The sequence below is a fragment of the Contarinia nasturtii genome, unplaced genomic scaffold (assembly GCF_009176525.2).
Source record: "Contarinia nasturtii isolate CC-2019 unplaced genomic scaffold, AAFC_CNas_1.1 Cnas_scaffold_414, whole genome shotgun sequence".
NCBI lineage: Eukaryota > Metazoa > Arthropoda > Insecta > Diptera > Cecidomyiidae > Contarinia > Contarinia nasturtii.
The window spans coordinates 2,500,708-2,571,722 of record NW_022197768.1 but is presented as its reverse complement, the minus strand read 5'-3'; the positions used below and the strand labels follow the sequence as shown (position 1 = coordinate 2,571,722).

The following is a 71,015-nucleotide window of genomic DNA, read 5'->3' as shown; positions in this document are numbered from 1 at the left end:
CCATTCAACATGGGTGGCATCCTTCTCTTTCCAATCCTTCAACACACGATTTGTATAAAATTGACCGGCATCGTTCATCTCTTTGACATGAGGTCCAGGTGTTGGTGATACGCATACCCAACCCAATGCCGGAACACTCTCGCTGATTGCAGACAAATGATTGAAAAACGGTGACGTACGATGCTTCTCACGGAATTCCTGAATTGCCGAAATTTGATCGGATGTTGGCTTCAATAGATTGGGCAATTGAGTTTGTGTCGGTTGGCTGGAGGTCGATGCCAATTGAATGAATGCCAACTGGGCGTTGAAGGCCTTGTTCACAAATTCAGCTTGTTGCGCCACATCACCACCAATTTTTGCCGACAATTGCAAATATTGGGCAAATGGTCCACTCAATATATCTTGAAATCCGTACACGCTCATCTCTCTGGCTAATTAATTCGCTTCACAATTTCGAAAACAAATCTAGTTATGCAAATCGAGTGTGAAATAGAATAAATACAAAAGAATTTTTAATATTTCTCGTTTTAATGGGGCGCAATTCTAGACAACTTTGCGAATTATAATGAGAGCAGAAAAAATAACAACTTTAAGATGAATTATGATGTGTTGAAAAAAAAAATGAATTTAAATCGAAATGAATTATGACGAAGAGAAGTAGAGAGAGAAAAAAAGAAGAAAATTGGTTACGTACGTGTTTACAATTTATCACAAACGGTTTACTACGATGAGAGCACTCTTTAAAAATGAATACGGGCTTTGGGATTGGTCAGTGTCTGCGGTTGAAACGATGATAAATTTCACGATTTATAAATATTCACAATACTTTGAAACCTTGGTGATACACCCACTCGCTGACTCAACGTTGATCGGCATCCAATTTTCCAGTCAAAAAACTACAATTACATAAAATGTGTCATATCACTTAAAATTCGATCTATTTATCATTGATTAAACGAACAATTTTTGACAAAACAATCGACAATTAACAATCATTCGACGGAAATAAATTACCTCAATTTGAAAACCGAATACACACACTTAGTCACACAAAGAGAATGACTTTTGTTTTTAATGACGATGATGATGATGCGTATGAAGACGAATTGAGTTTATATAGCGGTATAATGTCAGCAAATCTGATGAATATATATATTAAATACAGTGCTGCCACACGACGCAATACTAAAACAGCGAAACAAAAACAAACGACCGAAACACTGAACATTGTATTCATCGGTGGCGCTAGCTGCATTGCCATTTTTTTCGCTCATCATTTGTCTGGAAGTCGCTCGTTTTTTGACGTTTTCTACAGTTTATTTCTTTTAAAAGATAAATAAATAATAATGGAAAAGTGGCCTTTTTTCAAGTAGAATAAAATCGATTTTATTTTAATTTCGATTGATTAAAATCAAAATTGAAAGTTTACAAAAATAGTTTAGTTTAAAAATTGGTTTGTCGGCGGAAAATGAGAGAAATATTAAAAATAAAATGTATTTTCTTTTATTGAAAAATAAATGCAGTTTTAAACATCTACCGATCGGCTCAATTGATCGGCGATTGCATCGAGAAAATCTTCGGTGTTCAAATACATGGATTCGGTGACATTTGGTAGTCCGTGAATGCAACCAGCTAAATCTTTGGTCATGAGACCAGCTTCGACCGTATCCACACATGCCTTTTCCAATGCAAGTGCAAATCGCTCCAATTCGGGTGTATCATCTAATTTGGCACGATGAGCCAATCCTCGTGTCCATGCATAAATCGAAGCAATTGGATTCGTTGAGGTTGCTTTTCCCTTTTGATGTTGACTGCAATTGTACAGGTGAAGATTTTCATTTTTAGTAATATTTATCAAAATGAATTAATTTTGACAAAAAAAAAACAATCATACCGATAATGTCTTGTTACAGTTCCATGTGCAGCCTCTGATTCGATTGTTTTACCATCTGGACATACCAATACCGATGTCATCAAACCAAGCGATCCAAATCCTTGAGCAACAATATCAGATTGTACATCACCATCATAATTTTTACATGCCCAAATAAATTTGCCCGACGATTTTAAGCACTGAGCGACCATATCATCGATTAAACGATGCTCATACCAAATGTTTTGTTTTTCGAAGGCGCTTTGGTATTTTCTGTATGAAAAAAAAGGTAACAAATAATTTTTGGTTAATTTTTTTAATTAATTTTTGTATTTAAAATGATGTCGTACTGTTCGTAGATTTCTTGGAAAATGTCCTTGAAGCGGCCGTCGTATTTTTTCAAAATTGTATTTTTGGTGGACAGATAAAGTGGCCATTTTTTGAGCAACGCCATTTGGAAGGACGAATGGGCAAATGAAGCAATTGATTCATCTGTATTGTACATTCCCATGGCAATACCACGATCCTTGTAGTCAAATAGTTCGTATTTATCTATTTTGCCAGTTGAATCTGCATTTACGTGAGTGTAAGATGCAACAAATTATCTCTGTTAATTTTCATTGGTTTATTATAAAACGATAAAAGAAAATTTTACCAGTAAAAACCAATTCCAGTTTTCCAGGTCGATCGATGACAACATCAATGGCTTTGTACTGATCACCGTGAGCATGACGACCGATAACAATGGGATTCGTCCATCCTGGTACAAGTCGTGGAATATTTTTACATAAGATTGGCTCACGAAACACTGTACCACCCAAGATGTTTCGAATGGTTCCATTCGGTGACAGCCACATTTTTTTCAATTTAAATTCTAAAATTGACAAAAACAGTAAGCCCACTCAAATAATTTGATCCATGAAAATGGCAAAAATGAAACCAACCTTCAACCCGTTGTTCGTCTGGTGTGATGGTTGCACATTTGATGCCAACATTATGCTTTAAGATGGCATGCGATGCGTCGATGGTGACTTGATCATTTGTTAAATCACGATGTGGTAGCCCCAAGTCAAAGTATAAGCATTCAACCTGAAAGTGCATAAAACAAGCAATGGGTCATTGAACCAATTGGTAATGATGTCGCGTGTTATCATAATGCATTACTTTGACATAAGGAAAAATCAGTTTATCCTTAATGAATTGCCAAATGATTCGGGTCATTTCGTCTCCATCCATTTCGACAACCGGCTTAGCGGCAACAAATCGCTTCGCAGTTGCATCTGAGAGATGAAGGAAAAACCAATATTAAAAAACAACGAAATGATATACAAGTAAACATTGATGAAACAAAAATTAATAAAAAAGACACACAAAGCCAAGTGTGAGAAGATAAATAAACGAAAAGGTTTTTGGATTCGATGCACGATTTTTTATTTGCTGTGTGAAAAAGTCCTTGAAATTGGTGTTTAGCAGCGGTTATATCTATATTCGTGTGTCTTTTCAGCCACATTGGCCGAAACAATCTGATGGTAACGCGTACATGTTCGTCAAAGTTCTTTGACCCTCAGTCGTCTGCTGTGCATAAACTGAACGTGCTGAATCCTTTCGATGGGAAACTCGCAGGTTTATAAGTGTGCAGTGTTTTTTTTTTGCTTATACATTATAATTCGTACTCTTTTTTCGGTGGATTGATTCATTTCAAGCTTTATTTCAGCACACCAATTCGAATTTTGAAACCTGTTTGCTTCACATTCGACTGTGAGTACATTATCTGTGTTGCCATGGGTTTTCATTGCATGTCTGGCATTATGTACGTTCTTTCCTCAATTTTGTTTTGTTCATTCGTCTTATTCTACATTTCGTTCTCTCTGTCCCCCTTTCTTACTTTTGCCTTGATTCGGTGTGTTCATTTTACGGATGAATTACTGGAATGAAATTATATTTACGGAACGTGCATGATGTGTATATGTGATGTGCGTGTCTGGTCGACTTTGTATTGCTCTGCAATTACACAGAATGTTGGAGAGCGAAGTGCCGGTAATGGTAGCAAATTAATGACAAATATGATATAAAATTCCATCACAGTTAATGACAGTGATGATGGCTTATGCAAAGTAATGCAATGCATCGCAAGGGAATATACGATTTGTGAGAAATGCCGTGGAGATCATCTGTAAGAGACGCATAAAAACATGGAATACGAATGAAAGGGCTTGAGACGCGCTTGACCGCGATGAAAACTTGATTGATTTTTTTACATGTAATCACATGCTGATATCAGGTTTCAGTTTCACTTGCGGTGCAATGTCGCAATATATCTCACAAAACTATGTTGAAATCTAAGGAGAGACATAGAGAAAGAGAGATGAAGGAAATCGCATAGCAAGTGGAAAAAATAAAGATATTCTAATCATGTTCGGACGCATTGAGTAGCGCAATTACTCGTTCAGCATTGATTCAATACACACAATTATAATCTAAATGGGTGAAGTATGCGTAGTACGAATGAATGACGCAAAGTGAATTTCGTGCATCTAGACGGGGCTTCTATTATCACTATCAATAAAAAACCAGAAATCACGATAACCGCACGTCAGCCGTCAATTGAAAAATGTAACAACAAAAACTAAAAAAAAAAACAAATGAGAAATAGTTGACGATTGAGGAAAAAAACAACATCCATTCAGCATTGAACCATACGAAGACGCAATAACATCAGAAGAAAACATGCATCGAAAAAATGACACACACTACATGAATGAGTGAACGAAAAAAAAACGCTAATCATCAACTTTGGAACGGTGCTACAAATAGAAAATCAACAAAGTTATGTGACCGAAATAGAGACGAAATTTTCATTTAAATTGAGCAAATTGCCATTTATTATTTGCTCATGATTCGAGATCAACTCAAAATTCGCACATTGACGATCAGAGAGGAATAGAGTTGTTTTTTTTTTTTCTATCTCACTTGTGTCTTGCATTTTTTTTCGCTTTTGACATTATCTGTGTCACTTACAATTTCGGCATGGGCTCGCATTTATCAACGCTGATTTGTCCAAAGCAGATAAATTTCGCAAAATTTTCGCGTTACTGCAATAGTTGATGTGATTGTAGCACTTTTGCATATTAAATAGAACTCGCGACATAATATTGAACTTTTTTTGTGGAAAAAATATTAAATGCGATGTAGCAATTACTGCTGATGATTATATTAAATACAAGATTTTTAATAATAAATTCCAAAATGAATTTATAACGTAAAAGAAAACAACGGATTTTCGAATGCACACAAAAACACAAATCGGAATATACCGCCACTCAGCTGCTTCAATTGCACACGGGCTCTTTAACCGGTAACTTGTACAATACTAAGTTCTAACCAATTTTTGATTGCAGCCGAAACTGACAGAAAGGCACAACAACAACACTGACACCGAACGCAAGCAAACCCGTGTAAAATTCAAGTGGAGTGCGAAAAAGCACGTATACCCTAAAACGGTTTGGATGTCGTCGTCGTTGTTGCCGTCGCCGCCGACACCGTTGTCGTTGCTTTCGTCGTATACGTTGCCGCTGTTGTTGCTCTCTTCTACATATTATATGTTTTGTATTTGAATTTTTACTGTAGACTCTTGTTCTTTTTTTCTGTTCGTTCGTTTATACGAGCGCATTTGATGCCTTCGATTTAGCTATTTTGATTTGATACCCTTTTCTTAAAACATGGCATTGGCTTATGTGTTTGTTACTTCAAATGTAAATGTAAATATATAATGAATGTTATTGTGTGCATAAATGCTGGCATGATATAATTGTTGCTGTTGACTATTATGCGATTTCTTGTGTTCCACTTTTTCCGACTGCGAAACGATCGAAGCCTACTCATACGAAAATGATAACGACAAATGTGACTGGCATCCAACCTAAGTTCTTTTTTTAATTCATCTGAATCACTATTAGCTCATGTCTTATACTTGAGTCAATATCACCGTATTTTTGTAGCTAAAAATGATAAGAAAACACTTGATCTTATGCTATGGAATTTCAATAACAATCGTGTCTCATTTCTCGTGATGCATAACCAATCACAATGAACCATCTGGCGCGGACGAATGTCCTATGATCGAACGATAACATCAGCACATTTTGAAATGAATTGAGTAAATATACGTTGTGCATAGAAAAAAACATTGCATTATTTTCCACGAAGTACGCATGCACAATATGTGTGTGCGACCGCTGTTGCCTCAACCAACATAGATTCAGTTGAACATTCTCTTCTTGAACAATGCTTGCCGCCATACAAAATTGCACTAACGCGTAATATATAATTTTATAGACAAGCATTTCTTAGTCGCCCATTTTACACGGTAATAAAGTCAAAATATAATAAGAATGAAAAAGCGTGAACAAAACAACAACTTCAAAACATGAATATAAAAACAAAAGGTTGATGTGAAAATTAAATATCGCATAGAGATTATGGAAGCTGAAAAGAAAAAAAAACGTTTCCATTCTACCGCCACATTTAGTTTGAACTAAAAAATCGAAGAACAATAGTGAATTATTTTCGCGGTAACGTTATCATAAAATTGGATGGAATTCATTCAGAAAAAAATGATGACATAGGAACTGATAAAAATGCAGTAATTGAGAAAGAGAGACAGTGTGAAAAAAATGATCTCATAATTTCCATTTGTTTCGTTTCAACTGACAACACAGTCATCGTTGTAAATTATCAAAACAGTCGATTTCGAAGGAGGAGGAGGCCATCAAACATAAACAAAAAGACACGTACACATTTTGGTTTTGTGTGTCTCCATTGCGATATGGATATTTACAATGTTTTGACTGTGTTCTTTATGTTTCGTCTGTCTCGGATCAACAGACGCTTGAACGTAGAAGAAAAAAAAACATCGCATACAAATCCAAAATTGGTCTGCATATGAGTGTGCATGTGTATGTAGCGCATATATTCATTCAATGTGCAAAGCTATTCAATGTGCTGCACAGTCGGCTGTTGCTCCTATAGCTGTTTGCCCAATGCTGTTGTTCTGGTACTTTGCTCTTTCTCTCATTTCTTTCGGTTTGTTGTTGTTTTTTTTTTCATTCTTCATTTTAGCTATAGTTACAGATTGCCACGGCGAAGCAGTATTCGTTGATATATTTGAATTGTACCACAGGATTCAGTCTCATACAGTGAGCCCGTTTTGATGGACTTGTATATTATTTCTTTTCGTCATTCCTTATAATATTGTGACCGCCTGGATCACAATTTTTTTTTTTTTAATTACAAAACAGATACAATCGATGTGAAAAAAAAAGACTCGTTGGTGTCGTTAATTCAAATAATAAATTTTGTTTGATTTTCGGCTACATATTTTCTGTTAACAGTATTAAAAACGTATGAAATTATATCGAGTTGTTTTCGTTTAGCAATCAAGTGAAAATTTAATTTAATTATTTGCGAAAAATATTTGCAATTTTTATCGTTAATAAAATTGATATTGCCATGACAAAATGTGGAGTCATTTGAAATAGCAAGCAGCAACATTCACATATGATTGAATAGAATACAAGCAACACACAGTGCCTTCCGATCACGTAGACACACAGATTGATGCAACTTCATAGTATGGATGAATTGAAACCGAATCACGGGTGAAATCAAAACATTATATACCAGGCATTATATTGAGATATGTTCAGCCAGCTGAATTAGCTCAAGGCGCTAATGTCAGGCGCTGAAATGGAGTGAATTAAAAAATTGCCATACCAATCACTTCCATTGTTTTGACTTCATTTCAGCGCCTGACGTGAGCCTCCTGAGCTGAATCAGCTGCCTAAAAATATCACAATGTAATGTTTGTTATACGCATACGTTTAGTTGTGCAAAGTGTTTTTGCGAATTTTTTTTTTAAAATGATTTCTTCTTCTTCCTCCTTCAAAATGTTAGATATCGTTTGTGATGCATGCAATCGTTAAATGTTGGCTTCTCTTTTCCACTTTTTTCCATCATTCGTTCCACTTTATTTTATTGCACACAAACTTAATCACAATTATCGTTTAATATGTTTATTTTTGTATGCTTTCGCATTGATATTGTCGTGTGAATTGGCTGATAGTATATCCGAAAATAGTTGTTTTGTTTACATTTTTTCAACTAATCTAGTCTCAGATTACTATATATTTGAATATAGAACATTAGCCTGTTTACTTTTCCTTTTAGTTGCACACATACGTGCGCGCTGTTTCAATCACACAATACAAAGTAACACATATTTCAACCGAATAGAATGTGAATGAAATAGTTGTACTAAGTAATACATTTAATTTGCTAGATTGTTGACGAACGAGTTTATTTTCAATTGCTGTTGAATCAGCTGAGTTCATGTTTTGCAAACGAGCGCGACACAAAAAATCAGTCGGAAAGCAAAATAAGTGTAACTTGTAAGATTTGGTTATCGGCGATAAGAAGAAAAAAACGGTTGAAATCGGTTGTAAAGTGGTTTTAATCAATTTAAAAAAAAGTTCCAATTACCATTTACATATGAATGGGTAAGAATTACATCTCCTGCTCTTTCATCGAGAGATTTCCATAAATACGAGGAGAAGCAAAGATCCAAAGTTGCCCTTTCATTTTCACTCAATTAGTACATAAAATTGTCCTTTTTTTTCAACTAAAAATTATGTATTCTTCGTTTAATTCATGCATACGATGGCAACGTTGTGACGAGCGGCTGTTCGTAGCATGCTTGTTTGCAGTGAGAGTGTGTATATTTTTTTCTTAAATAAATGCACTCATTTTCAACATACCGGCTGAACAATACAGACATGTTTGAATGTGCTGTAAAGCGAATGTTCACCAAATCTCGTTCCCAAAAAAGAGTACTTGCACGCAGTCAGATTAGATGTTCGCATAAAATTCACTTGTTTTTTTCAATGTAGAAAATTATTTCATTTTTTTAGTCGTATTCTATGTAAATAATTTGAAGTGGGTTTCTTTTTCATCTAATCAGCCTCGTTGTGTTTTGCCGAAGCTTATCATCATTATCAATGCTAAATGAATTTTATATTTTCGATGAACAGTACGAAAATTGAATCTTTATTCTTAAGATTCTGTGATTCAAAGTGTGTGTTTTATTTTTAGTGGACTAATTGTGAAAATTGGCTGTTACGTGTGTTAGAAACGAGAATTGTATAAAAATTGAATATTTTTTGTTTGTTTGCATTACGTATTAGAGTATTTTCCATCAAAAAGGGAGCCATTTAAATTAACTAAAAATGGCTCGCGGCTTACTTCGTCTATGTAGCTATCATAAGTCAGATCCAATTCAGAAACTTCAATTGCACTCTCAAAGATGGTTTTCAAGTGAGTTCAACAATTATTTCAAATTTCCAATTCTTCGAATGAATTCGAAATCAAAACGAAATATTTGCTTTCAGGATCATCGAATGTGTATGAAAAAAGTGCCAAACCCAGTGAAAGTATTAAAGGCATTCCGTATAAACAATTAAAAATTGGCGTTGGCAAGGAAAAATGGACGAATGAAAAGAGGTGTGATTGATGAACTCAGCATTTAGGTGATATGAATTTATGACATTTTTCTCGTATTTTTTTCTTCTAGAGTGGCAATAACGCCGGCCGTAACATCAGCTTTGGTGAAAAAAGGATTCACAGTGAATGTTGAACAAGGTGCTGGTTTTTCGGCAAAATTTCGTGATGACGATTATGCAAAGGCCGGTGCAAATATTGTCAATTCAAATGCCGCACTATCATCGGATATTGTGCTTAAAGTTCGTCAACCACACGATTCTGATATTCCATTGTTTCGCGATAATTCAACGCTCATTTCATTTCTATACCCGGCCAGAAATAAAGCACTTATTGATAAGCTAAGTGCAAAGAAAATGAACGCATTCGGTACGTAAAATCATTGTTTTTGTAAATTATAAAACGTCATCGAATTTATATATTGATAAATAGTAAAAGATTTCAGTGAATCATTTATTGTTCATTTTAAAGTGCAACGACATTGACATTATTCGCACATTTTTCTCGAAATAATCAAATCAATCTAAAATGGTTGTATTATTTTATGGTTTCAGCAATGGATTGCATTCCACGTATTTCACGAGCACAGGTAAATGATGACGTGACATAAACGGGATTGGATTGTTTTTATGTTCGTTTTGTTTTGTTTTGTATTTGAACAGGTGTTTGATGCCTTAAGTTCAATGGCCAATATTTCCGGTTACCGAGCCGTTATCGAAGCTGCCAATCATTTTCCACGTTTTTTCTCGGGACAAATCACAGGTTTGTGTTCTTTTTTCGTTGAAATCAAAGAGACTCTTTCAAATTTGTTATCCCTCAGCTGCTGGAAAAGTTCCTCCAGCAAAGATTTTGGTCATTGGAGGCGGAGTCGCGGGTTTAGCTGCATGCGCTCAAGCCAAAAATATGGGAGCTATTGTTCGTGCATTTGACACAAGATCAGCCGTACGAGAACAGGTTGAAAGTTTGGGCGCCGAGTTTCTTACAATAAATATTAAGGAAGAAGGAGCTACTGCCGACGGATATAGTAAAGAAATGTCACAAGCATTTATCGATGCTGAACACGCCTTATTTGCTGAACAGTGTAAAGATGTGGATGTGATAATAACGACAGCATTGATTCCAGGAAAAAGGGCACCAATGTAAGTTTACCGGCACTTTTAGTATCCGTGTAAAAACAAAATTCGATTTTTTTTTATTTCAACAGCCTCATTTTGAAGGATCATGTAAAGCTTATGAAACCTGGAAGTGTTATTGGTAGCTATAGATTGAAATGTCGTATTTGAAAACGTTTGAATGAAATTCTATGAAATTGTTGTCGTTTTTAGTCGATTTAGCCGCTGAAACGGGCGGAAATGTTGAAACAACAGTTCCCGGAGAAGTTAAAACAATTCACGATGTCGTCCATGTTGGCCTAACTGATTTGCCAAGTCGCTTGCCCACACAAAGTTCAACATTATATGCAAATAACATTTCAAAATTCCTATTGTCGATTGGTGAAAAGGAGCATTTCAATATTAATTTGGAAGATGAAGTTGTACGAGGCAGTATTATATTGAAGAATGGCGAATTACTGTGGCCGCCACCAATGTTAAGCGTATCAAAAGCACCGTCACCGGCACCAGCCGCACAAGAAAAGAAGCCAGCCGAAGTGAAGAGTCTTCCCGCACCCGATCCATTTAAAGACACATTGAAAAATAGTTTGGTGTACACCGGGGGAATGGCAACAATGATTGGTTTGGGATGTGCCTCGCCGAATCCAGCATTTACAACTATGCTGACCACATTTGGATTGGCTGGCATTGTTGGTTATCACACTGTTTGGGGCGTTACACCGGCATTGCACAGCCCATTGATGTCGGTAAGACCTCTTTTTATTATTCATTCGATTGAATATGAATTTTAATTTCATGAGCACATCGTTGATGCGAAATGTCTCTTTAAAATACACTTTTCAATGCAAGGTTACCAATGCGATTTCCGGTATTACGGCCGTTGGTGGAATTTTATTGATGGGTGATCATTTGGTTCCAACGAATGCAATTGAAGCTCTAGGCGCCAGTGCTGCTCTAATCTCATTTGTAAATATATTCGGTGGCTTTTTAGTTACACAGAGAATGCTCGACATGTTCAAAAGACCCGAAGATCCACCAGAATACAATAAATTATATGCAATTCCAGCACTTGGTTTTTTTGGTAAGAATCGAATTGATTCCATTTAAAAGAAATAGATAGCTAATTTCAATGGCTTAAAATAGGTGGATATGGTTACGCCACGCTAGCAAATTTCCCCGAAATCCATCAAATGGCATATTTGGCAGCTAGTTTATGTTGTGTTGGTGCTCTTGGTGGTTTGTCATCACAAAAGACTTCTCGTTTAGGAAATGCACTTGGAATTGTACGTACTGCAGAAAAAAATCCCTTTTCCATTTAAAAACAAATATTTATAATAATTTAATAGATGGGCGTGAGCGGTGGAATCGCGGCGACACTCGGCATGATGTCACCCACTATTGATGGGTTACTGCAAGTGGCTGGTGTGGCTGCATTGGGCGGTGGACTTGGAAGTGTGATTGCAAAACGAATTCAAATAACTGATCTACCTCAATTAGTTGCTGGTTTTCACAGGTATATATCGAGTCATTGATGTGATTAAGTTACAAAAGGTGTTAGCTCTGCACCAGTGCGATAATCACAAAAATAGATAGCTAATTGCGAAAAGCAGCCAAACCGAGAAAACAGATCTCATAGCTAATTAATGTTTTTTTTTTATCTTAATTTTCTTTTAATTGTCTCATTTTCATTTGCGTTATATTTCATTGAACATAAAGTAAATCGTAGAAAATTTGTTACACCTTTTTCGTCATTGAATTTAAATAAAATTTTGGTTTTGCATTATTCAGTTTGGTTGGTTTGGCAGCTGTGTTAACATGTGTTGCAACCTACATGCATGATTTCCCCACATTGGCCACCGATCCAGCTGCAAATGTTTTACGAACTGCACTTATACTTGGAACATACATTGGCGGAGTCACATTTAGGTATTATTTTTATTGAGAAATATTTTCGTAATTCAAATAATGAACGCTATCATAATTATGCGACAGTGGTTCCCTTGTGGCCTATGGAAAATTACAAGGCTTATTGAGCTCATCTCCGTTGTTGTTGCCTGGTCGACATTACATAAATGCTGGTCTACTTGGTGCCAATGCTTTGGCAATGGCTGCATTCTATGCAGATCCATCATTGAGCGGCGGATTGGCTATTTTAGGTACAAAGGTTTACTTTTCACAAGATTTAAAACGAAAAAACATAATGATATTCAATTTTTAGGCGCAACATCTCTTTTATCAAGTATCATGGGAGTAACACTAACATCGGCAATTGGAGGTGCTGATATGCCTGTTGTTATTACTGTGTTAAACTCATATTCCGGATGGGCACTCTGTGCTGAAGGTGAACATATTTAAATGAAACCCTGAACTTGATATTCTATTTTTAAATTTATTTTAATCGGAAAAAATATCTGTCAATTAAAAAAAAAATCAGGTTTTATGTTGAATAACAATCTCATGACCATTGTCGGTGCGTTAATTGGATCGTCTGGTGCGATTTTGTCCTACATCATGTGTAAAGCAATGAATCGATCCTTGCCGAATGTTATCCTCGGCGGTTACGGAACATCATCAACTGGAACAGGCGAAGCGATGAAAATTACTGGCACCCATACTGAATTAGATGTACCTAGTTGCATTGATTTGATAAAAAGTGCCAAGAATATTATCATTACGCCAGGCTATGGCCTCTGTGTTGCAAAAGCACAATATCCACTTGCTGAACTTGTTTCCATTTTAAAGTCCAAAGGGAAGAAAGTACGATTTGCAATTCACCCGGTTGCTGGCCGAATGCCGGGACAATTAAATGTTCTATTGGCTGAGGCTGGAGTTCCATATGACGATGTCCTTGAAATGGATGAAATAAACGATGATTTTGATGACACCGACCTAACACTTGTGATTGGCGCCAACGATACCGTCAATAGTGCCGCCGAAGATGATCCCAATTCCATTATAGCTGGTATGCCAGTACTTCGTGTATGGAAATCCGATCAGGTACTATTTGAAAATCTTAATTTAACATTCATTTGATCTATATGTATAATTCTCGTGATTGGTTTAGGTGGTTGTGATCAAACGATCGCTTGGCGTTGGTTATGCTGCAGTTGACAATCCAATTTTCTACAAGCCAAACACATCGATGTTACTTGGCGATGCAAAGAAAGTGTGCGATGACCTCTTGTCCAAAATTAAAACCATTTACTAAAAAATAATGTTCATACATTTCATTTGTTCAATTATGCATATTGAAGATTAACTATAGTTAATTATAACGATAAATCGATTTTCCTTATTTTGATTATGTCATGTATTTTCCTATTATAAGTTTATGAATAAAAATAAAAATAAATTGCGAATTTTCCATTTGATACACGTGGTTTTTGTGATTTCGGTGTTAAAATGTAAAGAATTATTCATCGAATATTAGTATTACGATATTACCATTCAAAATGGTAATAAACATGGAAATCGATACCCAAAAATGTTTAGTTGTCTTTTTATATATATTGAATATGATCAGAAATGTCCAGATTGTGAGGATCAGCTAGATCGTAAACAATTGTATCCAAAAACTTCTTTGAATATGCAATAAAATTCAGTTTGAAAGTAGTATGAAAAGGCCAAAAGTATATGTATTAAAAATAATTATTTATTTTTGTAATATCGTGTATATTTAATATATAATAATTATTCAGCGATTTCAATGGAAGAAGTGGTACAAATTAATCGCCGCCAACCAAAAAGAAACATTCTGAACCAACAGCGAATAAAAACAAAAGTTTACATTTTCAATGACCCATAAACGCTTCTATTTGTAAATTGCAATGCTATTCAATGAGTTATTGTTTAATGAAAGAGATTTTCAATTTTTACTTTAGATTGACGCCGCCACTTCAACGGTTTTGCTTGGGATTAAATGCCATGACAACCAAAATGATAAAATTGGTTGTGCAAACGAAATAATCATCAGGAAATACAATTTACGTTTCCGTCCAATCGAATAGTCCGTGTGTACGTCGGCTTGTTGAACATTACCATATGCATCATATGAAACAGTACTCGTTGATTCTCGCATCATTTTTGCTTTTAATGTACGCAACTGAAAGAAAACCATCGATACCAACAAATTTAATATTTAAATTTAAAAAAAGGCAAATTTATACCAATAGATTTGATGTCTTACCATAAAAAAGGATAGCGAAAGGCCAGTGTACAAAAGTGCCAAATAATATCCAAAACTTTTAAAAACGATGCTAACTAAGATGCATAGATTGATGGCCACAAATTTATAACCGGAAAATGCCACTAGATCGAATTTTTTCATGATTGATGACAAATTAAACACATATAATGTGATTAAGTAAATGATCAACTCAGCAGCATTATACGCAAATGCACTCGATAATGTTAGCGTCAACATTTCTGGTGTGAACTTGTCTTGCATACCTAAACGAAGAAAAAATAGCAATCGAAAGTGAATAAAAATAGAAGCAAATTATATATATAAAAAAAATGAAATTCAATTTACCCAAAACAAGACCGGCTAAAACGACAAATGTAATGTATGCCATTGCTGGAATATACAAATCGGGCGCATTTAGGTCGTAACGTGGTTGAACCGGATTATCTTGATCATACTTCAATGACCAGTCCTACAGAACGGAACAAAAAAAAAAAATTGTTCATTTCGATGGACAAAACGGAAATCGATTTAGTTAGAACTCACCCGATGATGGTAGGGAAATAGAAGTAAAATTAATTTTTTCACCACGTAATTGTTATCGACGGCAAAATAGTATTTCAATTGTGTCATTGATACATATTTTTCGACTTGTGTATCAACAAATTGTTTTCCTTGGTCAGCCAAACGTTGGCCATACTGTAGAGCCATGTCCTGAACGATCGGTTGTTGAAGCATTGCAAATTGATTTGGAAAATTGTTCGTTGTGTTAATTGGAGCGTTTGGATTGAAGATGGCTGGACCGGGACCGGGACCGGCATTTATTTGTGGTTGTTGCGGTTGTTGTATGTACTGTGGTGCCGCATTGTTATAAGGTTCATAGTATGTGTTTGATGGTTGGTTCGAATAGTTCGGTGCAAATGAAGCATTTTGATTCATATTTACTTGATCATTGTAATTGTATGCAGCGCTATTATTATCCGCTGGAATTGTATTTGGTACGTATGAATTTTGTGGCGGTGCCGATGCGAAGTTCATGGCACTGTTATCAACAACTCTTTGTATCCGACGAACACCAGCTAAATAAAAAGAAAACCAACAAAAAATTCATTCAAATTCACATTTATCTCAGCAATCGTTCCGCTTATTAACTTAATTAAATTTTGCAACGCATTCAATTAAAAATAGAATTGTCTATGACATATAATATATATTCTCTGGTATATTCTTTTTCATTTTTAACTTACGTGCTCCTTCACCATGTTTTGAATTGTAATTCATGGTATTTATCAGATAAAATTCCACTTGGGTACCGTGTTATAAATCTGGTATTTAAATTATTTTTTTAAATTCGATATTGCTTGAAAATAGTACAACAAAACTGCAAAATATTATCAATTTGTTGGAAACGATTTGACATTACACATCATCGTTTATTACAACTTAACGAAAACTGTCACTGCATAGACCGTTCTTTTCTTGATTCAACGAAGAAAATACACACACACATACACACACATACACAAAGCTGAATCAAGCAATCAACTGTCATTGCAGCCAACCGATTCAAAAAATGTCTTGCGAAATCAGTTCTACCAATATAACGCACACGAATAAAATCGGTCGCATTGCAGAAGATACTTGGAAAAGTGCGGCAAACTCAACGATTAACTGACAATTGAACGCACTAAAAAAAGAATAAAAAAACTAAAACATTCAACAAAAACACATTGTGCATTGAATTGAATTTTAACGTTTGGATTTGTTTCGTTTGGAAACGAAAAACGTGCTACTGCGATAATCGAAAGAAACTTCGTGTAAAAAGTGATTGAATTATTCAGTTGTGATTTATATGTCAGTTTGACAATTCGTAGAAACGAATTTTCTTTGTTTCTATACATATATTGGTCACGACAAGTGAAACAAGCATCAATAGCCATTGGTCTATGGTTCTCTCTATGTTTTCGTGAATTTGATTTGTCTCTCTTTTTTTACTTGAAAAAGAACTGAAATATTCAGCTGTGATGTTAACACGAAGGAAACGCATCGGCATTGGTAAGTAGAAAAAAATCCAATAAAATTTTGATTTTAAATGAGAAATCGTAAAAGTGATTGGATGCCAAACAATAGAAAAATGGCAAAAACAACAACAAAAATAAAATTTATGTGTTGTATTCATTTTAGATTCATCGCCAAAAACATCGATCAGTAAAAATGCCCATTTACTTACAAAGAAAACGATGCAGGATTCGGCGAATATGTTGAGCACACCACCAACACGACGAAATCGATTTATGTTGGGCAATAGTAATGCAAACGTGATAAATGACGATTCACCGGTGTTGTCGCAAGAAACAATCAATATAGCATGGAAGTGGAAAAGCGATACACCAAATCGTCCAACAAATAAAACATCCAAACTAAAACGAACAACAACAAATGGAAGTATAGCACAGATTTCAAGCTTGCAACGATTTAAGCGAAACAGTAAGGATAATCAAACAGCTACAACATCATCACCAATATTAGTAGCTGAACCCGAAACACATTCACCAAAAGGCCTGTACAAATTTCAAGAAGAAATGCGTAAAATGCAAGCCGACACCGAGTCGGATACATCATGTGATAATATTTATAATGATAAGTCAAATACAGAGTCGGATACGGGCTATCCAAACAATTTGGAAGGAGCTGCTCACGCATATAACGCTGGGTGTAGTGATAATTTGGACGTTTCTATGCAGGATGGAAATGTGGAGCCGCCAAAAATGACAAGCACACAAAATTGTACAATTGGTGACAATTTAGCCGATGATTTATTGAATGATTCGGATTTCGATCACATTTTATTGACATGTAAAATGCCAGTACAGGCTACAGCTCCTTGTGAACAGACCGTATCGGAATCGAATAGATCAAGTGTGAAGAAAGCCAATTCGGCACCCGAAATAAAGGCAAGTGGCAGCGGTAGTACGAGCAGTGGCAGCAATTGGAATTTAGTTGACGATTTCGACGATTTAGTTAAAGATATTGATTTTGATGAGGACATTACAGGCTCGCTGAATACATCGGCCAAATTTACTCGGCACAAATCAATGCCGCAACAGCCGCAAAAACCGAGCACATCATCATCAACAACACCGAAAACATTTAAGCCACAACAATCCAAGTACGTGGATAACACTCATCTAAATCGGAAAAGTTTCACACGTCATGAAAGCATGCCAATCACAAACCGATTAATTAATCCATCTACAAAAAACAACAACATTTCTGCCAAACAACATTCGGGTATGTATATTGATTTAATTTCGCTTTTTTTATCTCATTAATTTTTATCGCAATTTGTTTTCGCTTTTCCCCAATTAGCATTCCCATCAACCCAAGAAAAAAAGTGTACTAAGGAGGAAATAGCTGAAAAACGACGTCAAGCTATTGAACGGTTGAAAAATCGTCAGAAACAAGTCAAAGTCAGCACATAACCAATTTACGAATTGAAAACAGTCATTTTGAAAGGAAACAAAATTGAATTGACATTCAACAAAACCATTTCTCATAAAAAAAAAAAAACATTTAATATTTTCTTCTTCGGATAAATACTATGAATATTTTTGGAATTCATTTTTTTCCGCTAGAATTTATACACACACAAGAACAAATCGAAAATAGCAATGAGGAATAGAATTTAATCATCAATAGGGAGATAAAAATAATAATATAAACGCATACATTCAAATCAAGATATCTGAATTCAGAATAAATTCTATTTGTTGAGTCTGAATGACATCTTGTTCTTAATGGAAGCAAAAAAAAAAAAATCTTGTCGTCTTGTATTGTATTGTTGAAAATATTGATGACACGACAAATTTGAATTTAATAAAAAACAGCAACATTTTGAACTATTTTTTTAGCTCATTAGTATTTCATTTACATTTTTTACATTTACCATAAATTCGTATATTTTCACAGAATAATTCTCAAAATAAGAGAATTTTTCTACTAAACATTTTATGCCAATTATGTTGGCTTCTAATAAAAATAAAGAAAAAGATACAAAATTCGTTGAATAAATGCAAAGAAATTCGCTGCATAAAAGCACTTACTTGAAGGCTTACATTGTGAAATTGAAACCGCGTCGATTTGGCTGGCGAGTGCATGTTCTTTTTTCTAAATTTACAATTAGAATGGTGTAATAAACAGAGGTAGTCTTTTATTCTGTTCAAGTTTACGACAACGGTATTTGCATACGATGGATTAGCGGTCACATTTTGGTGTCTACAATAAACTGGTAAAAATATACGTATATGTTTATCTGGTAGCGTTAATCTGTTATCGTTAATTATAGTATTGTTTTGTATGGTTGTTTTTCTGTTTTGTCTATGCACGTCGGTTGGTATATGCAATGAATATTTACATTCGGTGTACAGCATGCGCCGCTTAAAAATTCATAAATATAAGAAAATGATTTTGTAATAGGTTTTGTCCGCACACAAAATGCAACAATGGCCATTTGCCATTTCATCAAAAAAAAATATATAATGCAATACATTAGACCTTAAAGGCAGGCCGTCGGATCAGTTGTGATAAAATCACCTGAAAATCCATGTTGCTCTCATATTCTTATGTTATTCATTAGACAATTGTTGCAGCCGCTTTTTTTGTCCGTCTCACTGTCTGAGTTCGTGGTACACACACATTCTTACCTTCTTTTCAGTTCGAGTTTAACTGATGTCCAATCCAAGTGCAACGTCATATAATACGTATAATTAAATGTACAGTGTTATTTGTTTTTATTTTTTAACCAGAAAATTATGGCTGAGAAATCTATTGAAACGAATTTCATAAATCATGTTAAGACCACAGCCAACAATACAATCGCATGGTAATAACCACGATATGCAACTAAATAAATGCATTTAGTCTAATGTATTAATAGCGATATTTTCGAAAAATCGATTGAATCGATTCATTGAAAGTGTTATCGCGTGGGCTGTGGATCTTCTGTGCGATTATTTAATAGTGACATTTTATAAAAATTGTTGCAAATTTTCATTCCAGCCATAATAATGAGAAAAAATGGGCCATTCAATTTAAATATATTGAGAGGCGTCAATTATTACATTAGCATTTATTCTATTCCATTAAGCTCTTGAACATGTTTTTTCAGCCGGTGCGTTTTTTCTCCTTCTCTTTGCTTTTTGCGCCGGTAATACGTCGATGTTATGCAATCGATTTTCCAAAGTGCATTCATATTCAACACATCATTCATGTTGAGCCCAAAAAATACATTTTATTTAAATTATTCTACCAATTGAGCAGAAAAAAGAATCAATTGACCAAAACGGCGGCTAAAAAAAGAGCAAACAAACAACAATGTTAATCAAAAATCGAATAATAATAGTCAACAGTTGTATTAGTCAATATGAAAAATAGCCAAAATATAAATAAATTTATGGTCTCCGCATGAAAATCACCATGCGAATTGTTCAAATGTTTCAATTTGCAAAGAGTTTCACATGCGTCGTTCTTGGTCGATGCAAATATGCATAGAGAAAATGCGAGATAAACGGGCCGCAATGCCATGGTTTGAATATTGGTGGCAACCTTATTCGGTGTGTTTGATTATGACTTGAGTAATTCACGAAAGACTCTGTGCAGCTTGTACAAAGGTAACAATGATTCCAAACGGAGCAGAGACACAAACGTCAGAAATTTATAAGTTCGCAAAAACGCAATGATTTATATTAATAATTGAAAAATTTCATCGATTTGCCAATCTCAAATTCATTTTTGAGAAAAAAAAAGAGATATAGCAAAGCGGAGAAAGAGCGTTTAAACGGCAAAATAAAACGATTCATTATGTTTGCAATGAAAAACCAAAAAAAAAAAAACGTAAACTGCCAGATATCGTAGGGTTGAATAGCGAAATTCCATTTCTTAGATACCACAAATACCGTGCTCTGTTAACCAATTAACCTAACTCACAACATGTTCAAATATGAATCGTTCGCGTTCAATGCAAGCCCCAATGCAACACACCAACCAAAATAAATTATACGTTACAGGATTTTTCAATGTTTATCCAATGCAATCGCAACAACAAGACAATTTACAGAAGAGAAAAAAAAACAACGCGCCGTCTGTTTGTTATATACAGTAACCGTTGTTAGCATCGGTTAAGCAACAAATAAATTCTTTTTTTTCTTCACGCTCTCTCTCCCTCTCGAAATTGGCAGGAAAAAAAACACACACAAAGTATTGCGTGCATATATTATATTTTGCATTCGCCCCTTTTTTATGTTTGTTCTTAATCTAAACTGATAACTTATGCATGTTTTGCATTTTGATGGTTGTTTCAGAATATTTATGGAGTGCGTTAATGACAGTATCGTTATTATAACATATAGCACATAAAATCATTTATTTGCCTGATTCAATTTTTCCTCGTCGAGAGATTGAACCAATTCCAATCACTAAACGAGCAACAACAAAAAAATATTAATAAGAGAAACAACACTGAAATCAATTAATTGTGATAGACATTTAATTAACAACAGCCAGTACAAGTCGATGCAATTCGTACGACATTTTTTTTTTTCAAAGTATTTTGTTTATACTTCGCTTTTTGCATTCGACTTGAAATGCTCATTTATTTTATTTTATTTTTTGTTTGTGCAGGCCTCGCTTCGTCTGTGGCCTGTGTTTGATATTTCCATGTGACAAACATTGCATCGCATAAACGCACATACGATATGATCGAGATGAAAAGTTATTTAGCGATTTTATCGTTAATTATTAAAACCTTATTGAATGGTGTGTGTGTGTGTGTTGCAATTGGTCTCATATACTTTTTGAGTTGTAATTTTACGCACCAAAAAAACGCATTCATCAAGAAATTTTACATACGATCAAAGTGTACGGATCTATTGTGCGAAATCGAATAGAGCGATCGTCTAGAGCGTTTCCCACCTTTTGCTTTATAATGTATTCAAATTTTTGCTAAAAATCAACGTTTTGCAATGTGTTCGACAATCATTTAGGGCAGCAAATTAAAACTTGAATTCTTGAAGCTCATTTCTGCTGTCAAAAACTATCATAATTATCATCACCATCAAGACAAGCTATTGAGTTGTTGTTGTTTTTTTTTCGTCTCTCTATTTCTCTTGGAAACATGATTTTCCGCAATGGAGTGTTTGCGATCCGATTGGCACGTATGCCAATACGATGTAGGAAAAAAAGCTAAACACATTACAATTTGCAGAAGAGAATAAAATGCAGCAAAGTTTATGACAAAATTGTCGCACTGAAAAATGATTTGTAAGTAGCATAAAAGTTCAACGCAAAATGGAAACGTGGAAAATTAAAAGTGTATTGCTGGTCATTTCGGTGTTTATAATGACCAAAACACACACATAGAGAGAGAGAGACGAAATCGCCTCATACTGTAGTGAACGAAGTCAGTGTCGCGCTCACGCACAGCATATTTCTATGCGAATATGGAATTTGGTCATATTTTTATTGCGCTAGTTGATCAATTAAAAAATAGCGGACATTTTTAGATCGAAATTATAAAAATTGTATCGTTTAACGGTCGTGCAGTTGTCCTCTGCTTTTCATTTAACACTGCGCTCAATTTCTTCGTTCGAATAGCATGAGAGTATATTTAATGTTGTTTTTGTTTCTGATCAATTCTTCACGCATCTTAAAATTGAATCGAATGTTCGTTAACTCAATGGTCGCTACTTGATTTCCGTTGACAAATCGCAATCGGCGATCACATAAATCTACCAATCACACCACACAACCAAAAAAAAAGCGATTGAGCGACAACAACAACAACAACCAAAACTAAAAACCGTAATATATTCGAAAGATATTGCCACATATGCTGCATCTGCTATTATTTACCTTATTGAAAAGTGGTAATTGACGGGCGAGAAAAAAAAAGTCTCGACAAAAATAAAGAGATTCGGAGCACAAAACGCGTAAATGATGTTGAAATATTTGGTATATCCATTGATGTCGAAGTGCCAAATAAACGCACGCACATAAGACCTCAAATATACACAACATAAGTACTCTTCCAACTGAAAATAAAAAAAATTAATCTCGCTCAATGTTGATTTTCCTCATTGACGCACTCCATTCCATTTTCAATGATATTGCTATATCGCGATTTTTTTTTATTAACTCGTTATCTTTGCATGCAAACAAGAGCCAAGTAATCATTTATCAATTACAACTTACAATGGTATATTTTTCAATGGTACGGAATGCATGGGTAATTGAACAACATGTAGGATCCGATTTCCTTCAAGGAAAATCATTGAAAAAAAAAGATTGTACCATTCATTCTCGCTCTAAGCTTACGGCGCAGAATTCATTTCAAGTGTTTTTTTTTTCTGTTCAATTTTCGTCATCAATTATCGCTAATCTCCAATAATTATGGGAGCAAAAGGCTATAATATTGTTAAAACGACAAAGTCAACGTGTTGACGTGTTGACTCAATAATAGTTTATCAATTGCAATCATCAACGGCCAGTTAAATCAAGTTTCACATGTTTGTTTTTTGCATACATTGTACGCATGTGTTGATTTTTTCCACCATCATATTGATTTTAAATCAATAATTAAGCAACGTAATAGAATAAAGCCGACTTATTTCCCAAGTATTTCCCGAAGTTTCGGGGGGGGGAGTGGTTTTACCATGATGTTTGTAAATGATTTCAGTAAAATCGACATTCAATATGATTAAAATAGATAGAACTTTCAAATAGATAGAAAAGAGTCATTTTTTTCGTAAACGATTGACCTTTAAATCGACCAAGAAAATAGAGCAATCATATGCATTCAACAAAAGTGATGACCTTGCAACACCTATTGAATTTTTCACGCTTAACATCATAATACACGAACCTCATGTGACAACTTTTTACTGCAGCCCAATCAATTGATTGAAATGAGATCGAGTTTTTGGTTTTCACATTCTTACAAACATTATGACAAATGAACGTGCGCTTATGGCATAGCTATGGCTAGGCTCACAAAAGGAATTAAAACAATAGCGGCCGCAGCAGCAAATGAACGACCGAATAAAAAAAAAGTTGCATTCAATTCAATTAAAATTTTATCGATACAAAATCTATGTCATAAAAGTGCAGAGTAAACGGATGATAGACGAAGAAAAAACACGCTGCACAGTAAACGAAATATGCGAAATAAAACACGAATGTCACAAGTTGATTATATTTTTCATTGTTCCATAAATCGCCGCAGTAAAATGTGCGATTATGATTAATACTGCTCACATGTGTGCGATGCATGGCTTTTTTTGTACACACGCCAGCACAACGTCGAATAAGCGACCATATTTTCATTTCGATGCAAATCATTTCGATCAAAAACACACACGCGCCAAATGCAGCACAATTAAACACGTAAGCTCAGACTAAACTCAATCATTTTAGTTTTTGATCGAATTTTATATAATAAAAGTGAAAATCACATGATCAAAATTAACCTTAATCGATTTATGGTTTTTATTAATGAGTCTTGTGGATTGTATGCAGTTGAGCAATCAAATTACTCATTCAACGTTTATTACTTTTTGAACATTTCATCCATTTGACATTCCTTTTTTTTTTAAATAAATGAGTCTCTATTTATATGTGTCTAAACGTGAAAGTCTTGTGACGAACGTTCTTTTGATCAATTCCTATTGTGATTTATAGAAAAGTTACCGGCCGGCCACATATCCAAGCTGAAACTTGCCATTTAGCACATAATTTACTGTTCACAGGTATAAATTACATCTAAAAAGGCGTGAAAAATGCGTTCAATCTCCAAAAAAGCGCTTTTTTGACATGTATTCAAATAGAAAAGAATAAGTTAATAAGGAGAGAATTGAATTTGATTCGGTCTCAAATTTCCAGACGATGTATACTCGTCGGTATGAAATCCCTACTAAAGAGCCAGATGGTGGCGACAGTGGTGATGAGATTTTCAAATTTATTTGAACGTCGCCATGTTGCTATACTTGTCCATTATAAGGTACATGCAACAGTCAGCATCCATTACAGTGGACATAAACGATTTGAAGAATATTTCCAACCGTCAATGTGAACTAGATCAAATATAGAACTACACATAGGAACATATACGATGAATATGGATCACAAAATATGTTTCAAAATACTGTCACCAATGTCGACTCACTCTGAGACGAAAATTTTGACATTGAAAATGCGTGTTATTGTTGTTGTCGTTTCATATATTGTTGTTGTCGTTTGTATACTTGACCATTAAGTAGTTCCAATATTTTATCTTTAATAAAATGTTCTCTCACCAATTTCAAATGTAAATTGTCCATTCTAAATGTCGTGTATGTGTACCATTTACTACAAACCCTACAAACTTTACCGCCAGCTTCTAGTTCTTTTATAGTCTAATTCACGCCATAATAAAAGCTTTTCCGCTATCTGTTTGGCTACTCAATTTTTTCTCCAGTAGAAATCTCTATATAAAGCAACATTTACTCCAAAAAGCATAGGTATAAAGAAAGGAATGTATCTTGTACTATCGTTCTCATTTTCTTCGGTTATTTTGTGGTTATTTAGAGTTATTATTTGGAATTGGTCCCGTTCATAGTTTTATAAGTTAAACGGCAGTAATCGAGTATCCAGGCATGATACATGAGGCTATATATGTCGATCGAACTCATCGATGGAAAGTGCATTTCTATTTAAAAATGTTGAAACTGATGATCAAAAATGCGTTTTTCTTAGTTACAAAATGCATACAATGTTTAAGGACACGTACATTAAAATCGAATATGATAAAATATCGTCACAAAGTTATCAAAGGTGTTATGTTTTCTCGATTATGTAACTGATTTTTGAAAATAAATCACATGCATCGCACGAAAAAACAAGATAGCAACAAGTTTTGCTTTAGCTATTGCAAATTCACGATCATGGGACATCAGTTAACGGATACAATCGCGATCTAATGCGCTAACAATCACGGTCAAACCTACAAAATGTGCATAAATTGCAAAACAATGTGGGCCGACTTATAAAATTTCTAATGTCGCGTTCTCTATTTTAATTGTTGTTGGTGCAATTGTGGCTTTTGAAAACAGTTTGCCGCGCAGTCGCATACAACCTTATGTAATAATGGAGTTTTGCACGAGACTTTCGGGCATATTGAAATGCATTTATTCATTTTTTTTTTCGCCGACGGATTGATTGTTCATCGTTTTTTTTGCATTTGCGCTTCATTGTCTTTTATTGGTTTGGTAAAAACTATAACCAAAAGTGCAAAGCTCGGGCTCAACTCAGACAAAATAATGTTTCTCAACACATAACTTTGCAGTGCATTGCTTATAGAAAACAGAGAGTAAAAAAAAAGAAATAGACAACGGCGACAATAGCGATACCATTAGCACCCATGTAAACATTCAACCGTAACTCGACTGATTAACTTGTAATATTGACGTGAGCATTTATACGAAATGAAATAGTAGAATATCGTTGATGCATAATAGATCTCTGGTTTTCTTATTTCAACGCAGCGCCTCAAATGCCTAATGGGCTTTAATACTGGCATCAATAGAGACATTTCTTGTAAGTTTTGTGGCTGTCGCTATTGCCTCAAAATTTGTCTTACTCGACGTGAATAATGCAGCCATGGGTATTGAAATTTCGATTCTTAATTTAATCAAAAATCTTCAGATTTACTATTCGAAGGAATTGGTTTGTTACTTGAAGGTGTTGTTGTTTGTATTTGCTGTTGTTTCATATATATTTTTTGCTTTTCGTGGTCTTTGGCCCTCGTTCTGAATTCGACAAGATAATATATGTTGCACAAAATAAGAGAACAATATTGTTTCGTGCCTACTACCAAATGTATTGACAAATCTTAGTTTTCTGCACACTTTGCATGAGTGTTGTTAATAACACGTCTGGGCTATGGGAATATTTCGGTTTTCAGTACACTCTCAATCAATGGCTGTACTGAGCTCATGTTTGAATAAAAAAAAGTCAACGAGACACTCTATTGTTAATTTTGGTTGTGGTATATTTTTTTTTCGTGAATGGATCGTGTTGGACGATATGTTTAGAGCGCGAGTCTCAAGAGCCAAAAGCCATAAGCCATATTGGTATGCTGTTGTCTATATATTAAAAAAGAGCCTAGTACTGTGTTTGATATTGTGCAGTGAATAAACTATATTGGCGGTAAAGGTATACTTCAGCAATGCGTATGCGTGTATAAGCACACATAGCATTAGATTGTTTGAAGCTAACAAGTAACAAGCAAACGATGTAACAAGAAGTAAGAAGTAAGATAATTCGATATAAGAAAATGAATGAATGAATGTTAAAATAAGTATAAAAAAGCACTATAGTCCGTTTATGTGGTTTTGTTGGTCGTTTATTTGCGTTTAAGCGTTGATTGTTTTCAACAATGTGTGTACGCAAGCGCGCACGCCGCAATACAACATGCATTTACCAGTGTTATTGATACAACCACCGTTTGTATCGTGATCGTAGCTTTTTTTAAACCACTATCTATCTCTCTTTGCCACCAATTTTTGCAATGCGTTTTTTTTTCGTCACTTCGAAAACACATTTTGTGTGTTGTTGTTGTTTTTTTTTCGTGTCGGATGGGAGTTAAAATCGCACCGTCGTAGAATCTTTGAATCGTATAAATAGCGTGACTGGGGTCAATCGAATCACATTCGTTTTAAGTATCTTAACCGTAGAACAACTAACCAAAAACCGAAAGCAAAATGTATAAATTGGTGAGTTTTTGGTTTAGTTCACACTTCGGGAATATATATTTTTTTCTTGTTCAAAAAGAATTTAATTTTCGTGCTGTTCATTTTTTTTTGTTCGCTCCTTTTTAAATTGAGGAAGAAAATTTTGCGAAATGAAGAAAAAGTAGCATACAGTCACTAGATAAATAAATACAATGTTGCCAAAGAATTTGTAGCAAACCGATTGCCGCAATATTCAAGTTCAATTTTTTTCTATTAGAATTGTTTCTAAAGCAAACACACCGTTTGATCACGTTTTTTTCGATCACCGTGTAATATTGTGCATTTACTGGATCAAGTGCAAAGAAATTTGTGTCTTTTGGTAACCAAGTTATTTGGATAGTGACTGTAGAGTTTTTTTTTCAATTGAGAGAATATATAAGCATTGTAAATGCAGTGTAATGAGTGGAAGAATTGAGAGAATCAATTCAACCAGTGTTACGAATTAGTTCATTTATTTTTACGCTCGATTCTTTTTTCAATTGCAGTTGGTATTGTCATTGGTTTGCTTTGCTGCCGCCTCAGCAGGTATTATCAGCAGCCCATATGCCTCATATGCTTCTCCATACGGATATGGTGGAGCCATCGGATATGGTGGCTATGGAGCTTACGCAGCTCCAGCTGTTGTTGCCCATGCCCCAGCTCCAATTGCATACCATGCCCCAATTGTTAAGACAGGTAATTAAAAAAACGATTTTCCACGCATTTTTTTTCTTTTATCGAAAAAAAAACAACATAATGCTTCTCTCAATTCATTTAAAATTATAGTTGCACCAGTCGTCTCCGCATACCACGCACCAGTTGTTGCAAAGACTGTGATTCCAGCAGCCACCTCATACGCCAACACCTACAAGGTATTTATTATTTTTTAATTTTTTAATGAACGAACAAAAGTAAACTGAATTTCGTAGAATTTTTAAATAATCGAATTTTATTTCTAAATTTTCGCTTAGATCTCACAATCAATTGCTCCAGTTGTTCATGCTCCAGTTGCCTACAGTTCACCACTTGTCCATTCAGCTGGTAAGAACCTATATTTTCAATTTGCAAAATTTCACATATTGTTCTGATAGAAATAACATTACAACTTATTCGTTTAATTTAAAATCTAGTTGCACCAGCAGTCGTTTCGCATGCAGTTGCCGCCCCAATTGTTAAATCATATGCAGCACCATACGCTTCACCATACGGTTCACCATACGGCTCACCATACGGCTCACCATACGCTGCGCTAGGATCATACTACTAAAATTCGTGTTAAACGTGAATCAAAGTCTCGAAATTAAGCTGAAACGTAGTCAAAACTCGAAGCAGTCCATTTTCAAAAAAAAATGACTCTTCGTGATATGGCGCTAAACAAAGAGAACAAAAAAAAATAATAATAATGGTTTCATCACTGACCATCATAAACAACAGTTTCGCCTCACACTAAAATCAAACTAAGGAATATGTTCGAATTTGACGAAAGATTTTTTTATCTAAAAAATTTAAATCGTTAAAATTAACCAAAAAACATCACATTCGCACAATTTATAACATTTTCCTTTTTATTTTCTATTCGATAATTCTATTTTGTGTTTTTTATTGTTTTTTACAAGTATTTATTTACGATCGCCTCCCATGTAAATACACACATATTCATGTATACAAAATTTTGTACATAGTTTAGGCCAAGCATAGAAAAATCTGTTTTGGTGAAAATGATGAAAACCCAATTGAAATAAAAATAATTTACTTGAAGTTTTTTTTACAAAAAAAAAATGAACACCTGTTTTTCTTACTTTTTATTTTAAACAATTTCAGGTTTAATATATTTACTATTGAAGTAGAGATTTACATATTCTTTATGTCTTCATGATACATCGAGGTTCTCGATTCGAGGAAATAAAATGGTGTCTGTTGTTTGGAAGGACAAACACCAATTTAATTATTTAGATTATGATTCATTGCAATTTGCAAATGATTGTGCTCTAATACTCAATGGAGTATAATGATATTTGAGTGGTGTGAATGGCATGTGATTGAATCACAGTGATTGCGTGTTTATTCATTATGGTATTCGTTCATTCATAAGAGCAATGTAATATAATCCATAATCCATGGACAAACGTATTGATATATGAACGAACCGCACGTAAAACAATTCAAATTTACCGATTTCTTTATGTCGTGCTCTCTTAATGGTAATGAACTATTTTATGCAAATGAAAGATGCAACTTGGCTGTTTGTGTTGCTTTTTGTGCATATTTATGTCACTCTTACTTTTCAATGAATTATTGGATATCGTACTAAAGTGAAAATCGAATTACGATGACACCAATTCGTATTGAAATTAATCACGATTTTATCGAACGGACACCAATTTCGTGAATATTGTTTTATTGAAAATAAACATCGAATGTGGATCAAAATGCGTGCGAAAGCAGTGAATTAACACAGAATGCGTGTACATCATGAGCATTTCGCCAATACAACAAAATAATTGAAAATAGATCTACACACACACACACATCTCTCTATATTATCAAAGCTGAATGTATTGCATAATAAATGAAATCCATAAGTTGGAAAACCTCGTGGAATTTTGCAATGACACACAATTTCACAGCCCATTGCGGCTGGTTATGGTGACAGAAGAGAAGATATAGACAAAATATATGAAAGATGTTATCGATCGCAACAAAGGCATACTTCAAATGAACAAAATATTCCCAGAACGGTAATCGAAAGGAAATGCAATTGAAGAATTTTCCACATGAATAGCATTTCTGTGTTTGTTTTGGATTTATTTAATTGACATCATTTAATAAAACAAATGTGTATGTGTGTGTGAGAGAGTATACCTTGTTTAACACATAAAAGCATGACGGATTTAGACGCATAATGGGTAATCATATAAATAATTTCTCGAATCGTTCATCAAATCAGTGATTATCTAAATACTGGATTTATACAATATGATGGAGAGAGAATTACGCTTGATATGAAAGGAGAAAACATAAGATTTTGTTGTTCAGTGTCATTATGATTTGCAAGTCTAGGAACAAACAGCAAATATATTACAGATCTCTAAGAAAAATCGTTGAAACGACGACAACAGAAATGACTAAACAAACTGCTATGTCGATGAGTTGGATCAAATCAGGTTTTTCATCAAATTACGCATTCGTTTTCCTTTACCATTGCAAACTCTTTTTATTTAAACGAAATTATGAAATATCAGTCGATTACTATTTGAAAAACAACTAACTAAGAAGAGAAGTAAAAAACACAACGTATGTAACAACCGCAATAGCAAAAAAGTTAAATCGCACCAAACCAATGATACATTGGCCAGATTTAACGCGCCAAATCAAGAAGAAGAAAAAAACTCAATCAAGAACGCCTTTTCAAAATCGAATCTATAATAAAATATATTTACAATATCCGGATTAAGTCGTGTCGCAGCAATATCAGAGCTACTTTCAACATTGATATAGTTTAAGAAAAATGTCGATAAAAACAAAAACAACACGTCACTTGGTCCGTGTCTCAGGTCTGATCGATTGCATTGCCATAAAACAAGATTGGATCAACCGGACGCTAGTTTCTCTTGTTGTCTCACTTGGTCAATGCATGAAGTATCTAGAAGTGACCCAGTTACGTGCATCGTCTCTCCTTCTCGTTAATTATTTATTAATATTAATCATTTGATAAAATGACATAATAGCACATTAATGCAGATGAAATGCATCGGCAAAACAACAAATATCAAACACGAATATAACAAATACAAATTAATCGAAATCAAATCAGCCATAACGAATTGTATGTTCATAGTGCGCGCTGCGCGAATAATTAAAGTAAAGCTAGTGTATACAAGAATTAAGAATGCCGCATGTACAATGTGGTGCCCGGCCGATACATAAAACTGATGAGAAAATTTGTGCATGTGCGTGCATATGTGTCTGTCTATTTGTCCTACAAACAAATATGCATGAGAAATACATGTGACAGGGCGAATGCACTAATTACAACCTTCGTTTCACAACACACACTATATGCTATCGGCTGTACCAAATACATTGAGCATATTTTCCGAACTTATAACCACCTTATTTTATTTTCTAAACACTAATTGATTGCCATATCGCTCACCTTTACGTATGGCATCATCTGGCCAAATGCAATTCTGATCTAAAAATGAAACACCTGAAACACAACAATTTTTCCAAATATGGTTGGTCAATGCATCATCGTTTGCTTCAGCAAATTGAAACGCAATCATAGAACAAAAAAGTGCACATGATGCTCGCTGGCATGCATGTTTTTTGACAATTTCAATAGCATGCGACTAAACATGTAACAATTTTATAATATTTTGATGTAGGTTGCTTTGAATTACATCGAAACAATTCGATTGGAAGAGAGAGAGAGAGAGAGAGAGAGAGAGAGAGAGAGAGAGAGAGAAAAAAGTGGCACGCAATCGAGGATCGATATTCCCCGCGATTGATTTTCACATCGACAGCATTCCTGGGCAATGGTGCAATGGAATAAAATTATATTAATTGTCACCTTCGGCCATTCGACCATATGCAAAACTATGGCTTAACATTCAATTCATGGTCTAAGTCGTTCAATCGTGTATAGCATATTGTATATCACCACAACAACCTCACGGCAACATAATTAAGTGGCCAGCTTAGTAGTATCAACAAAGTTAATTTGATCAGCACAATGTAGAAACAAATATCTGCATAACGTTACATTAGCCAGGTTTGATGATTGCTGCATTTGGTAATCTCATATAGTCATCAACTTGTCTCTCGATTATTATTATAACCCAAATAAATGATTTGATCTGAAATGATATTGATCGATAAAAGAACGCTTAAATTAACATTCTCATGTAATTGATCGAACGATTTTTTTTTTAAATTGCTTTGTGCGCGCTTCAATCAATGGACTATGACAGACCATCAATAATGACAGTCGGAAGAGGGGCGGACGAAAGAGGGGGGGTCAAGAAGGAGATGAAAAACCGAAGCAATCAAAAAATATATTAAAATGGATGGCTTGCAAAATGAAATGCAGAAGTCAGCAAATAAAAAAAAGAACAGAAAAAAAGCAAATGGCCTAAACATAAAGACGACAACTCGAAAACAAAGTACCACTTGTTACCACATATGACATTTTATTATTTCTTTGATATGACGAAAGAAAAAAACTGACAACATCAAGAAAACACAATAAATCAAAACCAGTTTACCTATTTTACGAATTCATAGCACAAATCGGCGATGAACACGACAGTTGGATTTAAGTGTGCTTCTGTGCATTGGTCTCATTTTCTCAAACCAACTGCTATTTCCATTTGCACACATGCATCGCAACAACAACAAGAAAAAAATCCACCATGAACATCGGAAAGATTTCATTTGCGCGAGCATCTCACGAAAACCATCAATGAATCGCATTTTGAGATGGTGGTATGCGTGCGTGTATTTGTGTGACTGCAATTGTCATACTCGAATGGAATATATGTGGCTTTGATATGCCAACATACCTAATCGGTTAGTGTGCATAATTCGTTGTGTCCAATTGCAAATAAAATCAAGCGGCCAGCACAAATTTATATGCACAATTAACTTTATTCATTGAAGTTGGTGCGCGGTGTCATTTTCAATTTTTCATTATGCACAAACGCAAAAACAAACTCAAAAGAATAAATCAAATATGCATATATCTCTTACGGCTCAATGGCGTGTGTCTCTCAGTATCCATTGAAGTAAAGTCGTTTGTTTTTTCTAAAAAAAAAATTTTTTTTATGCATTTGAATTTAATTTGTTTACTTGATTATTTCTTTATTGAGCAAATGGTAACAATAGATTGCTCAGTTGTGATGTATATTCTTGTTTAGTTACCGTGGAAAAATCGAACTTGCGATTCTATGCTGCGATGTAACATACTTTATAACAAATAGATTAATGTCGATTCGCTTAATTTTCAATCGCTGTGCAAATCAAATTGAGGAACAAAAAAAAAAACTATCTGAACAACAACAAGACCCACTCAAAAAAAAAAATAATTAACAAAAAAAAGTGCAACAGCCAATCTGAATGAAACAAGTGTAGAAATAATTGTCGTTTCGATGGGAAACGTAACACATAATATTTATATGCAGCGTCCAATTACATACAATTATTGTTATTATTATTACTTTTTATGTGTACTTTTATTAACTGGCACATCATATAAGCATCGTGATATGTATTTCTCATGCCGTTTTACCGCTCTTATGCGATTGCAACCCAACACACAGAGCAGATAATAAAAGGTAACATGTATTGGCTTTGGTTGGCTGTATGCGGAGAATGAACCCAAAATGTCGTGCATTTTGACTCATCGATCGTGTCTTGTTTACGATATTTCAAGGTCAATACCATACACAATATCAACACACACGTTTGACATAATTGATCTTATTTTATGTTGGCACAAACATAAATCCCGACAAGACTGTCCCAACACACACAGAGAGAGAGAGAGAGAGAAAGAGAGAGAGAGAGAGAGAGAGAGAAACGACGACGAAGTTGGAGAAAGAAATCGAATCAATTTCAAATGAATATTACTCAAATATATTACAAATAGTAAATAATCGGTTACAAATTTTAATATGAAAATCGTTGATTTCATTGTATTTCATTTGTTGCATATCAAAACATATAACAAAACCCAATTATTTGAATCAATTAACCAAATTCCACGGTCATATTATATAAGATGAGCGAGAAAATGTGAACTACGAAACAAAAAACTATATTGATAAATTATCATGTGTGAGGGATCGTGTGCAATGATGGTTAAAATTCGTAAATTAGTACAACTTCGTGCTGCCAAATTGTACAATGTACAGGTACACACCATCATTCATTTATACCATTTTGTTACGTAAATTTGGATGCATTAAAATATTTCTTCCGCAGTCGATGTGTGTGCACAGGCAATCGTGCAAACGACCAAGTGACGATGCCAAAATGAAAGATAGTGAAATTAATTTAACCGGTTTAAATTGAATAACTTATAACATTAAATTTTTACACATCTGAGAAATAACCGTAGGTGCATGTTTGGAATACTAAACTAAAAAAAATATCGAAAGTGTGTGGATACGGTACATTCTTATCGAAATACACCTTCACAGTTGTTTGTGATCGGCTGGAAAAATAGTTTGATCATACGATTCGATCGATATTTCAATAGTTTATGTATAGGCTGGCATTTATTTGGCACCACACGCACAACCGAACCGATCTCAATTTGAACTTTTATTCATTTTCTTGTGTGCTTTCGATTCGTTTGTCTGATTTCATGAGCGCTGTTCATGTGTATGAAAATAGTCGACATTTCGGCGTTTTAACAAAATCGTAATCATATTCAATGAAAAGAAAAAAAACCTTTCAACTGAATCCAATAATACATTCTTGCATAAATTGTGAATTGCACAAAAAAATCATGCCATACATTTCTTTTTTTTTACATAATTGGTGAAAGAAACCATTGTGAGAATTCCAAAGTGAGTGTGAACACACGGCGTGATGTTGGAATGAAGTGATAAGCAAACGAAAAAAAGAGACTAATTGGCATTAAATTGGAGGACAAGCTTATTATGGCCACACACAATGGCGATTGCAGTCATCTAACATCTAAAATTTACTTTAAAAAACAGATAAAAATTTGTAATAATTTTTCGTGTTGCAGTTTTATGCTTCGGTCCATATTTGAAGTGGAGGTCTTTAAGACAACATAGATCAAAAGGTCTCTCTTTACAACACACACTCGAAATACAATCGAAAAATTAACAACAAAAAATTTATAAACAAACACTTTACATTTGTTATCTGCGCATTTATTTGTTATGGTATCGCACCATTTTTCTACGACTGATTTGCATGTTGTTGGACTCGCAACATTTGATTAATTAAAATACGCCTGAACAATTTATACAAGTAAAACGGGGAACAAAATATATTGTGTTGTGAATTGACCGTCAAAATTACAACTCTCTACACTGGCATATGCGCTGTGCATTTTTAATAAATACATGTTTATGCTTTTTTTTCTCAGTTTAAGTACTGTAATTCATTATGAAATTGGACAGTCGGAAAAGTATGTTGTTGTTTTTTCATATTCTCAAAATGTGAGTAAATCATGTTAGCAAAGTATTCTTCCTCGTTGCTACGTTTAACGTCTTTGTCGGACCAGTTTGTTGACAGAGGCTGTTACTTGTGCAAAACAAGGGATCTCATGTTATATTTAATACCTGATTTATATACAATTTCGATCTAATCATAACCTTATAGTCTTTCTTAGTTTTGGTTCGTTTTCAAACTATTGCAAATCTCTTCTAAAGTGTAACCATTATAATATACCATTAGATAAGTGATTCGTCACACATTCCAATTAAAAGCAACATTTGATAGAATTCCTTATCACCGTATCAATCGCTTGCGTACGAAATCTACCAGAGACTTGAAAGTGAAGGCGCTTAAATTTATTCAAGATCGTAACTTTTATTTTGCGGAAACCATTCTTCTTGTATGACATGTCAAAGAAAAATCGATCAGAATTCTGTACGAAGTAAACAAAAACTATTAATAAGCCAATGTGGACAATAAAAAATTGTTTACTCTTTTTTTTTAAATATCCGATGGCGCAATTTCTTCGATAATAATTGTGAGATGCGAGTTAAGTACCTTGAATCATCTCAGGCTCAGTGAGTCGCCTTTTGTCTAACTGTCAAATTTGAGAATGATTACTCAAATCAAGTGTCAATCAAATCGACCATTGTCTGACGTTCGGGCGCGATCCGATATTTTTCCGATGCAATACAATTTCGCAATTTTTCATAAAAATCCAACAATTCAATTGGACCATTGAAAAATTCCAAAGAACGAACTAATTTATTGAATTTTTTTTTTTTGAATATTTACATTGCATTTCATCCATTCACATTTCATGTGATCGATTTAAACAAGTGTTTGGGCGCTTTCCATTCATATCAATCGATTGATTTCATTATGTGTGTAACTTCGCAATAAATCATTTTGTGTGTCGATTGCGTCTGTTTATATATTTTTTTTATTAAATAAATCATCAAACATATCAAGCGAAAAAAAAACAACAACGCAGATTTATGTTTTCAGCGCCGGTTTTATGCGTGTGTCTTAAAAATATACACGTTTGTCTCATTTTTACAATACAATTTTTTTCGCTGCTTTTTTCTGTCTTCTTGACACTGTCGTTGAACTAAATTACTGATTATTATTTTAATTTTACAGATATTTCATTTTCAAGATCAATATCAACGTATTTTGGTGTGCGCCGCGTTAATTAAAAAAAAATGCCAGCAACAGTTGTAATATGTTGTCACATTTTTTTATGCGAGTCTAAAGCAACGACGAATGAGAGAGCAACAAATAACGTGGTTGTAACGTATGTGACGGATTGGAATTTCGTATTTTCTAATGTGCGTGTTTTGCATTTGGAAAATCTTACGCAATGTATTTTATTTTTTTCGATGGCTTTTGTTTTCTTTCACCGAATTCGGTTTGTTGGACGGTTGGTTCTCTCATCTGTCTGGCCTTTTTTCCGATTCATGTCAATACATCACCCAAATATAATTAATATGTGAAATACTCGTCACAATGACAGCAAATACATCTGAATCGAATACCATATCTGACAATGTATTATTTCCATTTCGTATGTGCAGCTGATGGCCTAAACCACGTATGAGCATATTGTTTGAAATGAAGAAAAAAACAGAGGAAAACGCAGAAATGACGCAGAGTATAAACATTAACCTTAACCAAAATACACAAATACACACACAAACACAAAAACAAACAACAAGACGATTTGGCTCACAAAAGATTTTTCAATTAATAGTGGTATCTTTCACACAGCATACATCATCCAAAATGGATGAATTTCCTCGAGAAGTTGACGTTAAATCAACAAAACAATTAACGAATTCTTTTGTTTATATCGCCCTAACATTTTACACAAAATTTATTCACAAATTTAAAATCATTTCTAGACTACATTTTTGGTTTGTTTCGTCTTTGTCTCACATTCAATGCGGCTGTTAATGATGGATTTATCATCGGAATCTGGTTCGTTGAATCATAATCAAGAAACGAATGAAATAAAAACAATTTAAAGGTTGAACATTGACCATTGAAAGCGAATGTGCTCAAGCGCAACATGAATGATATTGAAATGACAACGAAACGGAAAAAAGCAAACTATGGACGGCTGCCAGAATGCTAAGAATGGAACTAACACATGCTAAAGGATTAAATTAAGAGATACAATTTTGGTCAATTTTTTTTTTTTTTTTTCATTTTACATGTGAGAACTGAAAAGTCCCCGGAATTAGCTTTCGTGAACACCATAAACAAGTAGTGTTACATTTTAAATAGACAAATATTCCTAGTACTTGGGCAGTTGAATGAGGTGTCATCAATAGCTTCTATATCATTTAATTCTGTTTATATTTTAAAATAAATGAAGAATTTGGTATTATATCAAAAGGTATTACATAACGCTGTAATTTACATGATTTAGATTACCATGCATTGTTAAATAAAATAGAACGATTTAAAAGTCAGAAATGTTTTTGAAATGCAACGCATAATCATGTTCGACGCTTCAAATATAGGTCTTGGTCAATGGCGTAATTTTATCCACGGTTCAACCGACATGCCTCATTTTCATGCCAATTCAATCAGAACGTTCACTTTCCCGGCCATGCTATCTATGCCGTAATATGTGCCTGTATACACTTATTATTGAAAAATAATATGGTAACGCGACGTACCAATCCAAATGAATTTGTATTTATTTATTTATTTGTCTGTCATTAATCTTGAAACCAAAATCAAAGAAACCAAAAAAAAAAAAACTGAAAATAGCATTAAATAAATTGGAAATACTACAGCACGTAATCAATGACGATGATATGCATTGAGAATGAATGTATTCGCTTGTGCCAAAGACCCGTCACATCATTCGGCGGGCCCGAAAGTAACAATGACACACAAAACCAAATGAGCGAAAATGAAACATATTTCAACAAGAGCAATTTGAGATTTTTCATGAATGCTTGCTCAAGTGAAAGGCAAGACAACATTCAACTTCCTGCACAATATTACACGAGCTTTGGGCTCGATTCAATAATTTTTCTCGTGTTAATTTGAATGCTCAAAATGTTAACGCACATTCAAAGGCGTCCAACGAAGGGTAAGCCTTTGTGGTAAGTATAGCAAACAAAGAAATCGAGGTGACAAAAGAGATGTCTCCTTTGTTATGTATTCTATGCGCACGGCTTTGTACGAAACTGAATCGTTTGCATAGCGTTAATCACAGCAGGTGCGATTGATAAATGGAAACAAATCTCCATAATTTTTCTTGATAAGCTACAGTAATTCGAACGAATTGATCCAATTTTACAGACCCAAATCCATAACTAAACCGATAAATTAACAACGAATTTAAAAAAAAAACAACAACTTTTTTTTAAGTGGAAAGAGAGAGAGAAAGAATAAACATAAGCAGATCCGATTCAACTGTATTACAATAAATAAAGTCACTTTAAAGTTATATGGTGCAATAAGATCATGGGCGATGGCGAATGCAATGAAATACGAATGCAATTGTTTTTTTTTTATTTCGGTATATTATTTCTCTTGATTTGCGTCCTCTCACGATCATGAATTTCGTTAAATTATACGTGTAATATTGCATGCGCCAGTTGATTTGTCCAATTTAATGTGCGGCCAATTTGTCGAAGATTAAACTGGTCAATTTGTAAATTGATGCCAAAATAACACGTCACTGACACGGTACATACTCTCTATATGCTAATCATCCGTCGAGCTGCCCAATTTAACCAGCCCACTTTGATTGACAAGCCGTACGTTTTTTTTTTTTGGTGCAGAGAAATGATCACTTTTTTTTTCTTCGCACTTTTTTGTTGCTCAAATCGAAAATCCAATCCAATTGATTAATACATAATTTATGAATGGTATGGTATTATTTCGGTCAATTTTCATTGTACGCTGAATGAGATAGAGAAAAAAACCAGCGATGGCTGAGTAACGCATAAGGTCAATTTTTATCAAAAAATAAACCGAATGCATGTAACATTCATGTGGTCCACGATGCAAATGAGGCAGAATCGTCTGGAAGAGATAACATCGTTTCTTTCGTAATTTAATGTATCGGAAATGAATGGCGTCGAAACGATGACCTCTAATTTGATCGAGTTTAGGTTTAGCGCTGTCCATTACTTGGTTTTAATGTTTTTTTTTTTATTATTATTTTTTGTTTTTTGATCACATCTAGACTAAAAATCCGGATCGATACTGCAATATATGACAAATTTGACGAAATTTAGTTTACCACTCACAAGACTGAAATACCAAATGAAGATAATGATAGCGTGAGAATCATTTATAGCTTTCAATAAAATATCAACAGATAATCAAACTTTTAATAGTTTAAATTCAGAATTAAGATGTTTACGCTTAACGACTAAATACATACGACATTGACGTAATTCTACTATTTATTCTGAATGAAAAGGAAAAGTCATCAACGCTAAAACTCGTTCACTCCTTTTTTACCTCTTTTTAATCTTTGTAAAAATATAGATCTTGTAATTACGACAATGAATCTATGTAAAAACGAATGTTATGCTGCAGTAGAACAAGAGAGCAAAACAATTCATTTGCAGATGACAAAATCAAGACAAGATTGTTATAAATTTTGCTCATTTTTCATATGGCTCCGAACCGAAGTCTCCGATTGAAAATTAGATAACTAACATTTATGGCGTTTTTGATTGAGATTTCAGATCACTGATCGATCAAAACACATGATAAATAATTTTTCATTTGGTTTTCGATCGCATAATGATCAAATATGAAAAATCAACAATGTAGAGTGCATTAAAAAATATTATTACCATCATACCTTATGTAGTACCATGTAAAACAGATTTTAATTGAAACTAAGTACTTTTATGAAGGAAGCAACTTTGTGTTTTATTTTTAATATCATAGACAAAGGATTTATCGAAACCGTGCACGCACGGTGAAAATAACATTTTACGAGAAATTAAAGTCTGTTAGTTCACGATCGATATTAATAATGACGAAAAAACTAATAATAGGGAAATACATTTTACGTAAATTAATTACATTTCCTCATATGCATACATTCTTGAAAATGATTAGATAGGAACACATTGAATCGTGTCTAACACTTTTCATTTTACGGATGGCAACAACAGTGAGACCGTATATTATGCGTTTCACATGTGAATTTACTTGAGCATATAAAATGTAATGATCAAACGGCTTAATCATCTAATTAACTGCTTATTGAATAGTAGATTGTTAGCCACCTTGAACTTATTTAGATAAACAATTAAATCCATAACAATTATGCAGTTTTATTGCATCAATTGTTCAAATTATCCAGAGTATAAAAGGCTCAATGAATGTGAAAATTGTATCAGTTATCCGTTTGAGTTCGATTATATCGTAGCAAGGAAAAAAAAACTAATCCCTTAAAAATGTTCAAATTGGTATGTGGTATAAGTGTTTTATAATTTCAATTTTTTTGGTTTCGAATAGATTGTTGCCTTGTTCGCTTTCTTTGCTTTGGCCGCTGCTGCACCAGGGCTTTTGCCAATCGGCGCCCCATTGGTTGCTGCACCAGGACCAATTATCGCTTCTGGCAGTAAGCAAATATTTCAATTCAATTTCAATTGGCCATGTATTTCGAGCGATCTTATAATGTATGTCCGTTATTTATTTTTTTCATTCTTCATAGTTCCAACATATTCGTCAGTGGTTTCACCACTTTCATACTCAAGCTCATACTTTTACCGTGCTCCAGCCTATAGCGGTCTTGTACGCGTATACTAAACAGCTTCAAAACGAACAAATGCATCAAATGCATCATTCAGATGTAATCAACCGTTTTTACCATTGCACATTTTGATTGTCTTTCAACCTAATTTTTTGTTTATCTTTGTCGAAAAGAACAACATTATTTTTGATATGTGACAAACAAGATTCAGTTACAAAAATGTTTATCCAAATATAAAATAAAAGAATCGTGCATGCAAATTGATTACAGAACAAAAAGAGTTCTATTCATTCGTTTCAATTTTAGCGGAAATTTGGATTCATCTTGTTATCATACAAAAAAGGAGTTATTTTTAAACCCAAAGCATATTCTTCGCATCACTTTAAAGTTTAAAAGGTTGACTAAAAAAAACGAGACGCTAGACAAACAAGATCACAATCACCTGATTTTTATTTTGTCATATTAATAATGTGAATATAAATGATTCCCAGTAAGCTTCCGGCAATTCTATAAGATGGAATCTTCAATTTAAAGGGTACTTGGAGCTAATTTTGTTTTTCGACGCTCCCGAAGAGTGATTTTTTATGACGGATTGTTGTGAATATAATGGATTTTGGGTATAGACTTCATTGTTATTCATCAAGCGATGTTGGTCAATTCAAATTCGGAGGCTTTAATGTATGCATACATCAAACAGTAGTGCTAAGTCGGCCAAAATGAGCCTCTTTAAATTAAATTGAAAGCAAAATTAAAATACTTTGTATGTTTATGCTCGCATCTTTTCGCTTTATGATGAAATAGAAACAGGCCATTTTTCAAGATCACCAGACGTGTTAAATATTTTTCTGTTTTTTTTTTTTGGTTTCGGTTATGCGCAGACTAAAAGCAATTCATTTTTTTGTTTTGAATGCTTTTTTGCTTTTCTTTTGTTCTCTGAGACCAAAAAAAAAGTATGAAAAAAATGGTTGCATCAAAGTATGTGGTGGGCAAGCGAACAGTAGCCCGAAATATTTCGTTGGCTTAAACGAAAGTACAATAAAATCCCACAAACGAGCGATTAAAAATAGTACGTACGATAAGAGGCACAATAATAAAGTCAGTGATTTAAAAGATCACAATTTCAGCAGAAAAATAAAACAAACAAACAAATAAATGGCTTTTTTCCACAATGAACCAATGAAAAGGCAACAGCATAGCTATATTGCAACAAAAAACAACAACAACAACAAAATCACATTTTATGGCACAGAGTTATTACATTTACGAAAGATAATATCGAATAATTTTTTTTGAACATACTTTTGCCCTTATGTGCCTGACAGTTGCGCGAATTCTTTGTTTCGTTGCTGGTTTCTCTCTCTTTCTCTCGCTTGCTCTCACTCTCCTCGACGTATATAAGTAATGCACACTGTCAAAATGTTTTTTAAAAAATGTATCAAAATGAATAGCTTGAATTCAAATAAAATGTCCCATTAAAATTTGCTTTCAACGGCAACTATATGGTCACTTATTGAGTTGACATGAGTTTAAAGACCATCAACTCGGCATTCATATGATTAAAATAAAATGAAATCGCAAAGTGATCCGTTCAAAATGAACGAAACAAAAAAAATTATATCCAGGTGAAATTTGTGTTTTTTTTTTATTTCAATTACTTTCGGTGTCTTCATGATACGCGTTGCGTATTTTCAAAATATTTGCCCATTTAATTTTTTTTCCTCCAATGTGTTTGAGTTGTTTTTTTTCTTTCTCTTGTTTTTTATTGATATTTCGTTTTTTTTTTGAGTCGTCGTGTCGTCACATCATCACATTTGCGTGTGTAATTGCGACGTAATCGTCAAAGATACCGGTTTTTTTGTTAAATTCGTAAAATCGCATTAATGTTGCTCCATATTAAATTGAAAATTCGCTACGAGTCGCTACCATTAAAGGCACGCAATGGCAAAACATACAATGATGCGTGTTATGCTTCGAGCGTAAACCAATAAGAACGATAACTTGAATTAATACGCGCATGAATATATGATGTATAGTAGATGCAATGGAATTGAACAGATATGGACACACACCGTATATTTAATTAAAGCGTTTTCTTCCTTGTTTTATGATGATAAACCAGTCCGTGATGGTATTCTATATATCTTGTACTATTTCAATTGATCACATTTAAATTATGTACGTACATACAATGAAATTTGACCGCATGACGAAATAACAAGAATGATCATGAAGCGCCATAATAAAGCATATGCTGACTGTGTGTATGCTTCGATATTTTTGTTGTGACCGGCGATTGCTTCCTTGAATTGTTTTTTTTTTCTTTCGTTTTAGATAAGAATAAGAATAACAACTTTTACAAAGTACATAGCCAATAGTTCGGGTCATCCAGAGTATAAAAGACGTTGGAAAATATCGAATTGCATCAGTTATCTGTTTGAGTTCGATTTATAAAGTCGTAGCAAGCTTAAAACTAAACCATTCAAAATGTTCAAATTGGTAAGTACAATTTGGATACTTTGGTTATTTTGAAATTGTGCAATTTGATCGATTTTCTGTGCGTACAATTTCTTAATTGTGGTTCTAATTTCATTTTATTCGTTCATTCTAAAAATTCATTTAGATTGTTGCATTATTCGCCATGTTTGCTTTGGCTGCTGCCAAACCAGGACTCTTGTTGTCATCACCAGCCCTCGTTCCAGCAGGTAAACGCATTGGAAATGATAAAAAGAAAATAAATGTGGAAATTAAATGTGTTTGTTTCTTTTCCACAGTTTCAAAGGCTTACGTGTCCCCAGTTATCTCGGCACCTTATGTCGCAGGACCAGTTGTAAAGACCTACGCAGCTGCACCAGCCATCTCATCATACTCATCATACCAAGTTGCTGCTGCTCCAGCCCTTTCATATGCAGCCCAACCAGCCTATACTACATACGGAGCAGCATCACCATACGCCTACAATGGTTACAATGGTTACAATGGTTACAATGGTTACAATGCTTGGTAAACAATTTAGATATCGTTGAGATGAATACGACAAGCATCAAGGTCATCCGGATGCAGTCGATAAAAACAAATCCAATGTTCTTGGTTAACTACCATTTTTGATATCTCAAAATTCGTTCATTTGACTGAATTTTCAAACCATTATTTTGCAAAAGTAAAAATCACATCCTTTCGCATGTGACAAAAAAATAAATCACAAAAATTTTTTACCGGACAAATAAAAAAAAACTAGTACAAATTCAAAGACACTGTTTTTTTCTTTCGTTCGTCACACCAAGAACGATTCTTATGCACTTGATCGAGAAAAATAAACCAGAAATATGAAGTTTGAACTCCAGCAAAAACTTGATTTATTGACATTCGATGAAAAAAAACGAGATCTACCAATATATATACATCAAGCAACCTTATATACAAATTAAAGAAAATTATAAGACAGACTGGTTTTTTATTTTATCTCAATCAACTTGTTAAAAATAAATTTCAACGAAATCATGTCTACTTTTATCGTAAAGCGAACTCTTTGTAACCGTTTATTAATATTGATGAAAATGGAAAAAACGATAAATTTGCAAAAAAAAGATTACAATCGCGGTGAGTTTTCGGTACGTTTATATTTCGAAATAAATGATTAATCGTAGCTATGTGGAATGCATAAGATCTATGGAATGATAACACCGACTCAAAATACAAACTGCATTTTATAGCTAATGCTGTTGTTTTATTTAAATTATGGGTTTTAAAAGCATCTATTTCGGAGAGTTTGTATCAAAATATTCATTCAAAATACTATTATTTAACGTCCGTAAAATTATATCTCGCTTATTGATGATGAAAATGGTTTCATTCTTATTTTTTTTATTATATAAAGTAAAGAATCGGTGCAATTGTGCATTGCTTTCCCAGTGAAAGTTTTACTCACTCAGTCTTTTTGTACAAAATGTCGGCTGATCTGTCGTAAACGAATGTTTTTCATGCATCTTTTCATTGGAAGAGACAAATAAAATGGATACATTTTCATAATTGCAGTAAATTTATTGTTTTTAAAGAAATCTATGATTTTGACATCTGGAAAGTGGTTCTATTTTCTTGAAATTAAAAAAAAATATCATCGTACTGTATCCGGAATTTGATCGGTGAATCGTTTAAAGAGTTGTGTAGGCAATCGGGCTATATGCTCTATAAGCGCTGTAAGCATACGAAGGGTATGAATACGAAATTGGAGAATATGCAATTGGTGCTGAATATGAGAAAGATGGTACAGCGGCATAGGTTCGAACAACTGGGGCTGAGACTATGAGGAATAATGAAGAATTTAGCCAAATTCAATCAAACATAAGAAATTCTATATGAAATAAAAGTTTACCGATTGCTGGTGACGACAACAAGTAGCCTGGTTTGGCAGAAGCCAAAGCAAAGATGGTGAACAATGCTGCAACAATCTAAATAAGAAAATAAACCAAATTAACAATAGAAGAATAGAAATTATTAGCAGTCACATACCAATTTGAACATTTTAAAGGTTTTTTTCCAACTGGATTCAACGGCTGTAGTAATCGAATTCAAACAGAAAACTGATACAATTTGGTGTTCTGCAACATCTTTTATACTTTGACTTGTCTCAAATTTTGACATACATAATTTATTGATAATATTTTTTTTAATTTATCGAATGGAACTTGACTCGTCATCTAATTAGTCAAGTTCAAAAATAGCTATTCTTTAATTTGAATAGTCTATGCGACATTTTTTATATGTATAATAATTTGGTGGACAGACTATTATTATCAAATTGATGCATTCATTTTTTTCGCTTTTCATCGAAATCATTTTTTATTTGTTCCGAAAACAACTTTATCCTAGGGGAAAATATCGAATAAAATAAGTTACGAATATGCTGTGTATAAGAATATAAACCGTATGTACCGAAGAATATTCGCAAATAATATTTGCAAATAACTCCGTATATATGTGGCTTATACGCATATATGCAGCGTATATGCGGCATACTTGCGATGTCTTCATTTATAGTATATTCGATAAAAAATATTTGAGTATAAACCGTATAAACGTATAGATAATTCCCCCTAGACTTTATCTTATGCGGAATAAATGAATATAGATATGTTTTCAGATCATTGATATCCCAAAAGATGATAATTGATTTTTGATTCAATTCTCAGAATAATCAGCTGTTTCATTATTTCATTTTAATAATTTTCGTATTTAAATTAATAAAATTCCCAACGACAATAGCTTTCAAAAGTGATACGTAAATAAAAATGAGCACAGCCTGGGATTCTATCTTTGGCTTGTGACCAATGTTGTACGAGAAAAAATCACCATACATTTGCCATGGCAACATAGCTTCTGAAGTTGACGATCCACGGGGGGGAGGGGGTTAATTTCAAAATTTTCTCAAAATCTAAAGTGGTAACCTTTTACTTTTTCTATTTGGTCTTTCACAAATTCAAAAATGCATTATTTGATTTCTTCCTAACTAGGGGGGTGTCTCAGAGCATTTGGCTCAAAAAACCCTAGCAAATTGAAAGATTCTTCTTTTCGCCAACAAAAACCATAGCTAAATTTTATATTTACTCCCACTTCAGAAATTGAGGAGCTAAAAAAAGGCGAAAATCCCTAGCAAATCTCTTCTCCAGGGGGGGTGGGGGTTGTAATCCAACCACTCGGACCCCTGCTGAGAAGCTATGCATGGCAATAAATACAATACTTTTTTTTTTCGTTTACCAGAACTGATTTATCTCAATTTGATATTAGAAAACAGGTGTGAGTTTCATGGTTTTCTTAATTGATAGCTACAAAAACTGATGATGTGGATAAAAATATAATTTTAAAATAGCAGCGACAAGATAAGCATTTTTGAGTATTGACGACATCAACAATCTTATTCCATCTGTGTTTTTTATTCCTGTCTTTGTTAAGTGCAAAATCCAATATTTGGTAATATTTTTTTAGATAGTACAGAACAAGTTTGAGGAAATAATTTTAACCATCGATTCAAAAATGGCCGGAATGCAATGAAATTGTTGCATTTTACAAAACTGGAATAAATTCAATACCGTTGCTTCGTCACTTCTTTTGTAATGCAAAAAAAAAAAACGAGATTATATTGGATTCTATGAAAGTATTTAAGTTAAAAACGTTGTCATTTTCATTTACCCCAAAAAGTTCGTGCAAATTTGAAGTCAAATTCACCGAAAATTACAAAAATATCGTACATAGAGTTCCTGAGACGATGACATTCATATCAAAGACAAACAAAGTGCGGATGGAATGTGAGTTTTTCCGTGAAAATGTGCCACATTCAAATTGGCAATAAACATACAACGTCAAACCAAAGTCACAATGTTCAATTAACGGATGCAAACGAATGGTGTCGCAAGCGCATTGAAATGTAGATAAAACTACATAAGCATGTAGAACATGAATTCGATATTGCCATTGCAATGTTTATAATCGGCATTTCGTGCGCCTTCGATTAGTGCAATGTGAGTGAGTACAACGCGACGTAGTCATAAAGATTACATGCTCTATCATACATACGGAACTAAGTTGAGCAGAAAAAAAAGCATATAGCCACTTCATATTGTTATGCAAAAGTTTTTTTGTCTATCCACTAGTTTCATTATTATTATCATTTTTCTTCTTTTCTATTTTCGAAATTTCATGTTTTTCATGTAAATTGTTAAGCGACAGGCCATTCGGCAATATTATCTTGTTGTATGTGCATTTTTTCGTTGTATTTGATTTTGTTTTCTAATACACATGCTGAAATTCGGCTTCGTAGTTTAAAATGTGTTTTTTTCTTTGGCTGATGGTTTACCGTTTTTCTTTTTCTATCCATTCCATTCATTTTGGTAAAATGTAAATAAAAGTCGGGTGCAGGCATATATCCGTTTCAATTTACAATTTGTTGTTAACTCTTTTCTTCTGAGTTTTCACAATGGATTTGCTTGTTGCTCGAGCGTGCATTTGTCTCCCAGTCACTCTCTGTGCAAAATGGGTAACGTGATAGACACCGAGTAAAGTACTTGTTTAGCAGTCATGTTGTTCTTTCTATCGTTGCTATTTTTTTGGTAAAAAACAAGGCTTTTTTTGGTCTGCCTGTCATTCAGTGTGGGCGCTTTCAAACGAAAGAAATTGAAATTTTTGGTTGGTTTTCAATCCATTTCACACGATTATAAATTTTAGAAATTCGTTGTTCTTGTGTCAGCCCGTATGGGCACCCAGTGTCAATCGGTCTCCCACATCATTTTTAACCACCATTAATCTTGATGCTGAACGAGAAAGTCAACGCACTATGACAATTTAGAAGAGATGAAGAAAAAAAAAACATCGAAATTATCATCATCACCATCATTCGATTATTCAATATATTTGTATCTATATATTGATCCCATGGCGACAACTGAACGGCCCATTCTCGCCGAATCATTTTTCGCGAATAAAGCCGACATTATTACATTACAATTCAACAAACGGTCGAGCTGGTTTTTGACTATTAATGTCGAATGGCGGTGCTATTAAAAAGTGTGCATCGATTATTATCTAAGATTTTGAAATATGATACATGTTGTTTGTGCTTCATGAAAGAGAAGAAGAAGAAAAAGAGAAGAAAAAAAAAAATTGGCTATATTCTCTATGCAAAAACACCCGCGACCAACCAATTCAATTTGACTATGTTTTTTTTTTTGTTTACCTCATTGTCGATTCGGTGAGCGCACGCGTTTGTATGTTTATGCCGCTTGTATTATGTACTTACTGTTTAATCACATGCAAATAGATTAAAATTTTATTGAAATTCCAACGTTTTAAACACTTGAAAGACCATAATTTAATTTTTTTTTTCTTCATCGGCTCAATCGTCGTCGTCGTTGTTGTGTTTTTCTCTCTTCTCTTTATTAAATAATCCGATCTAAAGTTTTCGAATCTTTTCACCGTCCGATGCGATGGATAGTTATTCAAATTGAATCGGCCACTCTTTCGCACTCGCCCATTCTATTTCAATTGCAAAGTATTTGACAAACAAAAAAGCAGCCGGTGTTTGGTGTATGGGTTATGGGCGAATGATCATAGAAAAATGGTTTCCCATTGTGAATGGCCAGAGATTTGATTGTGTCTGAAAAACTAACGCGCATTTACAGTTGATGAGAGTTAGTGAATGAGAGGAAAAATGCCATTACAGTGACAGAAAAAAAGAGAGAAGCAATTACGTAATATGAAACGCTTTTCGAATGCAAGTCAAATATGTACCATGCACATATATTCGTTCTTCGTTTTCGTCGTCGTCTTCTTCTTTTTCGATTTGGTCGATTCGTATCGGATTCAAGCACCGGCAATTATAACAAAACAACAACATTTCTCCATCTCACTCTCGCTATCGTTGTCGTATAACTTTTCGCTGGACGTGTTATTCCTAACATACACACATTCTCGTTACTTTTCCATTTGAATCTCTCTACAATTTCATTCATTTTCATTTCATATATTTTGTTGTAATTTTTTTCTTCTCTTTGCGATAAATTTGATGTAATCCAACGGGTGTAACATATAACAACATATATACGTTAGTTACCGTATCGAAATGCATTCCATTCGAGCGAAACTTTTGGATTTTTGGTCTCAATTTTTCATCTAATGCACTACAATTCTCTTCTAAAGTATATTAAAACAATTGCGACCGAAGCCGATCGCTATTAACATACGTTCCATGCGAACACAAAATGTGAGCGAGAGATAGTGAGAGCGTAAAAAAGACACTAAGCAGAATGAAAGGTAAATGTATTGTTTGGAACATGTGCGAGAAACAGCAACAACAACAACAACTAAAAAATCGTTCTTTTCGTAGTACGTCCGTTAGAGTGTTGTTGGTTACCAAGCCAATACTAATATTAATTGGCAGCGAAAGTACAATTCTGAGGCCCGGCTCAAACGATCAAGGAAAATGAGAAAATAAAATATCGATTTGGGCTGTTTTTGCACCTACGGAATCTCTTACACAAAAGACGCGGAGAAACAAAAAAAAATAATAATAATGAATGCAAGTATGAAAGATAGAAGAGATAGAGAGAGAGAGAGAAGAGAAAAAAAGCACACATATTCAACCAGGAACTTAAGATTAATGTGAGGTGTATTAAGTTGGTAATGGTATATCGAACGAACTGTTAAATAATTCACATTGCATTCCTTTGGCTTCATTCTTGAAAAGAAATACGATTAAATAAATAGCAGCAACAGCTCTTGGGCAAAATTAAACAAAGAAATCATAAGCGAAAAATGAACGAAAGTCTGAAATCAATTCAGCTAGCTGAGTTATGGTTTTTATGTTTTCTTTCTTATGCTCCAGTCTTATTTCTACGTAACAGCAACACACAGTAAAGATATTATCCAACAATAGACAGAGACCAAAGATCGAATGACTTTGAATAAGACGTCCACGCGCATATATGCCGTCACACACGAAATTTTATCGATCACAATAATAATGCACCAAATTCAATTTATACACAAATAATTATGATTTCAATTCACAGGTTGACGGACCATTCAATCGGAATCAATTTTCGAAATGATGAAACAGGAATGACTCATTTTACATTATGAGATTGGCACTCAAAATCGAATCCATTCGTGTATTACACACGAAACTAAAAAATAAAACTAGTTTTCAGACCTAGAATTAACGACAAAATCACGAATGTGCTATTTAAACACAATGACTGGATGAATTACAGTAACCACACATGTATGACTGTAGAAGATAGAAAGTAGTTTCATTTTGATAGGGTTATACGAAAACAAATAGATTTATTGTGTATGGATATGAGCATATATCAACGATATCGGAGATTATTGTTTTTGAATGGCAATTAGACGAAATCAAACGATTTCAATATAATGGTTTAGCGTAGGCAATTCATTAATTGAATCAACGCCATTAAATTTACATACAAAATTGATGTATAGCTTGGTTTTCGCATTTACCAACTATTAAATTGTTGATATGTATGTGTGGAGCACATTTATAGACAAGCCACTCAGTAATCACAATTAAATATATATATATTTTTATTGTCGTTTGTTGTACAATAATTGCTCCTTAATGCATTCGAGATCCTGGTTCGTAGAACATTTTGCATTCGCATATAACAATAGCAACAATAGCGATGACGACAGGCACCATCGACGTGGTCGCAGCAATAAGTCAGTAACAATCGATTTACCTCATATAATTGAATATGCATTTCCTTCAATATCAATTGGAGACGAGTAAACAATGTATACTACACATGCTGCTGTACTATTATCATAACTTATGAGAATAAAATGTATGTGGAAAAATGTAAAATCGATGACAACATCAAAACATGTTTTTCATTTTGTGTAGAATTCGTTGGGATCCAAGATCCTGTTTCGTGTCTTTCTCTGTCTCTTCTCACGTTTTTTTTTTATTGTTTTATTACCTCCGATTACCTCAACAAAATTTGGCATTTGTTCGAGGAAATGTCAGCGGTTGGTGTACTCTTACCATTCGATGATTCGATCGTGTGCAAAACCATTCGCACGAAGAAAAAAATGCTATGCGAACAATAAAAATGCGTCAACAAATTAATTCGCACGTGGTCTCAGCCACATAAAAAAAATCGAATGCTTTGTATGTTATTGTTCGAATGAAAATGGAAAACGATCGGTCGAATGTGTGTATATGTACCATATTGTGCATGTATATATTTATATAAATATCGCTGATCTACGCGTGTGTAATATTATGTGCGTGAGCGAATATATATGGATGAGAGAAAATTCATGGTCACATCGATTGTAAAACATTGCATGTGCCGTTTGCATAAAATATGTAGATTTTTCTTTTTCGCATTCACACTTTATATTGTGCGCACATGTGCTCTACTCTCGCTTGCGCTCTTTCTTTCTCTCTATCTGTATGTGTGTATTGGATCAAGTTTTTCCATTTGTTCAATTTGATGTGTGATGAATGAACAATAACCGTGTGTCTCCCAATAACGGCGGCATGTGTGTAAGTTTGTCTTTTCTGATTGTCTTCTCGGTGTGTTTGTAACGGCGGTGGCGGCTACTGTTACTACTGTGCATGGCATTTGGATTACCTAGAGAAAATTGCTTGGAGTACGAAGCAACACTATTTTAGCTGTATTTTTCGAATGCCTCTTTGCCGTAATCGCAACGGTCCGTTCTCTTTTCTTCTCTCTCATTCTCCTTTGGTGTGTTGCGAACTCTCTTATTAAGTGGGCTTGTTTGGTGTGTTGTATGCTCTTGCATACTGATCATTGTGCTCTCTGTGATCATGACGAAAAATTGGAAATGGTTAGATGATCCAGTGTATAAAAGGCGTCGCAAAATACCAAACTATATCAGTTAACTGTTTGAGTTCGATTTATTCAGTCGTAGCATTCAGCTTTTTATTTAATTTTTTTCAAACAAAAATTCAACAAACACCCAAACCTTTCAAAATGTTCAAATTGGTATGTGCCTCTTGTTTGTCATATTTATTCCGAATTCTTGCAAATTCGTGTTCGGGCCCGAATTTCAACATTTTTGAGAGTCGAAATCATTTTAATCATTTTGCATAATATTTTTTGTTTTTGTTTTGGTTTTTGCTTGTTCAGACGAAATTGTACAATTTAATCAATTTTCTGTGCGCACAATTTCATTATTAGTGATACATTATTATTGATTTTCTTTGTTTGTTTAGATTGTTTTATCTGCTCTCTTCGCTTTGGCTGCTGCCAAACCAAGTGGTTATTTGGCCGCTCCAACTCTTATTGCTGCACCAGCTGTCACCAAGATTGTTCAACCACCACCCGTCGTCGTCCACTCATGTAAGAACGAATTCTAAATAAAACAAAAAACTTTTATAGAAAAAGCTTTCTACACACATTTAATGGAATTCTAACGGCTTTCTTTTTCGACATTTTCTAATCAACAGCCGCCCAAGTAGGATCAGTCGTCTCAAGCATTCCAACTGGCGTATCATCCCATTCATCATCAGTTGTTCACAGCACTGGTGCCGTTGTTACCCCAGTCATCACTCCGGTACAAAAAACAATCATTTCAGCCCCAGTTGTCGCCGCTCCAGTTTACAAGACTTACGCCGCACCAGCAGTTTACCAATCACCAGTTGCATATCATGCCGCCCCAGCTTTGTCGTATGCACATGCTCCACTTTCATACTCAGCTCCTCTTGCCTACAGCGCTTACAGTGCACCAGCTTTATGGTAAACACAGTCACCACACATACTCACAACACTGAGATGAGCCAAACCAACATCAAAAGCCATTCAGATGCAGTCAAAATCGGATTAAAAGCAATTCGAACATTTTGCACATTCGATTTACGATAGGAAAAAAAAAACGAATTTTCGTCAATTTTTAATTTTTTTTCAATTATTTTATTTTATTATTTTTTTGTTTGTTTATGATCGTATGCAAAACAAAAAAGACATCAGAATTGACTTTGTGAAAAACCATCATCACAGCTAGTCACATTTTAGGAACTTACCACCGAATTACCGTTTTTTATAAATACTATTTCGAATGTGAAAATATTCTATTGTAAAAAAAATTTACCGAAAAAAAAACTAGAATAAAAAAAACAATTTTCTTAAAAAAAATAACATTGTCTGCCATTTTTTTCTCTCTTTCCCGTCTATTTCGTTTATCGGTACGCGTTGGTATATCTATGTATATAGCAATGGCAATAACGTGTGGTTCCATTTCTCATGGATCACGAACGATTGTCGTTGTGCCCATTATGCAATGCTGAGGAACAAAAATGTTCTCATTAAATGAAATTGATTGTCGCGCACGTTGATGACTAAGACTCATGTGCGGCATTCCGTTTGGTTCTCAGATATAATTTTTTTTTCTTCTCAAAGATATCTGGTGCTCGTGGCGTATATGCGCGAGAGGACAATCGGTTGTGCAAAATTAAGAGAAAAAAATATGTCATCGAAACAAATTTTGCACAAACACAATTGAAAGAGGCATAATGGCGACGACGGTGATCAGATGCAATGGATTATTGTTCGGTTGGTTTGTCTCTTTGCACGATTTTATTGTCAATGTGGTAAAAAAAACAACAACCAGTAAACAAACAAACAAACAAAACACAAATTGCACTCTCTGACTCTGAATTTCTCAATCATTTCCATAGAAGAAACTCAACTGACAACAACAATTGCTACTTGTTCAGATTATTACCGACGTTCATCGGGCTCGTACATTTATGCCGTTATTTGGTATGGTACGGTTGACGATATTCAGCTGCTACCTTGACCACATCTGAGCAAACCCATTATTACCAAGTGAATTTGTTGGTTTTATGTGTGTGTTTCATTACCCAATGATTTTCATAGCCAATTTTACGTGAGATCAAAATTATGTTTGATTTACTTCTGTTGTTTGGTTTGTGTGAGAATTTGGTCTGGCTATGCTACCGAAGCGATTCGTGATATATGGCGAGCAGAATCGAAACCAATAATCTCTCTCCCATTCTCCGCAAGCAAGGAACTTGGCGAAGGAGTTTTTTTTTTCTTGAAATTGCGCACACCTAATGGGAAACTATAATAAACAGTGAACCGTTTAAGCTGAGGCTATTTTTCGCAAAACGCGCTTACAAATGGAATCCACCATTACAAATCCAAAATGGATTGCATTGAAATGTGAGATTGAATTGTTCTGAGAAGTCATTTTTAATGTGGATTTATGTGGTAGTATTTATTGTTGTTGTTTGTTCAGCAATATCATTGGATTTCAGTAATATGAAAATAATTGGAGAATCGAAATGAATGAATTGAGAAATAAATTAGCAAACAGTATAAAATAAATATACGACAATAATTACAGTGATTTGAAATAGACGCTTTTTTATTCGATGCCGAAAAAAAATACATCACTTCGGCTACTACTATATCATGGTAGTACTATTGGTGTATGTTCAACATTCACAGCACGTTTTCAATGCGATCGTTTCACGATCGGAACCAATTTAATCCAATTCGATCCTCGTAGTCAATGAAAGAATGAGCGAACCGTTAAATTCTAATGGATGATTGAATTGCCCAATCGATTTAACGCGAATGTTTTGTCCATCATGGCTGTGTGTGTCTATCTCTCACTCTGTGTGTGGCACTTGCCAATTCGATTCATCATTCATTCAAACGCGCTGAACAGAACTAATTGCAAAACAGCCGCCAAAACAACAATCCAAACAAACATGATCACAATCAAAAATCACATTTTCAAATTAACAAGTTCAACTCAAATAGTAAAACATTTTTTTATTTTTGATTCAACTGCAGATCGTTTAGCGCCATTGTCCTCAGCATACATTTTTTTTTATGTGTGAATGGAAATCAATCGTTGTGACAATAATGATTGCCGCTTCAAAAATGTGTCTGTTAACGATATCTTGTTATACGACGACAAGCCAAACACTTGATTGGCGCTCGTACTTGTCGAATTATTTCGGTGTATATGAGTGTATTGCAACATATTTGCCAAAGCTCGATACATTTATTGTTGTTCGGTTGTTTTGAGAAAGCTGCTTGATTGCGCGCGTATTTCATTGGATTCGACAATCATCGAATACAAATGAAATTATTTTCGGATAAATGGAAATTTTATTTCCATCAACTGGCGATATCACATTCGCATTCTGGCATTTTGTAAAAAAAAGAAGCAGATAGAGTAGGAGTGAAAATCCCAACAAAGTAATAATAATAACGAACGAATGAGAAAAAACAACAACAACAACTCTAATCACTTTGCAAAAATGAGAGCTGAGCATATTATCCGGACACACCGCCATAATAAACCTTGTCCCATAATGAACGAGAAAAAATTATGAAAAAAATGCCTTGAAAATGTGTTCGATGTATTTGTGTGTAAATTAGCTCAAATTAACTTTAAATCCTCCAATAATATGATTGAACAGTCTGCAAAAATTTGTATGATAAAAGAATGGAATTTATTGAAATCACGCGCCAAACGGGCATGCTTACTTTTTGTTTTTTATTTTTCTTCTTCTTCTTTTCTTTTCATCGAGATCAAATTCGCCAATTCATATCGAACCAATGAAATGATGAGATTATCACAACATACGCTCAATGCAAAGACGATATGCTCGATTTCAATGTTTTTTTTTCTCTTTTCAAATCGATCGATGATTAGATGATTTTATTCGGACGGCACGCATCGCGTGTGTTAATGAATTTCAATCGATTTGAAACGGTCACGGTGCGTTCAAACGCACAAGTTCAAAGTAAAACGACTTAATTCGATTCCAATTCCATTCAATGCACACAGCATAGTTGAAAAAACAACAACATTAACGAGAAAAGAAAAAAAACCATCAAACTGGTAACTTTTCACTGCAAATGAAGTACTCAACCATTGCTTATTAAATTATAGATGTTTATTTTACATGAAAAGCGTAGACGGTGTTCAATGCTTTTGCCTCTGGAGGACAGCCACATATTGTATGCTATTAGATACGAGACTACCAGTCTGGCCAAAGAGCAAGAAAAGAAAAACCAAATTAGAGGCGATTAAATTGAAATTTGCGTTAAAATCGGTTTCACCGACCCCAGCAAAAAAAACAACACCAATCGACAAGCACAACACTTTTCATGCACTTGAACATGGCCCTTTATCAATTACATTTTCTTACACGGTTTATTTCATGGTTTATTTTTTAAACGCGGCCAATGATACAATTTAACATGCATCATAAAATTAGTGAGTAAGGCTGTTTTTCGAACACAAAACAATATGTGACGAATTCGTAGCCAGAAATTTCGTTGAACGAATTTCTTTTCGTCACCAAATCTGAAATACTACTGAAATTAGCTAGCTGGAAGATAAGATGAAGAAGATGGAAGGAATAAAAACATATGTTGTTTTAAATTTTTGTTAAAAAAATCTCTTTTTTTTTTTCTTTATTAAATTATTTTCATTCAATGCACACTATCTAATCTTTCAACTTAAGAACAATAGATAATGCAGTTGCCGTTTACTGTGTATAAATTAAATAGTTTTCCGGTGGTACATAAAAAATAGGTTGTGTTTCTTTTGTGTATTGAGTGATTGGATGGAAAATCGGGTCACAGTCAATTAGTGAAGATGTGAATTTGTTGTGTAGAATCGATTTTCCATATCAGCTGAAAATGTGTAACTATTTTAGAGTTGATTGTGGCAAAAACGGTGGTGTTCAAAACACGAACTATTGAGTGCTTAATAATTTCGATAAATTGACTGCTGGATCAGTTGAGGGGAAGTGGATTTATTTCCATGCATGTGCATCATAACCATATCCGTAAGCGGCTCCATGGTAGATTGGAGCACTGTATGCAAGTGGAGCACTATGTACGAGTGGAGCGCTGTGCACAGCATAGGCTGGTTGTGGAATGACCTTTGTTACTGGAGCAATGATTGGGGTGATGACTGGTTTTGAGTGGTAGTCAACGCGGCTTTGGTGGCTCACAGCGGTTGGCACATGTTCCACAATTTTCGACACATGATATTCTGGATAGGATTCATAGGCCAATGGTAAAGCAGCATATCCATGGATACCACTTGGAGCAGCAGCGGCAACGGCAACGAGAACAGACAACACCAACTTTAAAAATAACAAACAAACAAACAAAACAATGGTGCTCATTAGTAAAACTTTTCATTTTGAAAAAAGTTCGTTGAAACTTAAAAAAAAAAACAAACAAAAAATTCAATTTTCTTTTTGCTTAAATTTGTTGTTTAATCCATTTGCAAATTTTGATTTTTCGACAACAAATTGTTTCAATTTCGAATCTCTTTATATTTTGATCCATCAGAATCAAAAATAAATTTGCACTACAAAAAACTACTGTTCATTCAATGTATCACAATGAAAAACTATGTTTGAAAAAAAAGCAATTCAATTTGGATCACCTACCAACTTGAACATTTTGATTATTTTAAGTATTTTTTTATCTTGTATAAGATGATCTGTGTTGAACTGTTTGTAGTACTGTTTGGAGTACAGAAATGTGACTGATACAATTCGCTGAAGTTTCCATGCTTTTATACACAAAATTTTGCTCGATTGAACGACGACGGCGCTCTCTCATAGCATTACAAAAAGCGATCACCAATTTCCTTTTGCCGCATGTGGTAAGCAACAACAGTAAACAAAAACCGCACAACCGTACAAATTGTCGGGAAAGAGACAAAAAAAAAAAAACAACAAAAACAACGAAAAAGAAAAACCCATCACAAACGGTTAAAAAAAAAATATATGTATATTCATGTTGGAATGTGTATAAATGCCAATTGTGTGTAATATCATTCACTAAACAGTACGGTGCATACATCTTAAGCAGTTGGCTATCTTTTTCCATCTTATGGTCATTTAAAGTAGATTGTCGGTGTGGCAATATGAAATCACAATGAAAATGAAACGGAACGATTGTGTTAAAAGCAACCAGCAACAGAATATGAAATGAAAACAAAAATAACAACAACAATCCAATGCGCACACTTCAATGTGGTGAGAGCAAACAATCAAAAAGCAAAATTCAAACGTCTCAATACATTTGAACGACGAAGTCAGATGGTGGTATGGCTCACACACCACAAGCTCTATCACACACGTATACATAAACGCCAAGCTTTATACAGCAAAAGCTCAACAGTGCGCACATACACACCGCATAACGTCATCAATATATTCAAAGACTCAGTTTTCGCACCATACCGCAAACAGCATTCAATTGAGAAAAATCACTGTTTAAAAAAATGTATGTAAGTAGTGGCAACAGTCGCGCTTTCAACTACCAGTTAGTTCACTTGTATTAGTTTTGATCAAATGAAAAGAAGCGAAAAACAAACCTCCACGAAACAGAAGCAGTTCATGTTTTGAGCAAATAAGCCATTCACACAAATGAACAAGAAACAACAACAACATTACGATTGGTGGCGGCGGTGGCGGACGCGACAACGACGGTAGTGACAACGATTTACAACATAATATAATTTGTTGCGTTTGAAATCATGATACAGCATTTAAAAAAAATAAGACCCAAACCATTGATAAGCAAACGAAAAAAAAAACACAGTAGGAAAAAGGAACGCAACAACAATCATTGAATGTGAAAAATGAAGAAAATACATAAACATTCAATTAAATTTCAATGAGATTTTTGACGACCAATGACGGTTTTATGCGATGATGTCACAAACAGGAAAGCACCGCAGATCAAGAGAAAATGATATATACACAAAAATGAATGAAAGAAAAAAACAATTTTTATTTAACCAGCTAATTTAATATTTATTTCTCAATTATCATCAATAATTTTGCAATAGAAAAAAAAGAAGAAAAAAAAAACAACAACCAACATAACCGAACATCGTTGCGTTGTCAACAATACAATATGCACACATGATATTACATATGCGCATAAAACCGAAAGAACTGACACTCCAAATGGGAGTTGCAATGAAAAACCATAACGTGGCCGTATCTCAACAGCAAAACAAAGCAAATTCAATTTATTAAAATGAGCAATTAAAACACCTTTTATGGTCGATTTAGTCGTAGATTGAATAAATGAGATATAATAAATTCTATGGTTTTCTTTGGTTCGGGGTTTTTTGTTGTTCGTAATGAGACAACAAACTTATTTCACATACACCAAAAGAAATAGCAATAATCATAGTCTCTCACATCGCTTAGCATGCATTCTTTTGTACTAGTTTGTTTTGTCGAGCGGTAGCCAATCAGCCGACCAACTCGAATCTCATGCTTTTTAAACAGCATAGCTTTGTGGCATTGATATTGTGTGTGTGTTAAACTGATTAAAATTTCTTTTATCACTTTATTGTTTTTTTATTCTGTCGAATGCATACCTGGCGCATGTAAGTTCAAAGTTTTTTTTCTGGCATTTTCACATATATTGGTGTCGGGTGTCCCGTTACCCGTTACCCGGTCATGTTTTTTTTAAATGGTTGGCGATCACTTTTTTCCGATCATTATAACTTATTTTAATGCTTCGCTCGCCCTTCTCCTTTTCATTTTTTTTGTATGCTTGAGTCGTGTAAATTGCTTATTTCTCGCATAAAAATATTTTTAACTACACAATTTTACATATTTAAATAATGTAGCAATGACGACATCCATTTCCATTTTTTTGCATGCAATTTGTTTGGCGACATTATTGCTGGACCAGTTGCACTTCGTTTTCATCAGAGTAAACTGCCACCAACAACAATAAAAACAAACAGTAGCCAGTATCAATGCGCACAGCAGCTCGTTTGTATTGTTTGCAACATGCTCATTTATTTGCACATTCGCTTTTAATGCAAATTCGATTCTTATATCAATTTCGTAGTTAGATTAAATCACCACTTACATTCGATATCGAGACACTTATTCTATTGTTGGGAAATGAAAATGAAACCGATACAGATTCCAATATTCATAGAATAAGTGAATAAAAATGGTAGCCATTGTAACTATAATTAGTTGTAGACAGTAGACACAAAGAGGCGTACAATCATGTCATTTCGTGATCACGTTGTTATGAATGATTAAAATTGTTTTTATTTGCTCATATTTAATTTCATTTTGCCGAAATCGACGAATTTCAAATGCATCAAGATTGTTAGATCTACAAACAGAGACACGTACAGAGAAAGAGTGACAGTAGAATGTTGTAAAGATAGCCGAATTAAATTGCCAATTGAAATGCGAATATCGTTCGTTTCAATCGCAAACCGTTTGAATTTTGATTAGGTTTTATTGCACATATATTGCTTATGCGCGGCTACCGAAAAATAACAGTGCATCCATTCAACAGCTCTCGTTTATTGCACTCACAAAACACCGTCAATCATTTGAATTACAGGATAGAAAGATGCAACATAGCTAATATATTGTTAAATTGTCAATAAAAGTATATCTCTATTAAATGTGTGTGTCGTTTGCAATGTTATTAAATCGTTAATGAATGAAAAAGGCATCCGATTGAGTTGATTGAAATGTTTCATAATCGGATTTTCTCTTTATTTGATTACAAAATATCCTAATACTCTTTGATCGAAACAGAAAAAAAAACCAGTAAACAAATAACGGTATTGACCGTAAAATCGGATCACCTTTTTTTCTCTGTTCAAATGAGATCGCTTCACATGCGCATTTCAAATTCTGTAGCAAATCAATGAAACTGACCTCGGACAAATGCAAAATTTCAAACGGAAACGTCGAAGTGCATCATGATTCATGCATGAAATTAATAAATTCGAATGTGAATTTCACATGAAAAAAAAAAATTGGATTGCTCTTTTCATCGTTTTCAAGTCACGTAAAATGAAATCTCCACATTGTTTTCGATCGTTTGTTTTTGTGTGGTGTTGTTTTCATCCGAAAATGTTATGTATTATCAACGTCCAATTTTGACATTGTCCGCTTATTCATATTCAAAACAGAAGTATTTGAAATGAAGTGAAAATGTGAATTGGCTTTGGTCACTCGATTCAATCTTTATTATCTTTTTGAAATCTCTCGCCAACTGAACACTTAAATTGGCCTTAAAATGTATTTTATATTTGGTTTTGTTCAATGTGCTTAAGTCAAACGACATCGTTCGTTTCTAATTCCTTAAAGAAAATCAATTTGTTAACGACGTGGTAACAATACCAACCGGGAGAAAGATGAAAATAAAGTGCTCTTGACCATATTTCATACTAGTGTTTCTTTAAAAAAAAAAATGCGTGTTTTGATCGATTTCATCATCGCCGTTGCGCGTTGTTGTTAGATTGCCCTAGACTTTGATTTGATCTTCAGAACAATTTTATTGAGTATGTTTTTTCAGTCGGCCAATCGCATTTTCAATGGTATATGTTTATGACGCATATATGGTAATACACACACGTAAGCATAATCAATCATGTTTGAATTTTCTCAATTGGGCACAGAATTTTTTGGCAGCCGCAATATATTATGCTCATATAAAGCTATTTAATAAAAAAACATATAAATGTGATTGAACAATGGCAGCATTACGCGGCTCATTTGGCTCAGAGGTTGTTTGATTTCGCCAAGAAGGCGAGAGAATATCAAATCCACTTGTTCCGGATTTTTATTTACACAAATCGCTGACTCAAAGGAATGTGACAATTGAACCATTTATAAAACTTATTCCGTAAAAAGCCATAGCCATTATAAAGTATTAAATAACAACGACAAGTAGTTACAGTATACCTATTAATGCTGTCTTATTACCGCCGTCGGGTTGGTGATCTAGTGCGAGCACACGTCATTATACAAGATCAAATATGATGTGAATATGATGTGTATGTGTACGCGTGTCACTGTTGATTCTTTCATTAAGTTTTCATCTGAAATCGACTATGTCTATCATTTAGACGGATTTCAATGGGTTGAGTCTACTTATGGCCAATTTTGTCGAAGAAAAAAAAGATATGAAGAGAAGAAAGAGGAGGAATTTTTTGAAACGAACGTGCAATTAACGACAATGACGTACGCTTGATCAACGAAAAATTTGTTTCGAATTTGTTGCTATGAGTGTGTATCACCGAAGCAAATAAGCAATGGAAATGGTAAATTTATAACAAGCCTCAGGAATAATTAAACTCTAATGCCATTTATGGTGGCTATATAATTCGTATTAATCAGCGATTCAATGTGATTGTCGGTGTGAAGTGTCAATTTAATTAGCTGAATGAAATTTCAATTTCGTAGAAAAGTCGACCATCGAAATCGATTCACTAACGCACACACACAAACACACACATTTGTGCGCCGAATAATAAAATTTAATTATTGTACGTAACTGGCTTAAATGTGCTCCAGTAGATTAAATCAGATCCGCATATATGCACCGCCCAGCGACTAAAATTAGCTGCTGCCGATGCTGCTACTTTTGTTCTTTTTGTCTGCGTAGCATATATACTTATTTGTTCAATCAAATAGTATATAGATTTTATATACCACATCTTTTATGTGATCGCATTTATCAAGGTCTTCGCATTGCTCTTGCAATATTCCAAACGAACAAAAAAAAACGAGCATTAAAACACACATACAAACACGGCGCACTTTGTGAAGCATAAATGTACAACAGATCAGCCGATCAGCATAATTTTAATTTTAAAAAAAGAGACCTAAATAAAAATAAACATGACAGTCGTTGATTGCACACATTATCCGTACCAAGTCATTACAAGCATTTCGTTTTTATTCTTTCATGATGTTGATTTTTTTTTTCTTCTTCTTCTTCTCTTTATTCTTCGTGGATGTTGTTTTCTTCCATTGGGGTCTGCGTCAGCTACACTGATGCTATGAATACAATGAATTATATGTTAATTAAGAATATTAACGAAAACATAAACACATACTGAGAGACAAAGAACTCATGCGAACAAACATAAAACCAAAAATCGCAAGGCTTTTCAGTCGATATCCTCAACGGTTTATTGCTGCACATTCTATGTTCGTTACACTATTTCAAATAATGCCAAAGCACGCTTATAATGACTTAATTTAATAAAATGACGAAAACAATAAAACAACAACAACTACAAAGACGACGACGACAACGATGATTATGATGATGAGGAAAAAAAAAATACAGACATCCAGATGAAATTGATTCTCAGCTTTTAACGAGATTACCATTGAAATGCCGTTTATGATACACATATTTGTAATAAGCACAAACTGAACCAAAGCGACAAAAATATAAATAAATGTTTATTGAAGGCATTTGAATGTTTAATGAGAAAATATATGCGATTTCGAATTACCATCGTGGCATAGTTTTCGTATGAATGAACGATAAGAATTGTGCACGACATATATGCTGACGATGGTTTATGATGCGCGAACGCTGTCAGGTTTGAAATTGAGAAGATAGAAAAAAACACGTCATTCTCACATAAAACCGTTTTCATCATCGTCGTCAGTACACATAGAGGCCCCAAAACTATATTGGACCGAAGTAATAAAAATCATACATCAGTTTATGATGGTAACGATGCATGCAGATGGTGAATAATACACAAACCAAACTAAAAAAGAATCTAACTAGAAGTCGAATAAAAAAAAAATTAGATCGAATTGACGAATGTGATTGAAGAATGTGCAATTACTATCTATATAAAGTGAAATAGTTCATATTGCAATGTTGACAGCGCGAAAATGAATAAGTTTGGCATTTTGGTTAAGCGTGTAATTGCTCAAGTATTAAACACTAAAACTGGTTGTATTAAAGACAACAAGAGCAAACAGCAGCCACAACAGCAGCTCGGTGTTCATACTTTGTTGCACAATTGCAAAATCATAAACATAATAGTCATCAGAGATGCTCTATGTGCACAACAATCCATCGTTTGTTCGGCTCGACTGAGCGAGAGACAAATGCAAGAGAATGAAAAATAAAAATGCATGCAAGTGTTGATTATTGACTGTCGGTCTGTGGTTTTTTTTTCTTCATTTTCCTTCACGATCATTTGATTGGCACAACACCCATACACACAATCGAAATTCATCGTATTATATTAGCGCGATAGAACGAAACGATCAAACGCAATTTTAGCGAGACATAAATCAACGCATCGAATTGAGATATCTCGAAAACTGGCGAGTTCATATGGAATTTGAATTGATTGTGACGAAATGTCAATGCAGAGACTTTTACTTCTTGATCTAGCACTTCGCTCAGGGTCTTTTGTTATTTTATTATTATATCGCTTCGATATTGAATATGTGTGTATATGTGTGAGTGTGTTTGTAGTTTTATATGTTTTTATTTTTATTTTCGTTTCTCCGTCTCTCTGTTCGCCGTATATTTTTTGCGCAATGTATTTATTTATTTGCGTTTTTCTTCCTTTCGCATGCCATAAATGTAATTTGGTTTTTGAGTTCTTCGCATTCGTTCTTTGGGCTTGTGAAAGCCTCCGCAAATTGTCGCACGTCTTGTTTTATGTTTTATATGCTGAGCAGTTGTTGTTGTTGTTGCCGTTTAATGTAGTTTGCATCGCAATCCATTTTCAGCTGGTTTGTGTCATTTGCGCTGCGTATGCATGAGCTGATACACGACAATTGATGGAAAACCTTTCCATTGAATGTCGATATTTATTGTGGTTCAATCAACGCAACAATAATCATTCAAACAACTATAAAGTTGCCAGGATGCAGTGCGATGCTTACATTGCGTTTTTTTTTCTCTCTCTCTCTACCTCTCCATCGCTATGTAAATTCGCATTTAATATTTATCCAAAACCGTTTTATTGCATTCAGCGTCTGGATTATACGTTGCATTTCATTCGTTCTCGTTAATAATTTCATGAGGTGCGCTTTTGTTTTCATTCGAAAACAGGAACGCAAAGAGTGATAAAGAGAGATAGAACATTTAAGATTGTAGACACTTACTAAACACAGATATCACATGCAGCATTTATGTTGGTCTTATGCACCAGCGGCATAAACACACAATAAAAACTGGTCCGAATAAGAGTCTATGTAGTTAGCATTCGCGCATAGTTTAAGCCCCATAGAACATTGTTTTCTCTCAATCATTTTCCGTCGTGTGCATGGCGTATGTATCAGAACAATTCGAATCGAGTTCCATTTGAATTTGCTGAATGATATCACGAAATGTGAAAATTAGCTTTGTAGCAAGAGTTTTCGTTTTCATTTTCTTGCATTTCGCTAATGGCATTTAAATTTTACATTGAGCATCTTCTGTGCTTGATGAACTTATCATTTAAATACATCACGTATCAAAAATGTGTGCGTGCGACGCTTCGTTTAAATGTTGATTGATAAAGAGAAATAATGAAACGAACAAATTTCAAATCATTTTGAAATCATACAGAGAAAAACAAATAATATCTTTTTTATTTCTTCGGGGCAATTGAATGCAAAATATTACGAATGGAGTTTTTTTTTTTTTTTTTTTTTTTCAAGGAAAGGCGAATTTGTCAAACTAGATTATATAAAATCTTTCTGTGAAATAGAATATTATTTCATGCATGTGATTCATTCGATGTTTTTTTTATCTCGTTAACATCTCTCCATTTTTTTCTCTCTGTCGCATTGGCAAGTGGCCACCGCTATTGATACAACATCCACTGCAATATTTATAATTAAATAATGATGATGATGACGACGATGGAAAATATACGATACTTAAAAAATTTATTGCATATTTCAATTTTGTATGCGATGTATTTTTTAGCGCGTTTTGGTGTATTTATGTGTGTGAATGCATTTGTACTGTGGCATAGACTCACCAATCGTGCACATATCAGTCGCCACATTTATCGACTACCGGTAAAATATTTGCTGTGGTCATGTCGTAAGTTGAAATTTATTATCATTCAATTGAAAAAAAAAACATAACAGATAAAAAACCCCGAGATGTTTAAGTTTCCTCGTTGAGCATCGCCTGTCTTCATATCGATGCACAAATGACGTTTTCAACGAATGTGCTTGCACATTTGACAACACAAAGCGAACATGAAAATAACATCAATCGATGCGATTGATTGATATTTCGTTGAGAATACAATGCAATGGAGACAATAATGTTGTAGAAAAAAATGTTCTGTATGGCACAGCGCACGCCTATCACATCTCTAAGACTAGAATTAAGCTTTGAATCGCATGAGGAAACCATTAAATTAAGAAACATTGAATTAATTGAATTTCAAATTTATATTAGTCGCAAAATCTCGCTTTCGCACTCACACACACATATTACCGATCAGCTTCTTGTTTTGCCTAGTTTGTGACTCAACATGGTGACCGGAGCCATATGTCAGGTGTGTTATTTCATGGTGTAAATGTTGTTGTTTCTCTTGTTTCACTTGCGCAATTTACTTTACTTAACGCTTTGGAACGATTCGTTTATTATTGACCTTTTGACTAATGAAATTAGTTGGTTGTCAGCTAAGCCATTAAGCATATTTATAGAAAAACGTAGGCATCAAAGTGCCAAATAAAATTTTCAATTTGTTAAACAAATTACGGCAAAACGTTTTTCTTAACATATCTGTACAGTGTACACAATATTTTGTTGGCGCATATTGTCAATGGGATGTCTTTTAGTTGATTTGAAATTCAAGGTTGATATCGAACCGAATATTTGTTTTTCAATTTTTTAGTGTTCTATTTAAATCGTATTATGTTTTCATTTGGAGAAAGTAGTACGATGAATAAACAAATGTGACAAAAGTGAAATGTTCTTCACAAAACCTCTTGCATAAAATGGTTTTTTATTCACTCAAAAAAAAATGACTTAAAAAACAGCTGAAAAATTCATAGCAAATTGAAAGATTTTCCTTCTTATTTTCGCCATTTTATGTATGTTTCAACAAAAGTTTTTTTTTCTCATTTGAGAGGAAAAGGTTACCAGACGTTTAGCGAATTATCGAAATTGACGAGATATTGAACAGTAATGGAGACGATATAATTTTTTTTATCGATGAGAAGTTCATGATTTTCACTGCTAATGTCGCTCGCTGCTTGAGTTTAGACACAAACTCGAGAAAAATATGCGATACAACTGATTTTTTACAACCGAATATGATTCTGATAAATTGATTAAAAGTAAATCAACTAAACTCTAACGATCATTTAAAGCTCATAAAATTGATTACCAATGGAATTCGAGCGCAGTTGAATCAGTGCATTACGATGCATAACCGAGTAGACTTTACCCACATTTATACTGTAATCAACTGCATTGATAACAGTTCAAAATGTGGATTCCAGATTTGATATGGCTTATATTTATTACAGATCGATTTGATCCCGATTGACATTTGGGTCATTACCAGCAATGATCACAGCAATTCAACAATAAGGTTTGTGGGACAAGTTCGAGTTATTGCTGATTTCGTCTAAATGGTATTGGCCAGATTTGTCTAGTTCTGATTGAAATAAATGGTATGCTAATTAGCTATTAATAGATCATAATTTATAACAATAATCGTATGTGATAACTTAATCGAATTTAAGTGAATGATAATAGAGTTCAATTTTAACAGGCACAAAGTGCGTTCGAATTTAAAAGAACATTGGAATGTTATTCAAAACATAAAAAAATTGACAAATAAAACTAATAATTGACAAACATCAAAAATCATAAGGTCTTTTAGATTTTGAGTCACTTCCGTTACATCAATTTGTTTTTACTAACTGTGACACATTTTCTACAAGCTCATTTATGAATCATTTAGCAAAAATGATACTCTATTGTTTTACAGTGAAGAATCTTAATTGCACCCACAAATTGTTGTACACAAACAATATGACTTATTCGAATTAAGTGTGAGTTTGCACCATAGGGCACCGTAATACAGTAAGAGCGCTTTGCAGTGAAACAATGCATTTAATTAAACACTTAACATGGGACTTTGTTGCTGAAACAGTTTTTTTTCTTCAAGTTTTTAGAAATGCACTTGGTATGATTCATGATGCGCTGTTCTATTCATTCAATTATGATTTTCACGCATTTAATCATACATTGTTGATAATGGAGATTTTTAAACGAGAAATTAACTAACAATTTTTTGAGAATCGCCAAAATGAAGAGAGTGAGAAGAGTACCTACTGATACATGCACTGAGCCCATATTAGAGAATTTCCTGTCAGTGAAGAATATGCAAATTTCAAAGATCCGGATTTCAAGTTCGCCGTTTGAACAAATATATTTGGTCTTTGTGATTTTTGAGTACCTGTAGATCTAAGGGACTTTTTGAAAATACTTACATTATTTAAGCTAAAACTCCCGCTAAAATAAAGTGCTGCTGTTAAACTCAATAGTGTCCTCACCTTCGAGGTGCCTATAACAGCTCTGCTAAAATTGGATATAAAATAAGTAGAATAAAACACCACTAAATTTAAAAATATATATTCGAGTTTATTTTTAATTAATTTAATCGATATATGTAAAAACTAAATCCAAATATTTACAGTCAAACTCTCTATGAAAACAAAATTTATAAAAAGACTTAAAATCTACATAAAAAAAATTCTTGAGAAAACAAAAAAAAAATAAACAATTAAAAAATCAGTTTCTTTTCACAAAATATTTGTGTATGAATTCAAAGTCTAACAATAATATCTTTCTAAAAATATCGAACAAAATAAATAAAATGTCAAAATAAATAACTAAATGTCTCGATTTTGGTTCGTATCTTTGGTGTCGATTTGGGCGGTGTCATTGGTTTGAATGTTCAGTTCCGAAAGCGTTTAAATTGAACGATTATTTAACGCAAAAAATGTTTCAAATGAAGTATAAAACGGTTGCGGTGGCAATGGTGACTAGAAGAATGAAAATGAAAATGTTTCCACTTTTGATGAGGCTATACTTGATGAATGTAAAGACCACTACAATTGCAATGGCAATAATAGCAAGGGCCAATACAATTTGGCCAATGCTGCCGCCGTTATTAATAACCGAATTCAGTACGCTCATCGCTGATGCTTTGTCGATTGCATTTTGCATTTGTAAGCCGTTTAATTCGTCGTTAATATCTGATATTTTTGCGGTATCGTCGGTGCTTAATCTCAGTAATCTCAAAATCGGAATGCGCGGGCTTTTGATTTGTTTCGCTTTTTCAATTTTCGACGTAATATTCACGTCGAATTTGTTGATGATTGTAAAATTTCGAAAAATGTTCGATTCGATGCTTTGAAAAGCGACGATTTCAACGCGGTCGGTTTTGATACGGCAACGATTTTCAACGGAAATGACACCAGTTCCTTCAAGAAAAATCGAATTTCGCGATGTTGGACAAATAACAGTCACCGTTAACTCCTTTGGCAATGTGTACAAATAGGTGTTCGGTTGTTGTAGCTGCACCCATAACTCGTCGGTTAAGTTTGTCGTGCGGAAATCACAACTTGAATTCACATTTGTATTGCGTAACAAATTGATTTCACATCCCAAATGGTTGTTGGCCGTTAAAAGTGGAAATGTTTGTTTGCACACTAGGTGATGACGCATGGTGCGATGACAATTCTTCAATTCATCCAATGTCATCGTCACAAATTTCTCTTTAAAACTATCAACACCGATGTATTCATTCCGTGGCACAATGTAATCGAATTGTTTGCTGGTATCGTTTCGATGCGGTGCACTAGTCGCTTTATAAAGTGTAAATTTTTTACTGTCAACCAATGGAATTGAAAACCGCACCACTAAATTATTGTCAACGATTCGTCCCTCGGTACTTGTGATTTGATAGAATTTCGCCAAATTTTCGCCTTTTATCACCATTGGCAATAGTAATCCTTGTCGTGCCACCAATAAACTAACACGCTCCAACTCATTCATAAACTTTCGCGGGGGTATTAATTGAAAACTTTTCGATTTTGTCGTTATTGCTTCGAAGAAATATCGCTGTTTTTCCCGAAAACCGATAATTAGATACGATGCATATTGCATTAATTCACTTAATTTACCAACTAAAACACCGGACACTT

At 34.0% G+C, this 71,015-nt stretch overlaps 10 protein-coding genes across 14 annotated transcripts in view; 5 read left to right on the top strand and 5 right to left on the bottom strand.

Moving 5' to 3' along the window:
- Window positions 1–1,150, bottom strand: part of LOC116338496 (adenylyl cyclase-associated protein 2) — a 2,869-nt gene extending 1,719 nt beyond the window's left edge. Inside the window, exons 1-3 of the mRNA XM_031763802.1 lie at window positions 1,015–1,150; window positions 695–896; window positions 1–465 (exon numbers count right to left, since the gene is read on the bottom strand). The exon at window positions 1–465 is cut by the window's left edge and continues 1,719 nt beyond it. Of these exons, the coding sequence (XP_031619662.1) occupies window positions 1–423 (423 nt within the window). The 5' untranslated portion in view covers window positions 424–465; window positions 695–896; window positions 1,015–1,150. The remainder of the gene's footprint in view (window positions 466–694; window positions 897–1,014) is intronic.
- Window positions 1,151–1,480: 330 nt separating this feature from the next.
- LOC116338719 (isocitrate dehydrogenase [NADP], mitochondrial-like) lies at window positions 1,481–5,260 on the bottom strand. Its single transcript, XM_031764153.1, has 7 exons — window positions 4,892–5,260; window positions 3,038–3,153; window positions 2,818–2,962; window positions 2,529–2,747; window positions 2,224–2,443; window positions 1,895–2,146; window positions 1,481–1,811 (listed from the first exon to the last, which is right to left on the bottom strand). Exons 1-7 carry the CDS (start codon window positions 5,019–5,021, stop codon window positions 1,526–1,528), a joined length of 1,368 nt encoding a protein of 455 aa, XP_031620013.1. The 5' UTR covers window positions 5,022–5,260; the 3' UTR covers window positions 1,481–1,525.
- A 1,819-nt stretch (window positions 5,261–7,079) lies between these two features.
- On the top strand, window positions 7,080–13,909 carry LOC116338626 (NAD(P) transhydrogenase, mitochondrial-like). Of its 4 annotated transcripts, none has more exons than XM_031764020.1 (17): window positions 7,080–7,273; window positions 9,114–9,241; window positions 9,316–9,427; window positions 9,498–9,793; window positions 9,979–10,013; window positions 10,087–10,186; window positions 10,245–10,563; window positions 10,629–10,678; window positions 10,750–11,282; window positions 11,386–11,617; window positions 11,680–11,819; window positions 11,883–12,049; window positions 12,325–12,462; window positions 12,529–12,692; window positions 12,755–12,877; window positions 12,971–13,533; window positions 13,601–13,909. In XM_031764020.1, exons 2-17 carry the CDS (start codon window positions 9,154–9,156, stop codon window positions 13,742–13,744), a joined length of 3,204 nt encoding a protein of 1,067 aa, XP_031619880.1. In that variant the 5' UTR covers window positions 7,080–7,273; window positions 9,114–9,153; the 3' UTR covers window positions 13,745–13,909. The 4 variants fall into 4 exon arrangements, with proteins under 4 accessions (XP_031619880.1, XP_031619877.1, XP_031619879.1 ...); XM_031764017.1 differs by having other exon boundaries at window positions 9,020–9,241; XM_031764019.1 differs by lacking the exon at window positions 7,080–7,273 and adding an exon at window positions 7,327–7,502 and having other exon boundaries at window positions 9,112–9,241.
- A 409-nt stretch (window positions 13,910–14,318) lies between these two features.
- Window positions 14,319–16,175, bottom strand: LOC116338710 (protein YIF1B). The gene is made up of 5 exons (XM_031764134.1): window positions 15,967–16,175; window positions 15,266–15,798; window positions 15,068–15,191; window positions 14,723–14,985; window positions 14,319–14,638 (listed from the first exon to the last, which is right to left on the bottom strand). The coding sequence occupies exons 1-5, from the start codon at window positions 15,998–16,000 to the stop codon at window positions 14,414–14,416; spliced, it is 1,179 nt and encodes a 392-aa protein (XP_031619994.1). The 5' UTR covers window positions 16,001–16,175; the 3' UTR covers window positions 14,319–14,413.
- A 224-nt stretch (window positions 16,176–16,399) lies between these two features.
- LOC116338709 lies at window positions 16,400–18,604 on the top strand. The gene is made up of 3 exons (XM_031764133.1): window positions 16,400–16,774; window positions 16,904–18,010; window positions 18,089–18,604. Exons 1-3 carry the CDS (start codon window positions 16,744–16,746, stop codon window positions 18,199–18,201), a joined length of 1,251 nt encoding a protein of 416 aa, XP_031619993.1. The 5' UTR covers window positions 16,400–16,743; the 3' UTR covers window positions 18,202–18,604.
- Window positions 18,605–27,411: 8,807 nt separating this feature from the next.
- On the top strand, window positions 27,412–29,266 carry LOC116338501 (cuticle protein 38-like). Its single transcript, XM_031763814.1, has 5 exons — window positions 27,412–27,522; window positions 28,026–28,215; window positions 28,306–28,391; window positions 28,491–28,560; window positions 28,650–29,266. The coding sequence occupies exons 1-5, from the start codon at window positions 27,511–27,513 to the stop codon at window positions 28,784–28,786; spliced, it is 495 nt and encodes a 164-aa protein (XP_031619674.1). The 5' UTR covers window positions 27,412–27,510; the 3' UTR covers window positions 28,787–29,266.
- Window positions 29,267–41,147: 11,881 nt separating this feature from the next.
- Window positions 41,148–44,708, top strand: LOC116338502 (cuticle protein 16.5-like). 2 transcript variants are annotated; one of them, XM_031763816.1, is made up of 3 exons: window positions 41,148–41,174; window positions 44,082–44,163; window positions 44,233–44,708. In XM_031763816.1, exons 1-3 carry the CDS (start codon window positions 41,163–41,165, stop codon window positions 44,463–44,465), a joined length of 327 nt encoding a protein of 108 aa, XP_031619676.1. In that variant the 5' UTR covers window positions 41,148–41,162; the 3' UTR covers window positions 44,466–44,708. The 2 variants fall into 2 exon arrangements, with proteins under 2 accessions (XP_031619676.1, XP_031619675.1); XM_031763815.1 differs by lacking the exon at window positions 41,148–41,174 and adding an exon at window positions 43,840–43,957.
- An 8,142-nt stretch (window positions 44,709–52,850) lies between these two features.
- On the top strand, window positions 52,851–54,098 carry LOC116338500 (cuticle protein 12.5-like). Its single transcript, XM_031763813.1, has 3 exons — window positions 52,851–52,983; window positions 53,214–53,340; window positions 53,448–54,098. Exons 1-3 carry the CDS (start codon window positions 52,972–52,974, stop codon window positions 53,738–53,740), a joined length of 432 nt encoding a protein of 143 aa, XP_031619673.1. The 5' UTR covers window positions 52,851–52,971; the 3' UTR covers window positions 53,741–54,098.
- Window positions 54,099–57,449: 3,351 nt separating this feature from the next.
- LOC116338550 lies at window positions 57,450–58,551 on the bottom strand. The gene is made up of 2 exons (XM_031763891.1): window positions 58,452–58,551; window positions 57,450–58,139 (listed from the first exon to the last, which is right to left on the bottom strand). The coding sequence occupies exons 1-2, from the start codon at window positions 58,461–58,463 to the stop codon at window positions 57,804–57,806; spliced, it is 348 nt and encodes a 115-aa protein (XP_031619751.1). The 5' UTR covers window positions 58,464–58,551; the 3' UTR covers window positions 57,450–57,803.
- Window positions 58,552–69,709: 11,158 nt separating this feature from the next.
- The window catches only part of LOC116338739, a 2,154-nt gene continuing 848 nt past the window's right edge, over window positions 69,710–71,015 (bottom strand). Inside the window, exon 2 of the mRNA XM_031764180.1 lies at window positions 69,710–71,015. This exon is cut by the window's right edge and continues 665 nt beyond it. Within this exon, the coding sequence (XP_031620040.1) occupies window positions 69,814–71,015 (1,202 nt within the window). The 3' untranslated portion in view covers window positions 69,710–69,813.

Excerpts from the sequence above, each read along its gene's own strand:
- LOC116338626 (XM_031764020.1), top strand. The coding sequence starts at position 9,154 with ATGGCTCGCGGCTTACTTCGTCTATGTAGCTATCATAAGTCAGATCCA. Across the intron at positions 9,794-9,978 it reads AAAGAAAATGAACGCATTCG|CAATGGATTGCATTCCACGT; the intron begins GTACGTAAAATC and ends TTATGGTTTCAG. Across the intron at positions 12,878-12,970 it reads ATGGGCACTCTGTGCTGAAG|GTTTTATGTTGAATAACAAT; the intron begins GTGAACATATTT and ends AAAAAAAATCAG.
- LOC116338501 (XM_031763814.1), top strand. Across the intron at positions 28,216-28,305 it reads TGCCCCAATTGTTAAGACAG|TTGCACCAGTCGTCTCCGCA; the intron begins GTAATTAAAAAA and ends TTAAAATTATAG. Across the intron at positions 28,392-28,490 it reads CATACGCCAACACCTACAAG|ATCTCACAATCAATTGCTCC; the intron begins GTATTTATTATT and ends ATTTTCGCTTAG.
- LOC116338710 (XM_031764134.1), bottom strand. The coding sequence starts at position 16,000 with ATGAATTACAATTCAAAACATGGTGAAGGAGCAC. Across the intron at positions 14,986-15,067 it reads TTTAGCCGGTCTTGTTTTGG|GTATGCAAGACAAGTTCACA; the intron begins GTAAATTGAATT and ends TTCTTCGTTTAG. Across the intron at positions 14,639-14,722 it reads TTTCGCTATCCTTTTTTATG|TTGCGTACATTAAAAGCAAA; the intron begins GTAAGACATCAA and ends GTTTTCTTTCAG.
- LOC116338500 (XM_031763813.1), top strand. Across the intron at positions 53,341-53,447 it reads ACCCGTCGTCGTCCACTCAT|CCGCCCAAGTAGGATCAGTC; the intron begins GTAAGAACGAAT and ends TCTAATCAACAG.
- LOC116338719 (XM_031764153.1), bottom strand. The coding sequence starts at position 5,021 with ATGTCGCGAGTTCTATTTAATATGCAAAAGTGCTACAATCACATCAAC. Across the intron at positions 2,748-2,817 it reads AGACGAACAACGGGTTGAAG|AATTTAAATTGAAAAAAATG; the intron begins GTTGGTTTCATT and ends TGTCAATTTTAG. Across the intron at positions 2,147-2,223 it reads TTCCAAGAAATCTACGAACA|AAAATACCAAAGCGCCTTCG; the intron begins GTACGACATCAT and ends TTTTTCATACAG.
- LOC116338502 (XM_031763816.1), top strand. Across the intron at positions 44,164-44,232 it reads ACCAGCCCTCGTTCCAGCAG|TTTCAAAGGCTTACGTGTCC; the intron begins GTAAACGCATTG and ends TCTTTTCCACAG.
- LOC116338709 (XM_031764133.1), top strand. The coding sequence starts at position 16,744 with ATGTTAACACGAAGGAAACGCATCGGCATTG. Across the intron at positions 16,775-16,903 it reads AAGGAAACGCATCGGCATTG|ATTCATCGCCAAAAACATCG; the intron begins GTAAGTAGAAAA and ends TATTCATTTTAG. Across the intron at positions 18,011-18,088 it reads TTCTGCCAAACAACATTCGG|CATTCCCATCAACCCAAGAA; the intron begins GTATGTATATTG and ends TTCCCCAATTAG.